The 65,737-nt window shown below is 47.0% G+C and overlaps 1 protein-coding gene and 3 long non-coding RNA genes across 5 annotated transcripts; all 4 read left to right on the plus strand.

Annotated features, from left to right (window-relative positions):
- The first annotated feature begins 42,820 nt into the window (after window positions 1-42,820).
- On the plus strand, window positions 42,821-43,902 carry LOC103632475 (uncharacterized). The gene is made up of 4 exons (XM_035961229.1): window positions 42,821-43,407; window positions 43,498-43,590; window positions 43,693-43,788; window positions 43,882-43,902. Exons 1-4 carry the CDS (start codon window positions 43,198-43,200, stop codon window positions 43,900-43,902), a joined length of 420 nt encoding a protein of 139 aa, XP_035817122.1. The 5' UTR covers window positions 42,821-43,197.
- Window positions 43,903-45,635: 1,733 nt separating this feature from the next.
- LOC109940980 (uncharacterized) lies at window positions 45,636-45,945 on the plus strand. Its single transcript, XR_002263810.1, has 3 exons — window positions 45,636-45,700; window positions 45,791-45,853; window positions 45,928-45,945. It is a non-coding gene; the product is annotated as an uncharacterized lncRNA (long non-coding RNA).
- LOC103632476 (uncharacterized) lies at window positions 45,938-46,549 on the plus strand. The gene is made up of 3 exons (XR_004851445.1): window positions 45,938-45,999; window positions 46,197-46,259; window positions 46,458-46,549. It is a non-coding gene; the product is annotated as an uncharacterized lncRNA (long non-coding RNA).
- A 263-nt stretch (window positions 46,550-46,812) lies between these two features.
- On the plus strand, window positions 46,813-48,324 carry LOC103632477 (uncharacterized). Of its 2 annotated transcripts, none has more exons than XR_002263811.1 (3): window positions 46,813-46,828; window positions 47,659-47,717; window positions 48,196-48,324. It is a non-coding gene; the product is annotated as an uncharacterized lncRNA (long non-coding RNA). The 2 variants fall into 2 exon arrangements; XR_555945.2 differs by lacking the exon at window positions 46,813-46,828 and adding an exon at window positions 47,275-47,500.
- Window positions 48,325-65,737: the final 17,413 nt, after the last annotated feature.

Here is a 65,737-nt window from a genome sequence, read left to right on the forward strand (position 1 = left end):
ACAGTCCGGTGCGCCACCGGACACTGTCCGGTGCGCCAGCCGTTGGGGTTCGACCGTTGGAGCTCTAACAGGTGGGGCCTTTGGGCTGTCCGGTGGTGCACCGGACAGGTCCTGTAGACTGTCCGGTGCGCCAACTGTGCTTGCTCTGTCCTCTGCGCGCGCAGGCGCACATTAAATGCGTTGTAGTCGACCGTTGCGCGCGAAGTAGTCGTTGCTCCGCTGGCACACCGGACAGTCCGCTTCACCGTACAGTCCAGTGAATTATAGCGGAGCGGCTTCCCATTTTCCCGAAGGTGGCAAGTTCATCGTCGAGTGCCCTGGTGCACCGGACACTGTCCGGTGGCACACCGGACAGTCCGGTGCGCCAGACCAGGGTGCCATTTGGGATGTCTTTTGCTCTCTTTGTTTGAACCCTTTCTTGGTCTTTTTATTGGCTTATTGTGAACCTTTGGCACCTGTAAAACTTATAGACTAGAGCAAAATAGTTAGTCCAATTATTTGTGTTGGGCAATTCAACCACCAAAATCAATTAGGAAAAAGGTGTAAGCCTAATTCCCTTTCAATCTCCCCCTTTTTGGTGACTGATGCCAACACAAACCAAAGAAAATATAGAAGTGCATAATTGAACTAGTTTGCAGAATGTAAGTGCAAAGGTTGCTTGAAATGAAATCAATATATTCTCATAAGATATGCATGGATTGTTTCTTTATATTTTTAACATTTTGGACCACGCTTGCACCACATGTTTTGTTTTTGCAAATCCTTTTGTAAATTCTTTTTGAAGTCCTTTTGCAAATAGTCAAAGGTAAATGAATAAGACTTTGAGAAGCATTTTCAAGATTTGAAATTTTCTCCCTCTGTTTCAAATGCTTTTCCTTTGACTAAACAAAACTCCCCCTTAATAAAATCCTCCTCTTAGTGTTCAAGAGGGTTTTAGATATTAGTTTTTGAATAGGTTGTTCCAATTTGAAATTGTATCGAAAATAAGATACCAATTGAAAAATTCATTATTTCAAAACCTTTTCTTAATTCAAATTTTGTAAATTGGTGGTGGTGCGGTCCTTTTGCTTTGGGCTAATACTTTCTCCCCCTTTGCCATGAATCGCCAAAAACGGATACTTGAGTGAAATATAAGCCCTTAGTAACCACTTTCTCCCCTTTTTGGCAAGCAAAATATGAGTGAAGATTATACCAAAGTTGGAGAGTTGCTCGGAGCGACGGCGAAGGATGAGTAATTCGATGGAGTGGAGTGGAAGCCTTTGTCTTCGCCGAAGACTCCAATTCCCTTTCAATCTATGACTTGGTTTGAAATTTACTTGAAAACACATTAGTCATAGCATATAAAAGAGACATGATCACAGGTATATTAATGAGCTATGTATGCAAGATATCAAAAGAAATTCCTAGAATCAAGAATATTCTGCTCATGCCTAAGTTTGTTGAAAGTTTGTTCATCTAGTAGCTTGGGAAAGATATCGGCTAATTGTTCTTTAGTGTTAATATATGCAATCTCGATATCCCCCTTTTGTTGGTGATCCCTAAGAAAATGATACCGAATGGCTATGTGTTTAGTGCGGCTATGCTCAATGGTATTATCCGCAATGCGGATTGCACTCTCATTATCACATAGAAGAGGAACTTTAGCTAATTTGTAACCATAGTCCCTAAGGGTTTGCCTCATCCAAAGCAATTGCGCGCAACAATGGCCTGCGGCAATATACTCGGCTTCGGCGGTAGAAAGAGCTACGGAATTTTGCTTCTTTGAAGCCCAAGACACCAGAGATCTTCCCAAGAACTGGCAAGTCCCCGATGTGCTCTTTCTATTAATTTTACACCCCGCCCAATCGGCATCCGAATAACCAATTAAATCAAATGTGGATCCCCAAGGGTACCAAAGCCCAAACATAGGAGTATGAACTAAATATCTCAAGATTCGTTTTACGGCCGTAAGGTGAGTTTCATTAGGGTCAGCTTGGAATCTTGCAAACATGCATACAGAAAGCATTATGTCCGGTCGAGATGCACATAAATAGAGTAAGGAGCCTATCATCAACCGGTATACCTTTTGATCGACGGATTTACCTCCCGTGTCGAGGTCGAGATGCCCATTGGTTCCCATGGGTGTCTTGATGGGTTTGGCATCCTTCATCCCAAACTTGGTTAGAATGTCTTGAATATACTTCATTTGGCTAATGAAGGTGCCCTCTTGGAGTTGCTTCACTTGAAATCCCAAGAAGTACTTCAACTCCCCAATCATCGACATCTCGAATTTCTGTGTCATGATCCTACTAAATTTCTCACATGCAGATTCGTTAGTAGACCCAAATATAATATCATCTACATAAATTTGGCATACAAACAAATCATTGTCAAGAGTTTTAGTGAATAGAGTAGGATCGACCTTTCCGACTTTGAAGCCATTAGTGATAAGAAAATCTCTTAGGCATTCATACCATGCTCTTGGGGCTTGCTTGAGCCCATAAAGCGCCTTAAAGAGTTTGTATACGTGATTAGGGTACTCACTATCTTCAAAGCCGAGAGGTTGCTCAACATAGACCTCTTCCTTGATTGGTCCATTGAGGAAGGCACTCTTCACGTCCATTTGGTAAAGCTTGAAGCCATGGTAAGTAGCATAGGCAAATAAAATGCGAATTGATTCTAGCCTAGCTACGGGTGCATAGGTTTCACCGAAATCCAAACCTTCGACTTGTGAATATCCCTTGGCCACAAGTCGAGTTTTGTTCCTTGACACCACACCATGCTCATCTTGCTTGTTGCGGGAGACCCACTTGGTTCCTACAACATTTTGGTTAGGACGTGGAACTAAATGCCATACCTCGTTCCTAGTGAAGTTGTTGAGCTCCTCTTGCATTGCCACCACCCAATCCGAATCTTGAAGTGCTTCCTCTACCCTGTGTGGCTCAATAGAGGAAACAAAAGAATAATGTTCACAAAAATGAGCAACGTGAGATTGAGTAGTTACCCCCTTTTGAATATCGCCGAGGATGGTGTTCACATGGTGATCTCGTTGGATTGCTTGGTGGACTCTTGGGTGTGGCGGTCTTGGAACTTGTTCATCTTCCTTATCTTGATCATGGGCATCTCCCCCTTGATCATTGCTTTCCTCTTGAGGTGGCTCAACTTTTTGATCTTCTCCTTCATCATTTTGAGCCTTATCCTCATCTTGAGTTGGTGGAGATGCTTGTGTGGAGGAAGATGGTTGATCTTGCGCATTTGGAGGCTCTTCGGATTCCTTAGGACACACATCCCCAATGGACATGTTCCTTAGCGCGACGCACGGAGCCTCTTCATCACCTAGCTCATCAAGATCAACTTGCTCTACTTGAGAGCCGTTAGTCTCATCAAACACAATGTCACAAGAAACTTCAACTAGTCCAGAGGACTTGTTAAAGACTCTATATGCCCTTGTGTTTGAATCATATCCTAGTAAAAAGCCTTCTACATCCTTAGGAGCAAATTTAGATTTTCTACCTCTTAACAAGAATAAAGCATTTGCTACCAAAGACTCTAAAATATGAAACATTGGGCTTTTTACCGGTTAGGAGTTCATACGATGTCTTCTTGAGGATTCGGTGTAGATATAACCGGTTAATGGCGTAGCGAGCGGTGTTGACCGCCTCGGCCCAAAACCGGTCCGAAGTCTTGTACTCATCAAGCATGGTTCTTGCCATGTCCAATAGAGTTCGATTCTTCCTCTCCACTACACCATTTTGTTGTGGGGTGTACGGAGAATAGAACTCATGCTTGATGCCCTCCTCCTCAAGGAAGCCTTCAATTTGCGAGTTCTTGAACTCCGTCCCGTTGTCGCTTCTAATCTTTTTGATCCTTAGGCCGAACTCATTTTGAGCCTGTCTCAAGAATCCCTTTAAGGTCTCTTGGGTATGAGATTTTTCCTGCAAGAAGAACACCCAAGTGAAGCGAGAATAGTCATCCACAATAACTAGACAATACTTACTCCCGCCAATGCTTATGTAAGCAATCGGGTCGAATAGGTCCATGTGTAGGAGCTCGAGTGGCCTATCAGTCGTCATAATGTTCTTGTGTGGATGATGAACACCAACTTGCTTCCCTGCCTGACATGCGCTACAAACTCTATCTTTCTCAAAATGAACATTTGTTAGTCCCAAAATGTGTTCTCCCTTTAAAAGCTTGTGAAGATTCTTCATTCCAACATGTGCTAGTCGGCGATGCCAGAGCCAGCCCATGTTAGTCTTAGCAATTAAGCAAGTGTCGAGTTCAGCTCTATCAAAATCTACTAAGTATAGCTGACCCTCTAACACTCCCTTAAATGCTATTGAATCATCACTTCTTCTAAAGACAGTAACATCTGTATCCGTAAAAAGACAGTTGTAACCCATTTTACATAATTGCGAAACTGAAAGCAAGTTATAATCTAAAGAATCTACAAGAAAAACATTTGAAATGGAATGGTCAGGTGATATAGCTATTTTACCCAATCCTTTGACCAAACCTTGATTTCCATCCCCGAATGTGATAACTCGTTGGGGATCTTGGTTTTTCGTAGGAGGAGAACATTTTCTTCTCCCCTGTCATGTGGTTTGTGCACCCGCTATCGATGATCCAACTTGAGCCGCCGGATGCATAAACCTACAAAACAAATTTAGTTCTTGATTTTACGTACCCAAATAGTTTTGGGTCCTTTGACATTAGATACAAGAACTTTGGGTGCCCAAACACAAGTCTTTGACCCCTTGTGCTTGCCCCCAACATACTTGGCAACTACCTTGCTGGATTTGTTAGTTAAAACATAAGATGCATCAAAAGTTTTAAATGAAATTTTAGAATCATTTGATGCAATAGGAGTTTTCTTTCTAGGCAATTTAGCACGGGTTGATTGCCTAGAGCTAGATGTCTCACCCTTATATATAAAATCATGATTAGGGCCAGAGTGAGACTTCCTATAGTGAATTCTTCTAATTTTGCTCTCGAGATAACCGGCAGGGTACAAAATGTAACCCTCGTTATCCTGAGGCATGGGAGCTTTGCCCTTAACAAAGTTAGATAATCTTTTAGGAGGGGCACTAAGTTTGACATTGTCCCCCTTTTGGAAGCCAATGTCATCCTTGATGCCAGGGCGTCTCTCACTATAGAGCATGCTTCTAGTAAATTTGAATTTTTCATTTTCTAAGTCATGCTCGGCAATTTTAGCATCTAATTTTGCTATATGATCATTTTGTTGTTTAATTAAAGCCATGTGATCATGAATAGCATCAATGTTAACATCTCTACACCTAGTGCAAATAGTAACATGCTCAATGGTAGATGTAGAGGGTTTGCAAGAATTAAGTTCAACAATCTTAGCACGCAAGATATCATTGTTATCTCTAAGACCAGAAATGGAAGCATTGCAAACATCTAATTCTTTAGCCTTAGCAATTAATTTTTCATTTTTAATCCTAAGGCTATCAAGAGAGACATTTAATTCTTCAATCTTAGCAAGTAAACTAACATTATCATCTCTAAGATTGGGAATTGGAACATCACTAACATTAGAATCAACCTTAGCAATTATTTTAGCATTTTCATTTCTATGGTTGGCAATAATATCATGGCATGTGCTTAGCTCACTAGATAACTTTTCACATTTTTCTACTTCTAGAGCATAAGCATTCTTAACCTTAACATGCTTCTTATTTTCCTTAATTAGGAAGTCCTCTTGGGAGTCCAAGAGTTCATCCTTTTCATGAATAGCACTAATTAATTCATTTAATTTTTCCTTTTGTTGCATGTTGAGGTTGGCAAAAAGGATACGCAAATTATCTTCCTCATCACTACAATTATCCTCATCACTAGAGGTTGCATATTTAGTGGAGGATCTTGATTTTACCTTCTTCCTTTTGCCGTCTTTTGCCATGAGGCACTTGTGGCCGACGTTGGGGAAGAAGAGGCCCTTGGTGATGGCGATGTTGGCGGCGTCCTCGTCGGAGGAGTTGGAGGAGCTCTCGTCGGAGTCCCACTCGCGACACACATGGGCATCGCCGCCCTTCTTCTTGTAGTATCTCTTCTTTTCTCTCCTCTTTCCCTTCTTGTCGTCGCCCCTGTCACTATCACTAGATAACGGACATTTAGCAATGAAATGACCGGGCTTACCACACTAGTAGCACACTTTCTTGGAGCGGGGCTTGTAATCCTTCCCCCTCCTTTGCTTGAGGATTTGGCGGAAGCTCTTGATGATGAGCATCATCTCCTCATTGTCGAGCTTAGAGGCGTCGATGGGTTGTCTACTTGATGTAGACTCCTCTTTCTTCTCCTTCGTTGCCTTGAATGCGACCGGTTGTGCTTCGGGCGTGGAGGGGCCATCTAGCTCGATGATTTTCTTTGAGCCTTTGATCATCAACTCAAAGCTCACAAAGTTTCCTATCACTTCCTCGGGAGACATTAGTGTATATCTAGGATTACCACAAATTAATTGAACTTGCGTGGGATTAAGAAAAACGAGGGATCTTAGAATAACCTTGACCATCTCATGGTCATCCCATTTGGTGCTCCCGAGGTTGCGCACTTGGTTCACCAAGGTCTTCAAGCGGTTGTACATGGCTTGAGGGTCCTCGCCTTAGTTGAGTCGGAACCGACCGAGCTCCCCCTCGATCGTCTCCCGCTTGGTGATTTTGGTCACCTCATCTCCTTCATGCGCGGTCTTGAGTACGTCCCAAATCTCCTAGGCGCTCTTTAGTCCTTGCACCTTGTTATACTCCTCTCGACTTAGAGAGGCGAGGAGTATAGTGGTGGCTTGAGAGTTGAAGTGTCGGATTTAGGCGACCTCGTCCGAATCAAAGTCTTCATCCCCCGGTGATGGTACCTGTACTCCATTCTCAACAACATCCCAAATACTAGTGTGGAGTGAGGTTAGATGATGCCTCATTTTATCACTCCACATATTATAATCTTCACCATCAAACATAGGTGGTTTGCCTAATGGGACGGAAAGTAAAGGAGTACGTTTGGAATTGCGAGGGTAGCGTAGGGGAATCTTACTAAACTTCTTGCGCCCATGGCGCTTAGAAGTCACGGACGGCGTGTCGGAGCCGGAGGTGGATGGCGACGAAGAGTCGGTCTCGTAGTAGACCACCTTCCTCATTTTCTTTTTCTTGTCACCGCTCCGACCCGACTTGTTGTGTGAAGGGGATCCCTTCACCTTGTTGGCGGACTCCCTAGATGGAGCCTTCCCATGGCTTGTAGCGGGCTTCTCGCTTGTCCCGATCTCCCTCTTGGTGGATGCTCCCGACATCACTTCGAGCGGTTAGGCTCTAATGAAGCACCGGGCTCTGATACCAATTGAAAGTCGCCTAGAGGGGGTGAATAGGGCGAATCTGAAATTTATAAACTTAAGCACAACTACAAGCCGAGTTAGCGTTAGAAATATGAACGAGTCCGAGAGAGAGGGTGAAAAACAAATCGTGGGCAAATAAAGAGTGAGACATGATGATTTGTTTTACCGAGGTTCGGTTTTTGCAAACCTACTCCCCGTTGAGGTGGTCACGAAGACCGGGTCTCTTTCAACCCTTTCCCTCTCTCAAACGGTCACTTAGACCGAGTGAGCTTCTCTTCTCAATCAAACGGAACACAAAGTTCCCGCAAGGACCACCACACAATTGGTGTCTCTTGCCTTGGTTACAATTGAGTTTGATCACAAGAAGAATGAGAAAGAAAAGAAGCAATCCAAGTGCAAGAGCTCAAATGAACACAAATGTCGCTCTCTCTAGTCACTATTTGATTTGGAGTGATTCCGGACATGGGAGAGGATTTGATCTCTTTGATTGTGTCTAGAATTGAATGTTATAGCTCTTGTAATGTGTTGAAGGTGGAAAACTTGGATGCCATTGAATGTGGGGTGGTTGGGGTATTTATAGCCCCAACCACCAAAATGTGGCCGTTGGAAGGCTGCTGTCGCATGGCGCACCGGAAAGTCTGGTGCGCCACCGGACACTGTCCGGTGCGCCAGGCATTGAGGTTCGACCGTTGGAGCTCTAACAGGTGGGGCCTCTGGGCTGTCCGGTGGTGCACCGGACAGGTCCTGTAGACTGTCCGATGCGCCAACTACGCGTGCTCTGTCCTCTGCGCGCGCAGGCGCGCATTAAATGCGTTGCAGTCGCCCGTTGCGTGCGAAGTAGTCGTTGCTCCGCTAGCACACCGGACAGTCCGGTGAATTATAGCGGAGCGGCCTCCCATTTTCTCGAAGGTGGCAAGTTCATCGTCGAGTGCCCTGGTGCACCGGACACTGTCCGGTGCGCCAGACCAGGGTGCCAATTGGGATGTCTTTTGCTCTCTTTGTTTGAACCCTTTCTTGGTCTTTTTATTGGCTTATTGTGAACCTTTGGCACCTGTAAAACTTATAGACTAGAGCTAACTAGTTACTCCAATTATTTGTGTTGGGCAATTCAACCACCAAAATCAATTAGGAAAAAGGTGTAAGCCTAATTCCCTTTCAGCACGTACATGGTTCGCATTCGGTTTGCCTTCTAAAACCGAGTGTGACATTAGGTTTCGCCAGTCGTACAAACACAATACTCCTCCCTAAGGCAGGTGACTAACAAAACCAAATCGAATGAACCTCAACACCCACCCTTAGCAGAGCAAGCACTATGCCCCGATCCCCACTAATGCCCCTCCGACAAAGCCAACTACTCCCCCAAGTTCATCTAATTATTCAGCTAAGGGTGTCTCATTCCACCCTCATGGTTGCACTGTTATCCCGGGTGGTCACTCAACGAACAGGTCCTTACGGAAAGGTACTCAGGAAAACAGCCTGAGTCCCCTAAAGTGCCATAAGAACATCATCATTGTTGGGGACTTGTTCTCAAATGCTTTGAATCAAGAACAAGGCAACACAGTGTTAAAGGTTAATATCCTTCGTCCTTCGAAGCATTATTTCCCTTAGGATATAACGATCTTCGGACGAAGGTCATGAAGGACGTACCTTCATCATCATGATAAGTGATAATGAAATACAAAGCATATGAAACATGAAAGATAACATGAACAATCATATAACATTATTCACATATCTTCATTATATATATTCAAGTATTTAAATACTATATTTAATCACATTTATACTTTTGGCTTGACAGAAGGCAAAAAATCCAAGTGTTGCGCATGAGCGAATACGAGATAACGTGAACAGTACAGGGGTACTGTTCACCTATTTATAGGCACAGGACGCAGCCTGTGAGAAATTACATTCATGTCCTTAACAATGGTTTAAAATCATAATACAAGTTATCATGGGCCGATTGGTCATTTCATCTTTAAGTCGGTGCATTTGGAAATGTACTCTGAAGCCCTTTGATTGATAGCTTCGGCTTTGTGCCAGTCTTCCGAAGGTGTTTCTTCTTATGGGACCTTCGGCGACGAAGCAGGCCCCCAACAGTAGCCCCTTCACGGTGCCAGATCGTTTTTCGTAACGAGCTCGACCCGTGAAAAACTCTCTCAGGCTTCGGAATGCCGAAAGGTCCAAAAAACACCTTCCCTGAGCTCGTTGCCGGGAAACAATTTAAATATTCCGAGTGACGGATGGTCCCACCATGCAACGGGTACGCGTGATCTGGTGATTCAGCTTCTTGGGCACTATGGTCCACCGTTCAGCGAGTGCGGGTGACTGTTCAGCGGGTGCGAGCGACTTGATGATTCACCTTCCCACCTGCAACACTATATAAATAGACGGGTAGTTGTGAAGTTAACATAGCATTTATTGCTATTGTACTATTGTGCTGCCGAAAAATTTGACCACCGTCGAAGCTTATTCACCGTATTCTCAGTCAAAGGATCACTTTGCTCTAGCTTCGTGAGAAGAGGGAGCTTCATCAAAAATAATCAACTTCGTCAAAACGCAAGAAATTCAACATCAAATGGCCAGAGTGCGCTCAACAGCTAGGGTTACACACGACGGAGAGGAAACCGAAGCTACTGAAACTGCTCTGATATCTGAAGTTATGAGGCGGTCGGGACTAGTTGTAATGGAGGGTGCTCCTGACGAAGGCACCCCAGCTACTGAAGCGGAGCAAGCAGACATTGAAGAAGGTGATATTGGTGAAGAAGGGATTGATTATAACACTGTTATGCCATCGAAGCCTAGCCATTTGTATTTTGGAAAATCGACTGTGTCTGAAGCTGATATGGCTATGATGACGAAGCTAGGCTACTTTAGAGAAGCCGACAAGGGGTTGATTCGCTTTGGTGGGGAAGAAACTATCCTGAAACCAGAAAATGATGAAGTGGTGGTCTTTAAGAGCTTCTTCAAAGCAGGGCTGAGATTTCCTCTACAAGGGATGATTGGAGATGTCTTGGAAAATTTTGAGATTTACCTTCATCAGCTCACCCCTAATGCCATTGTTAGGCTCAGCATTTACATCTGGGCCCTCTGAAGTCAAGGGGTGGAGCCACTCGCCGAAACCATCTGCCGAGTACATGAACTTCACTATCAGACAAAGGCTAGGGAAGACGGACTGCATGAGAACTTTGGCTGCTACAACTTTGCTTATCGTGAAGACATGAAGACACCGGTGGTCAGCTATCGCACTAAATGGCCGACCGGTTGGAAATCTGAATGGTTTTATGTTAAGATTGATGAAAAAAAGGAGAAGTTAGTACAGAGCCCGCTGGAGTTAACCTTCGGGCTGACTAGACCTCAGTGCAACATGACGCCAGGGGCACCATGCCCAGATGTTGTGTATGAGTTTAGAGTTGTATCTGAACACATTGGAACTAGGGATTTAGTTCAAGAATACTTAGCCAACCGAGTATTCCCAATGCTGAGGGAGTGGGGTATGCCGAAGCTTGAAAAAGAGAAGAAGAAGAATGAACTCGTTCGGCTGCCCTATCATTTCAAGTTCAAGAAACAATTCAAAGAACCCTGCCAAGAATGGTTAGATACAATTGAAGTTATATGCAACGAGATTTTGGGCAATTATACGAGAAAAGAAGATCAGTTGATGACCGCAGCCTTCGGCACCCGACCAAAGCGAAGATTGAACCGGGTAATGGATGCCCTGAATTTTGAATATCCAGACTATGAGCGATTGAACAAGGGTGACGAAGGGCAAAAAAGAAAAAGAATTGTTAGTGTTGTGGGCAGACAGGCTGCTAGAATGGTGAAAGAAGATGAAGAAATCCTGAAGAAGAGAAAATTGAGCCCTGAGCCGAAGGCAGTCGCTCCGAAGAAATGGAAAGCTACGGCCCCAAAGCAGAAGGCAACTGATAAAGAAGAAGAGGCTCCTTCAACACCTTCTGCTGCCGACGTGGAAGAAATTCTAAAGGTAATGACTGAATCCTTGCCTAACAAGCTAAGTCCACTGGGGCCACATCTGACAAAGCTTTTACAGAAGAAGAAGGAGCCCTCGGCAACGAAGAAGTCAGCTGGGCCGAAAAAACGAAGAATTATTACTGTGACAGAGGCCATTGAAGAAACACCACCACCAGCTTCGGCGTTAAAAGCACCAGCTGTTGAGAGCGCCGCATCTACCAAAGCTGCACCTGCTGAAGCCGCAATTGCCGAAGCTGCAACGGCCAAGGATGCAAACTTACAAAGCACACTTTCTGATATAGATAAAATACTTCAGATATGGCCGCAAAAGAAGCTGCTACGACCGCCGAAGAGACCATGGCCATAGTGCCTGGGAAAGAGAAGGAAATAGCCAAAGATACTTCAGAAGAAGAAAATTTCAACTTTCAAAACTTGATTGGACAAGAATTGACAAAGGCTGAGAAAGAAGAATTGAGAGACTATGCCATCTCCTGTGGGTATCAGCCAGGAGCGCTACTCTTCGGCAGCATTGATGACGAAAGCTTAGGTTGTCTCCGAGACCGAACCAGAGCGAAGATTATCGGTACTCTGTCGAAGAGTATTGGTTTTCCGAAGCTTGAGACCGATATCAGCCGCTACCGACGACAGCATATCGTCGGTAGTTTATTCTATTCCAATTTCAAGCACTACAAAATAAACCCCCCTATAGCAACGTATACCTAGCAACATACAATTATATGCATTGGAAGTGATTATGTTCCAATGCTTGTTATGTGTTGCAACTTATATCTATTGAATTACAATGGTACTGGCAACATTTAACATGCGTTGCAAACTGTATGCGTAGAGTAATTACGACCATAGCAACGATTACCATGTGTTGCAGCTGTATGCGTAGAGTAACTAGAATGCTTGTAACGTTTACATGCGTTGCAAACCGTATCTGTAGATTAATTTTGGTACTTTAGCAATTTTGCAATTGTGCCTTTTATTTTTAACTAAAGCATTGTAGTTGGGGATGCTAAATTGCGCAAAAAATGTGTAAAGTGGGGGGAATTGATAACAATACAAAGTCTTTTAGTCCACTTTGTATCGTTTTATTTATTAAAATATTTATTTTATCTTATTGTCATTGTGTTTCACTTATTAAAACATTTGTCATATCTCTAATTATTTGCAAAAAACATGTCTTCAAGAGAAATCGAACTCACAACCTACACCTTCCACCAAAGTAATACTCACTAACCAAATGAACCTTATTAATGTGTACGTTTAGTTGTTACACTCATATTTTGTTATAGAATCCTGACAAACGCTAAATCTCTACAAGCAAGCCTCTCCAGATTGATGTACGTGTGACCACCGCCGCCCCAGGTCCGCCCTCAGTCTGCGCGCCAAACGGCCATGCCCGAGCACCTCCCTACCTCCACCCACGCTAACGTCCTCGCTGGCCGCAGCCCCTAGGTCTTCCCACGGCCGCCGCCGAAGCACCTGCACGCCCTCGTGGGCCGCCGTCCCCAGGTAGGTCCACGCCCAAGCACCTGCCGCCACCACCCACGCCGACGCCCCCGCTGGCCGCTGTCCACGCGCATGCCACCACCTTTCGAAGGATAGAGTGGACAGCGAGAGGAGAGGAGGAATAGGATCGTGACATCGATGGTGCGCGCAACGAAGACGTGATCCCCTACGACTTCATTAAGGCCTACTCTATCCATGTGAAGCGTTCTAGCAAGGTACCCGCTTGTTCCTCCCTCTCACTTCCCACCTTGTTCCGTCATATGTAACAGCTACTACGACAACGTTGAGGATTTCATTGTCATCGTGATGAACATTTTTTACCCAGTGTTGGAATGGATATTGGATTGGTCAAGCGTCTTTTACATTATCCTAAAGGTTCTGATCCATACATAGCTGGTGTAGAGAAGTTCCTTGAATTTGCATTTAAAGATAAAGCTGAAGGCATCAAGATTTATTGCCCATGTCAGACATGTGTGCACACTACTATTCAGATAAGAGATGAGATGTATGGGCATTTGGTGTGCAATGGGATACTTGAGAATTATGATGAATGGAATTTTCATGGTGATAATTCAGTGCAACACACAAGTAGTTCGGAACCAAATTCACATATTGATGAAAGGCATGTTGATGTCGACCAGCTGATTCAAGATGCCCTTGGACATCTGTATGATGGCACACCTATGACTGAAGGTCAAGAATCGGCCCAGGGACCCAATATTGAAGCACAACAGTTTTATACACAACTTGAAGATTCGAAAAGGCCGTTATGGATAGGCTGTGAGCTCACCCAACTAACTTTATTTGTGCTTCTGTTTAATATCAAATCCATCAACAAATGGTCTGATAAATCTTTTGGTGATCTACTTGAGGTTCTGCATATGGCTATCCTTAATGGAAATGAGCTACCAAAGAACTTTTATGCAGCTAAGAAAATAATCTCTAAATTTGGACTTAGATACGAAAATATTGATGCCTGCCCAAACAACTGCCAGTTGTATTGGAAGGAAAAGAAGAATGATGATTTTTGTGCAATCTGTAAGGTTTCGAGGTGGAAGGATAAGGATCCCACGTCTGTACTAACAAAGAAGGAAAGAAAGAAAGCAACACCCTGCAAAGTTTTACGATACTTTCCAATTAAAGAGACGCTGAAAAGAATGTTTATGTGTAGAGAAACAGCTTCTCTTCTAAGATGGCATGACGAGGAGCGCATTAAGGATGGTGCATTAAGGCATCCTGCTAATGCACCGGTGTGGAAGAGGTTTGATGAAAAGTTCCTAGGATTTGCATCAGAATCACGTAATATTCGTTTTGGTTTGGCTACTGATGGATTTAATCCATTTGGGATGATGAGCTCTACACATAGTTGTTGGCCTGTTATATTGGTGGTATATAACCTTCCTCCATGGCTTTGCATGAAAGATCACAACCTTATGCTTTCCTTATTGATTCCTGGTCCTAAAAGTCCTGGAGATAGAATTCATGTGTTCCTTGAGCCACTCTTGGATGACCTAAAGGAATTATTTCTAGCCGGCTTGTACACATATGATGCATCAAGAGATGAGAGTTTTACTATGCGAGGGGCCGTGTGTTGGGGCGAAGGCGAAGACGCCACCCTTCGCTCGATGCCTTCGCCGTCCTCGCTGCACCAGCGGAGACAAGACAACGGGCAGACTCACCCTTCGTCTCATACGTCACCGGACGAAGACGTGTGACGAGGTCGTCTCATCTTGTGTCCTCGTCCAGCATGGAGGCCCACGTGTGATCCGGCCCATTGTAACAGGCCCTGCGTGGCCGCTGCGCATTACGGGCCTAATTTGTAAAGGCCTCCCTGTAATTACGGTCTGTAACCCCGCTTTATGGGAATATTCCGGGGATAACCTAGGTGTCTGAGGGCACATGCGTCCTTAACACTGGACGTTGGGCACTCGGATACCTATAAATACCCCTGCACAGTGCCCTTGAGAGGCTAGATTAACAGAGCTATTGCCATCTCGTGAAAAAACCCTGTTTGCGTTGCTACACTCCCCCATTGGATCAACTTGCACCGGAGAGCGAGTTCCAACATTTGGCGCCCACCGTTCGTGCTACGAAAAAACCACCCACAATGGCACCCAAGAAAGCTAGCTCGAAGGCTGACGAGGCTACGAAGGCAGCACTGCTGGCCGCAAAAAAGGGCAAGGCCCTCGCCCTCAGCCACACCATCCACCAAGAGGCCACTGAAGACGACGCTCTCCACACCTGCGGCTCTGAAGGACAGCCGCAACCTCCCCCAGACTTTGCTCCGCCGAAGGGCGCGGACCTCACCAAGGACGGCGAAGTCATCGGTGTCTCAGCAGAAGAACAGCTACAGCTGCGCGCCCTGCGCATCAAGAACCGCAATCTCCAGAAGCAAAAAGAGATACTTGAGGCCAAGCGCCAACGTGTGTCTGCACAAGCCAAGGTGTGGCAAATGATACGAGACGAAGAGCAGAAGGCCCAGGAGCTCGAGCAAGAGATTGCGCTAATGCAGCGCGAAGGCCACTTCGGCCTGCAACACGGGCCACCCCTGCAACAGCACGCACAAGTCGAAGACCTGCACTTCCCCCAGCGCGACCACGCCATCCCACACGCCGCGGCATTCCAAGGTGTCAACTACCTCGACGAGCGAAGTCCCCTGGCGCCACACCTGCAAGTGACACCCTGGCCTGCCAACTTCCGGGCAGGGACCTATCCCAAGTACAACGGCAGCACTGACCCAGCACAGTACATCATGAGTTATCAGGTCGCCGTTGCATCTTCCGGAGGGGACGACGCCACGATGGCCAAGTCTTTCATCATCGCCCTCGAAGACCCAGCTCTAACCTGGTTCACAAGGCTGCCCCTGTTGTCCATTGACTCCTGGAGAAGCCTCTGGGACAAATTCCTGCTCAACTTCCAAGGGTACCGCCCAGACACCGACGCCTTGGCTGAACTCTCACTCTGCAAGTAGCTGGAAAAAGAGACTCTGCGGGAGTACTACCGCAAGTTTCTGACACTCAAGTCACAGCTGCCCTCGGTTGACGACCAGATCGCCATCCACTACGCCATCAGTGGCCTTCGGGCCGGCGTCCTTTACAGCCACTGCATCAGGGATCCGCCCAAGAACCTCCAGGAGTTGTATCAGCTATTTGAAAAATACGCCAAATCCGAAGAGCTCTACCAGCGCAAAGTCGAGTCTTAGAGGAAACCCAAAGACGCTCCACAGTCCAGCTGCACGTGGACGAGGACTCCACAGCCAGACTCCGGTCAGGACGGCCGCAATCAGCAGCAGGTGCACAACATCGCCAACCAGCCCCCCGCTGGTGAGGCCCCTCGCCGCCAGGAATATCCCCCCCAGGGCCGCGGAAACGGAACTCACGGTCGAGGCTGGGGACGTGCGCAGCCGCCGCGCCGATTTTACTGCATGTTTCATGGCGAAGACTGCGCCCACCAAACCAGAGACTGCCCAGAGATGAAGGCCACCAGAGACAGGATGGCACGGGCGCAACCAGCCGACAACCCTAGAGTTGTCGCACACACATATCAGTAACCCCCTCCACCATACATCCACGCCCCCGCTCCGCATCCACCGCACCACGCATACCAACACCACCAGGAAGTACAAATCGTACCTCCCCCACCCCCACCTCCACACCAGCAACAACAAAACATCCACCACCCCCATGCCCCAAAGCAAGAAGACTTCGCCGATCAGCCATATCGCGGAGTCATTCATATGATCACTGGGGGGTCCAGCGCCGACTTCGACACGAAGCGGCAGAAGCGGGACCACTACCGCAGCATCAACCACATCGCCATCACTGGTCCGGTCGTGCAGACGAAGTGGTCCCATGTGCCGCTAACCTTCGACGCCCGAGACGTCGATCTACGCAGCGCCCCCCACATCGACGCCATGGTTATCAACTACAGCGTGGCAGGCTGGGACCTGCACAAAGTCCTAGTCGACAATGGCAGTCAAGCAGACATCATTTTCCTCCATGCCTTCGACCGCATGGGCATAAGCCACAGCCTGCTCAAGCCTTCGGACAACCCGTTGTATGGTTTCGGCGGCAAGGGCACATTTCCCGTCAGCAAAATAGAGTTGCCTCTCTCCTTCGGTGTAGCACCCAATGCCCGAAGTGAGCAAGTAACCTTCGATATCGTCGATATGGTGTACCCGTACAACGCCATTATGGGTCGGGGCTCCATCAATAAGTTTGAGGCAGCCATTCATGGACTTTATCTGTGCATGAAGATACCAGATCCGCTAGGCGCCATCACGGTCTATGGCAACCAGCAGGCTGCGCGAAACATAGAGCGGGACTTCGTCCCCGGACAAAGAAACGTGCACTGCCTCACGGCCCAGCGCGAGGTCCCCACGTCCGCCAGCCCAACTGACAAAGAACACGACAAAACACAGCTACAGAGCAACGACGGGACCAGGATGGTTCCCCTCGACCAGGCCACGCCCAAGCAGATAGTCACCATCAGCGAAGACCTCACTTCGCATGACGAGGAGAAGCTCCTCCGCTGTTTGTCCAAGAACAAAGACGTCTTCGCCTGGTCCGCCCTCGACCTGGTCGGGGTCAGCCGATCCATCATTGAGCACATCCTGGGAATCGACCCTTCGGTGAGACCGAAAAAACAGCGGCTCCACAAAATGTCTGATGAGAAGACAGAAGCCGCCAAGGCCGAGGTACATTGCCTCCTGGTGGCCAAATTTATCGAGCCAGTGGCCTACCCCACGTGGCTCGCCAACGTTGTGATGGTGCAGAAAAAGAGCGGCAAATGGCGGATGTGTATCGACTTCACCAGTCTCAACAAGGCCTGCCCAAAGGACAACTTCCCACTGCCTCGGATCGACAAAATAGTCGATAGCGTGGCCAGGTGCGAAGTCATGTCACTCCTCGACTGCTTCTCTGGTTACCATCAAATATGCATGAAGGAGGAGGACAAGTCCAGCACCAGCTTCATAACACCCTTCGGCACGTATTGCTTCATTAGAATGTCGGAGGGACTCAAGAACGCCGGGTCCACTTTCTCCCGGCTTACCAAAACGGTGCTGGAGGGGCAAATCGGCAGAAATATATTCACGTATGTGGACGATATCATCGTCGCCAGCAGGAGCAAGGAGGACCATCTTGCTGACCTCGCAGAAACGTTTGCGAACATGCGGGACGCACGACTTCGCCTAAACCCCGAAAAGTGCGTCTTCGGCGTTCGCCAGGGGAAAATTTTGGGCTACCTGGTGTCACACCGCGGAATCGAGGCCAACCCAACCAAAATTCAGGCCATCATCAACATGACGCCCCCGCAGTCAGCCAGAGACGTCCAGCGCCTGACAGGCAGATTGGCCGCCCTCAACAGATTCATCTCCAAATCCGCAGAGCGAAGTCTCCCCTTCCTCAAAACTCTTCGCGGCGCAAAAGGCATCGCTTGGGGACCAGAGCAGGCGGCGGCCTTCGCCTCATTGAAACAGTACCTATCAGACTTGGCAGTTCTTACAAGCCCCGACTCTTCGCTACCCCTGTTGCTTTATGTTGCGGCTTCGCCACATGTGGTCAGCGCGGCACTGGTTCAGGAGCAGACAGTAGAGGGCATGATCAGGCAGCGTCCAGTTTATTACGTCTCCGAAGTGCTCACACCATCAAAATGTAATATGACGGAACTGGAAAAGATTGCATATGCAGTTGTTATGTCTTCGCGCAAATTGCGCCACTATTTTGAAGCATTCAAGGTCCGAGTCACATCAGATAGGGGACTCGGTGAATTGTTCAGGAACCCGGAGGCATCGGTACGGATCACCAAATGGGCGGCCGAACTCTCCGGCTACCACATCACATTCGAGCCCAGGACAGCCATCAAGTCACAAGTTCTGGCAGACTTTGTTGTCGACTGGACTAGGCCAATAACACAGTCGGACCCATCAGCAGAGAAGGTTTGGACAATCCATTGCGACGGCGCATGGTGCCACGCGGGGGCAGGCGCTGCTGCAGTCATTACCTCACCCGCCGGGGTCAAGCACAGATACGCGGCACGCCTCAGCTTTGCTCTGGACTCTGACAGATGCACTAACAACATAGCAGAATACGAAGCGGTCATCCTCGGCCTTCGCAAGCTAAGGGCCCTTGGTGTCACCACCTGCATTATCAGAACAGACTCCAAGGTAGTCGCCGGCCAAGTCGAGAAAGACTATGCAGCAAAGGACCCCGCACTTATGCAATACCTCGCGGCTATCCGTAGTCTCGAGAGACAGTTCAAGGGTTTCACCTTGCAGCATGTGGACTGGGCCAAGAACGAGGAGGCCGATGCATTAGCCAAGGCTGCCGCCAGAGGCGAGTCCCTGCCCTCCGACGTGTTCTACCATGTTATTAGCACGCCAGTCGTCCGCAACCCCGAAGGGCTCCAAATAACCAATGACAGCGAGGGCCACCGCATAGTCAACCTTATTATGACCGAAGACTGGCGGGCACCAATAACCCTGTTTCTACAGGGGTACTACCATCCAACCGACATCAACAAGGCCAAGCGCCTCAAGCATCGAAGCCGGGACTTCGCGCTGATTGAAGGCCAACTTTAAAAGAAAGGGCTCAGTCAACCAATGCTTAAATGTGTCACCGAGACCGAAGGCGTCCAAATCGTGCGCGAAGTCCACAGTGGTACTTGCGGCTCTCACGCAGGGCCAAGGGCCCTAGCCGCAAAGGTGATCCGTCAAGGTTTCTACTCGCCCGCAATGATCTGCGCCGCAAATCGGGTCACAAGGTCCTGCGAAGCCTGCTAGAAATTTTCTCCTCGATCAGGCAGCCCTTCGCAATTCACGAAACTAATCGCCTACACATGGCCTCTCTAGTGCTGGGGCCTGGACATTGTCGGGCCCCTGCCCACGGCTCAGGGGAACCTCAAGTTCACCTTCGTCGCTGTCGAGTATTTTACCAAATGGATCGAGGCGAGGGCTGTATCCACAATAACATCAAAGACTGCACAGAAATTCTTCTGGCAAAACATTGTTTGTCGCTTCGGAGTACCGTCCGAACTCACAGATGACAATGGCAAGCAGTTTGACAGCCAAGACTTCAAGGATTTCTGCTTCTCCATCGGCACCAAGCTTGCCTTCGCCTCGGTATACCACCCGCAATCCAACGGAGTTGTGGAACGTGCAAATGGCAAAATTTTCACAGCTGTCAAGAAGATGCTCCTCGACGAAAAAAGGGCAAGTGGGCCGATTTGTTACCTGAAGTGGTCTGGGCGCTGAACACGACTGAGTGTAGGGCGACTGGGTTCACCCCTTTTCGCCTTCTATATGGATCGAAGGCCATGACCCCGCAAGAAATAAAACATGGGTCCCCACAGACAGTCTCGTCAGCTGTCCCTGACGTGGACGAACCCACTTCGAAGGATCTCATCGATGGAGACCGCGTCTTCGCCCTACAGGCTCTAAATAAATACCAAGCCCAAACAAAAGCATGGCGTGACCATGTAGTCATCCCGAGGGAATTCAGCGAAGGGGACCTCGTACTCGTCTGAACAGCCCGGACGGAGTCCAGGGGCAAGCTGGAGCCCAAGTGGGAGGGCCTTTCATCGTCAAGACGAAGGCATCCCCCAGCGCATACAGGCTCGCAACGCCAAACGGCGAAGACTTGGAGCATTCCTGGAACATTGATAATCTCCGCAAATTTTTTGTTTGACTCATCAGGGCCAGCTCGCCCTTGTAATTCGCAAAAAACAATTTTATTCTGGCCCGCACTCTTTTCCTCCAGGGGGGTGAGGTTTTTAACGAGGCGGAGTCATGTAATATACAAGTGAAAAATCCCCCGCAAAAAGCTACGTCGAAAAAAGACCGCGCCAACGGTCTTCGACATTCGACCAATACAAAGTCACCGCGAGGTCTAGCGCTAGCTACCCTCGCGTGCGACACTCCGCGCAAAAGTCGCCTAAGGGTGCAGCCGGACTAGCACATCAAGTGCGAAAAATCGAGGTCTTCCTCAAAAATACTATCCGTGCAAAAGTCGCCTAAGGGTGCAGCCGGACTAGCACAACAAGTGCGAAAAATCGAGGTCTTCCTCAAAAAGACTATCCGTGCAAAAGTCGCCTAAGGGTGCAGCCGAACTAGCACAACAAGTGCGAAAAATCGAGGTCTTCCTCAAAAAGACTATTCGTGCAAAAGTTGCCTAAGGGTGCAGCCGGACTAGCACAACAAGTGCGAAAAATCGAAGTCTTCATCAAAAAGACTATCCGTGCAAAAGTCGCCTAAGGGTGCAGCCGGACCAAGCACAACAAGTGCGAAAAATCAAAGTCTTCCTCAAAAGACTACACCAAACTGTCCGCGCAAAGACCGACTACATGCGCGCCGGACCGACATAACACATACACCAGACCAAGTGCGCAACGCCTTTATGAGCATAGCCGAACGTGCGAAGGCGCACAACCTCATCATACAAGCCATTACATATGTACAGCGAGGGCATCACACCTTACATCGGTTCAACCTTCGGAATGATTCCCATCTCCCTATATTTAAATAGCATTATCCTCAGCTCCTCACCCTCAAAAAGACTTCGCAGCTCCCCCTCACCTACACTCGCAACGGCCGGCAAGGACAATAGTTCCTGCTTGCCAGCCCTACCCACACGAAGCCGACCGCCGTCCGTCTCACTCACTCTACGCTTCGCAACCGCCCTTCGCTGCCTACGCCCAGCACTCGGACCAGGCACAACTTCAGCATCCGCAGCACGCGGCGAAGCCTCCGCCTCTGCCGCATCCAAGGCCGCAAAGTAATCCAAGTCCTCATCCGACGACTCTTCCGTCCACTCAACCGAACTCCCAGAGTCACCAAAATCAGAAAACTTAGACGCAGACTCATCTGATTCATTCCCAGCATCCACGGTCGAAGCCGCCAAAAAATTAGCAGTAGCGGTTGCGTGCGCAGGCCCAAAATCTTGAACCTGCGCAGCAACCAAGGTTTATCAACATATACAAAATTCCCTAACTACCCACACCCACTAAGCCACCTGCAAAGACCCAGCCACCATGGGATCCTCCGCTGCCAGCTCCGTCGCCGTCTTCGGGGGACCCTCAGCCCTCGACACAGCGGTTGGCGACGAGCCTCCACCGGCCGCAGTGGCCGCGGGGGCATCGAGGGAGCCTTCGACGGATTCTGGGGGCGGCGCCGGGGCGACCTCGGTGCCAGCCACCACCGGGTTCGACTCCGCCTCAGGCCGCACGCTGTTCAAAGCCCCGAAGTCCTCCACCTTCTCGTCACGCGCCGCCTGAAACACAGCACACAGAATCAGCAAGCCCACATATAACCCACATTCAACAACACTAAACAAAAGTCAAACATTACCTGACCCCTCGCCGTGTCGGACCGCTCCCTGACCACCTCCCGACCGTGGGGGCCCCACATCCGGTCAAAGAGGGCTCCGGTGGATTCCTTCACCACAGGGTCCTCAACCTTGTAAATCTCGCGCTCGAAATCCTCATCAGATCGGTCGAAGACCTCATAGTGACGGCACCCTTCGCGGGACAGCGCGTTCATCGCCCCTTCACAGGTGACCAGGGAGGCATAGGACATAAATCCCTCCACAATGGTCGGGAGCGCCAACAACTCCTCTTGCAGCCACTCGAGGCAACGAAGGCCTGACTCTTGGTCGGGCACTTCGAAGTCAGCGGTCCGTGCGCCCAGCTCGTGGTATGAGTCCATAAGCTGCTTGCGCGTCCGCTCAACTTCCGAGCGCGTAGAAGCCTCGGCCCTCTCCATGCGGGCCTGCAGAGCGTTGAGACGCTCCTCCCATTCCTCGGCGCGTTGGCGGGCGAGGCTACCCTCCACCCGCGCCACATTGGCCTCCGCCTGCGTAGACTGTGCCTTGGCGAGGGCCTGATTAGCTTCCCTCCTCTCCTTCGCCAGCTGGCGCCGGAGCTCAGTCCTCTCGCCCTCCAGCGCGGCCACCTTCTCCGCCAGTTTGCGGCACTTGCTGTCGGCGGCCGACTTTTCCCGGACGGCCTCAGCATGCTGCGCCTGAAGTCTCTCGACTTCGGCAGACACAACTGCCGTAAGGGCCCCCAACGCCACGCGGTCAGCGAAGTCAGCCGCCTAAAAGACACACATAAGACCACAATCCCAACGAAACCGGTAAAAACGGAAGTCTAGCTCAACTTACCTGACTTAGCCGCTGCGACGCCTCCTTCAGCCGACGCGACACAGCGCCCGCCTCATCCTTGACAGCAGCGAGCGCCGAAATCTCACCGCCAGCGCTGAGAGCGCTACCCTTCGCCCTAGGCACCGTGGCAGATACTGCGGGCGCCACCGTAGGCGGAACAACAACAAGTTGCCCCTCGCCCGATCCTGCAGTGTATCAACAGTTAAAAAAAACTCGGGCTAACGACTTACCAACGAGGTAATCGTCCACGCTGATATCGGTGGCGAAGTCGGCTACGCGCTTCCCCAACGAAGGCAATTCCCGGGTCTTCGCGGCTCCGGCCAAGGCGGACTTGGTTCTGCCGGTTCCGGCTGCCTTCTCGGCCTCCAGCATCTTGCTGGACCCAGGGGCGGCCGACTTCGCCGCCAGCATCGACTGGCCACCGCCGGGGGCGGCAGACTTCGCAGTCCCTCGCGCCCTTTTCGGCCTAGCCTCGGGCAGCCTGATGACCGCCCGACACTTCTGCGCAGCCTCCTGACGATCCTTGTCCATCACTACCGACACAACAGCAGCAATATTTCGTCCATAAGGAAACACCCTCATATCACGAACCATGCGAGATGTAAAAAAGTCTTCACCGGCCGCCCGGGGGATAGGAACGTTCTTAGGCCACCAACCCCCGGTAACCTTCAGCATCTGCGCCGAAGACTCCCGGAGCTCGGGCGAAGACATCCTTCCCCCGGGGGCTGCGCAGGTCCCCATCAACTCCATAGCAAAACTATCAGAAACCCCAAGTCCTCCCTTCGTAGTACCTAGCTTCCTCTTCTTGGAGGATGGGGCGGCCGCCGGCGCGGAGTCGTCTTCAGTCTCCACCGCCGGCTTTTCCCCACGGCGGTCGATAATGCCTTGCCCAGGATAACCGCCATACGGCAGACGGTTCAATTCAAAGACCCTATTCAAGCGATCGTTGGATCCGCGTATATCCCAACTACGCTGGGCCTCCGTCTTTGGCACATAGCGACCAACAATCCGCACCGCCCCATCCTCCACCTCACGCACGAAAGCGGCGGGATCGCGGCCATGCAAATCCAATGCGAAGGCGGGACTCCGCACCTGCATCCCACCACGGGAGGGCATCTGGCGAGGGCATACTTCGCCCAGCACCCAGCCACGCGCCAAGGGCCACACCCCATACGCGACAAACTCCTCTACCAGGTCGCGCCCGCTACTCATGCCAGCCGCGCACCGCAGGGCCTCTTCATCTGCATCCTCCTCCGCCACGTCAAACTGCGGGTACGCTGAATAATAATGAGAGCACATCTTGGCCACGGGGAGCCTCGGATGGTCTTCGACTGTGCCCTCGGCGACTTAGAACCAAAACTCCCACCAGTTGCCCCATTTGTTGCGGGCGCAAGGAACCAACTCAACGACCTCCATCGAAGTCTTGCCGGTCTTCGGCGTAAATGTACAGGACCCAAATTGAGCAATCTTATTTCCAATCATCCTTTTCTGCCAATGCAGACAATAATACTTCGCGAAGACTTCGACTGATGGCTGCCCGCCGTACGAAGTCGTTGCCCAGACATATTTCGATAGGGCCACCACGGCATTCGGCGTCAGCTGGTGGACCTGGACGTTGAATCTACGCAGGACTTCTCCCACGAATCGATGCGCTGGCAGACGAAGACCAGCGGCGAAGAATGCCTCGAAGACAACCAACTCGCCTTCTAGCTCGGGGACCTCCTCCGCCCCCGGGACACGTGCCACTCCACCGCCAAAATAACCAAGCTGCTGCATGTCTTGCACGCGAACCGAGGACATCCGCAATGCGCCGAAATCCACCGTGTCGCCGGCGCGCAACTCCTCCGCCGCCACATTGCTCAGCGTCTCCTCAGACGGCGCGTCGGCCGGCAGCGTAGCGGCAGCAGAAGAGGAAGAGGACGGCATCGCTACGTACCGTCGGCGGCGGCGGGCGGTCTGCTTCACACAGGCCAGATCTCCGACGAGCAAGAGCAAGGAGGGCAGACGAGCAGCGAGCGGTTTGAGAAGGCAGTTAGGGTTTTCGCAGAGCGCGGAAAGATAAAGTTCAAAACGCGCCGCCCCCCGTCCCCTTTTATACACAGGGCGCGGCGCTTCGGGAAACCCGCAATCCAACAGTACGGCGTCAATCAACGGTCATGTCAAAAACCCCCACAGAACCACTTCGAGCGAGGGCAGCGTCTCCGCCATCTAGCGACGTCTTTGGCACCAGATGACTTAGTCGAACTGGTCCCTCGGAGGGCAAATGTTGGGGCGAAGGCGAAGACGTCACCCTTCGCTCGATGCCTTCGCCGTCCTCGCTGCACCAGCGGAGACAAGACAACGGGCAGACTCACCCTTCGTCCCATATGTCACCGGACGAAGACCTGTGACGAGGTCGTCTCATCTTGCGTCCTCATCCAGCATGGAGGCCCACATGTGATCCGACCCATTGTAACAGGCCCTGCGTGGCCGCTGCGCACTACGGGCCTAATTTGTAAAGGCCTCCCTGTAATTACGGTCTGTAACCCTGCTTTATGGGAATATTCCGGGGATAACCTAGGTGTCTGAGGGCACATGCGTCCTTAACACTGGACGTTGGGCACTCGGATACCTATAAATACCCCCGCACAGTGCCCTTGAGAGGCTAGATTAACAGAGCTATTGCCATCTCGTGAAAAAACCCTGTTTGCGTTGCTACACTCCCCCATTGGATCAACTTGCACCGGAGAGCGAGTTCCAACACCGTGCTTATGATCATAAGTGATCTTCCTGGTTTAGGAATGCTTGCTTCTCATATGGTTCATGGGAAATTTGCATGCCCTCCTTGTGGTGAAAATGTCTGGACAAAACAACTGAAGAATGGTCGTAAATCTTGTTTTATGGGAAATCGCCAATATATTGATCTTGATCATTCTTATCGCTTGGATGCAGACTCATTTGATGGAACGATAGAGCTTCGAACAAAACCTAAAACCTATTATGATCGTCCAATTTTGGATGAAATCATCACACTTGATGATTTCAAGAACTCAAAAACTTACAAGTCAGTTAGTAGTCTATTCAAATTGCCATATTGGGATGATAATATTCTTCGATACAATCTTAATGTGATGCATATAGAGAAGAATGTATTTGACAATTGTTATGGTACAATATCCAATTTGGATGGAAGGACAAAAGATAACCTACAAGCTCGTCTAGATCTTGTCGAGATGAACATTAGACCGGACCTCCATCCACAAGAAAACCTTCAGGAAAGTTTTACTTGCCACCAGCTTTATTTGCTATGTCTAAAAGTGAGAGACAAGCATTTTGTGATTTTCTTAGAAAGGTTAAAGTTTCTGATGATTATTGTAGAAACATATCAAAATGTGTTAATGTTACTGAAGGAAAGATTGTTGGCCTTAAAACACATGACTGTCATGTCCTGATGGAGCAGCTCATGCCTATTGGTTTGAGGGGTCTTCTTCCAGATGATATCACAGCTGTAATATTTGAGTTGTCTGCTTATTTTCGAGGGATATGTTCTAAAGTGCTTCATGTTAACGAGTTGGACCATATGGAAAAATCAATTGGCATTACTCTATGCAAAATGGAGATGATCTTTCCACCAGGGTTTTTCACGATTATGGTTCATTTAGTAGTCCATCTAGCAACTGAATGTAAGCTTGGTGGACCAGTTAACTATAGATGGATGCATTTTATTGAGAGGTACATCTTCTAACTATTACATGATTCATGTTATAAGAATTTCTTGTGGGGTTGAATAATTCACTTGTCTTGCATTGGTTGTAGGTACCTAGGAAAATTGAAATCATATGTTCGGAACAAAGCATATCCAGAAGCTTCAATAACAAATTCATTCTTGGAAGATGAGTGTATGGTGTTTTGTTCTAGGTACATAGAAGGTTTCGCTACGAAGCATAATAAACCATCAAGGAACGATGATAGTTTGGACCATACCCAATCGAAGATGGTTGGACAAGATTCATCTTTATTCCCTTCAGTAGGGAAATCATTGGGAAAACCAGCCAATTTTGAATTAAGTCATCTAGAGAAATTTCAAGCGCATAGATATGTGTTGTACAATTGTGATGTTGTTAATCCATATCTAAAGTAAGTGTTTTGGTTAACTAATGAACTATGCATATAGATTATGAATTATATAATTATATGGTAATCATGGTATAGGGAACATGCTTCTAATCTGAAACGAAAGAGACGCGACCGTCGCCTAACTCCTAAAGATATTGAGCAGATACAGAATAAAGAATTTCCAGAATGGTTTAGACAACATGTAAGTAGCCTAATCTGATATTTATATTGCATGGAATTTGGGTTTTCTTACATGTATAAATATACACTCTTTTGTGTGTCTACAGATCTTGAATTTAGAAGAAACAAATGGACCCGACAGCATTAACGAAGACATTAGATGGTTGGCACGAGGTCCATTGGAGTTTGCAAGAAGACATAGAGCATATAACATACGTGGGTTCAGATTTAGGGCCAAAAGGTATGATAAGGCGACACAAAATAGTGGAGTTGTTGTCACTGCAAAGACCTCTAGTTATTCTTCAGCTGGTGATAATAAGCCTATACTTGGAGATATTTTGTATTATGGCAGGATTCTTGATATCATAGAGATCGATTATTATGGAAGATTTTCAGTGGTACTGTTTAAATGTGAATGGGTTGATGTCACTCGAGAAAAGGGAGTTAAAAAGGATAAGTTTGGCTTATCCCTTGTGAATTTCTCACATCAAATTCACAGAGGTGATAGAACTGAGCATGAACCATTTGTGTTTGCCAATCAAGTTGACCAAGTGTTCTACTTGGAAGATCGGACGAACCCTAGCTGGTCAGTTGTCTTGAAGATGAAGCCCAGAGATGTATATGACATGGGAGAAGATTGGAATGATGTACAATCTGAACCTTTTCATGTCAGCAAGCTTGGGGACCTGTTTAAGAATGCACACGACAATCATTCATGGACTAGAAGTGATATGGAAGGCAATACGGTAGATGGAACTGCTAAAGACCATGACATTGGTAGTGATATAGAAGATGAGTGCTAAATAAGAATACTCCATCAGGTACACAAAGTGTCTCTTTCTTATAATCTGAACCATTTGGGTGGTCTGCAAATACACATCTATTAGTGTTTGTCTTCCTTGCTTATTTTAAATTCAGGTAATTATGCAGTGCAGAAATTTAGGTTTCTTGATCTACATATTAATTGACCAATGCTGAATAAACCAATGCTGAATACACATCTAATAGAAGCATTTAAGTATCAAAATTTTGTCTGTAGTGAATGCAAATTGTTGGAAGCAATTTGTTGAAACTTGCTACCAGGTGCAAGGGGATCCAATGGGGATGAGAGTTGACGTAAACAGGGTTCTCGCACGAGATGGCAAAAGCTCTGTTAATCTAGCCGCTCACGGGCACTGTGCGTGGGTATTTATAGGTATCTGAGTGCCCAGCGTCTCGTGTTAAGGACGCATGTGCCCTCAGACACCTAGGTTATCCCCAGAATATTTCCATAAAGCAGGGTTACAGACTTTAATTACAGGGATGCCTTTACAAATTAGGCCTGTAACGCGCAGCGGCCACGCAGGGCCCGTTACAATGGGCCGGATCACACGTGGGCCTCCGAGCTGGATGAGGCCGCACGGTGGGATGACCTCGTCGCAGGCCTTCGTCTGATGTCGTAAGGGGCGAAGGGTGTCCCTGCCCGTTTTATCTCCGTTAGACCAACGACTGCAGCGAAGGCCTCGAGCGAAGGGTGGCGTCTTTGCCTTCGCCCCAACATTTGCCCTCCGAGGGACCAGTTCGACAAAGTCATCTGGTGCCGAAGGCGTCGCTAGATGGCGGAGACGCTGCCCTCGCTCGAAGTGGTTCCGCGGGGGTTTTTGACATGACCGTTGATTGACACCGTACTGTTGGACTGTGGGTTTCCCGAAGCGCCGTGCCCTGTGTATAAAAGGGGGCGGGGGTCGGCGCTTTTTGAACTTCACTTTCCGCGCTCCGTGAAAACCCTAGCCGCCTTTTCCACCGTCTTGCTGCTCGTCTACCCTCCTTGCTCTTGTTCGCCGGAGATCTAGCTCGAGTGAAGCAGACCGCCCGCCGCCGCCGACGGTACGTAGCGATGCCGACCTCCTCTTCTTCTGCTGCCACTACGCCGCCAGCCGACGCCTCGTCTGAGGAGACGCTGAGTACTTTGCTGGCGGAGGAGTTGCGCTCCGGCGATACGGTGGATTTTGGTGTGTCGCGGATGTCGTCGGTCCGCGTGTAAGATATGCAGCGGCTGGGTTACTTTGGCGGCGGAGTTGCTCGTGTCCCGGGGACGGAGGAAGTCCCCGAGCCGGAAGGCGAGTTGGTTGTGTTCGAGGCGTTCTTCGCCGCCGGTCTCCGCCTGCCTGCGCACCGATTTGTTGGAGAAGTCCTGCGCAGATTCAACGTTCAGATACATCAGCTTACTCCGAATGCCGTGGTGGCTCTGTCGAAGTATGTCTAGGCGATGACTTCGTACGGCGGACAGCCATCAGTCGTAGTCTTTGCGAAGTACTATTGCCTGCACTGGCAGAAGAGGATGATTGGAGATGAAGTTGCCCAGTTTGGGTCTTGTACGTTTACGCCGGAGACCGGCAAGACCACGATGGAGGTAGTCGAGTTGGTTCCTTGCGCCCGCAACAAGTGGGGCAATTGGAATGAGTTTTGGTTTTACGTCGCGGAGGGTACCGTCGAAGACCATGAGGGGCTCCCCGTGTCTGAGATGTGTTCGCATTTTTACTCAGCATACCCGCCCTTTGAGGTGGCGGAGGAGGATGCGGACGAAGGGGCCCTTCGGTGCGCCGCCGGCCTGAGCAGTGAGCGCGATTTGGTTGAAGAATTTGTGGCGTACAGGGTATGGCCCTTGGCGCATGGCTGGGCGTTGGGCGAAGTGTGCCCTCGCCAGATGCCTTCCCATGGTGGGAAGCTGGTGCGAAGTCCTGCCTTCGCGCTGGATCTGCAAAGCCGCGATCCAGCCGCCTTTGTGCGTGAGGCGGAGGATGGGGCGGTGCGGATCGTTGGTCGGTACGTGCCGAGGACAGAGGGCCAGCGTAGCTGGGATATCCGCGGGTCGAATGACCGTTTGAACAGGGTTTTTGAATTGAATCGACTGCCGTATAACGGCTATCCCGGCCAAGACGATGTGGACCGCCGCGGGAAGAAGCCGGTGGTAGAGTCTGGAGACGACCCTGCGCAGGCGGCCGCCCCATCCTCTAAGAAGTGGAAACTAGGTACTGCTATGGGAGGACTTGGGGTTTCCGATGGTTTTGCTATAGAATTGATGAGGACATGCGCGGCCCCGAGGGGAAGGATGTCTTCGCCCGAGCTCCAGGAGTCTTCGGCGCGGATGCTGAGGGTTACCGGGGGTTGGTGGCCTAGGAATGTTCCTATCCCCCGCGCGGCCGGCGAAGACTTTTTTACATCTCGCATGGTTCATGAATGGAGAGTGTTTCCTTACGGGCGGAATATTGCTGCTGTTGTGTCGGTAGTGATGGACAAGGATCGCTAGGGAGCTGCACAGAAGCGCCAGGCGGTTGTCAGGCTTCATGAAGCCAGGCCGAAGAGGCAGCGAGGGGCTGCGAAGGCTGCTGCTCCCGGCGGAGGCAAGCCACCGCTGGCGGCGAAGTCGGCCGTCCCTACGTCTAGCAAGGCGGCGGAGGCTGCGGCTGGCGCCGGTGGTTCCAAGTCTGCGAAGACTGTGCCGCCGTCTAGCAGGGCGCCGGAGGTCGCGAAGGCGGCCCGAGGGTTGCCGTCGCCGGGCAAGCGCGTCGCCGACTTCGCCACCGATATTAGTGTGGAAGACTATCTTGGTGGTAAGCCGTTGGCTCGATTTTTTTTAATTCGTTGATACGTCGCAGGGTCGGACGAAGGCCAACTTGTTATTGTTGCGCCTGCCGCGGCGACCATGGCGGCTGCCGTAGTGCCGAAGGCGAAGGGCGGTGCTCTTAGTACCGGAGGCGAGATGCCGGCACTCGCTGCTGTCAGGGACGAGGCGGGCGCTGTGTCCCGCCGGCTGAAGGAGATGAAGGAGGCGCTAAGTCAGGTACATTGAGCTAGACATCGGTTTTTTTATCGGCTTTGCTGGGGCCGCGGTCTTACGTGTGTTTTGCAGGCGGCTGACTTCGCAGACCGCGCGGCGTCGGGGGCCCTCACGGCAGTTGTGTCTGCCGAAGTCGAGAGACTTCGGACGCAACATGCTGACGCCGTCCAGGAAAAATCGGCCGCCGACAGTAAGTGCCGCAAGCTGGCGGACAAGGTGGCCGCGCTGGAGGGGGAGAAGACTGACCTCCGGCGCCAATTGGTGGAGGAGAGGAGGGACGCCAATGAGGCCCTCGCCAAGGCGCAGGCTGCGCTGGCGGAGGCCAATTTGGCGCAGGCGGAGGGCAGCCTTGCCAGGGAGCGTGCCGCGTAGTACGAGGAGCGGCTCAACGCCCTGCAGAGTCGTGTGGAGAGGACCGAGGCCGCGACGCGCGCGGAGGCTGAGCGGACGCGCAAACAGCTTATGGATTCATACCATGAGCTGGGCGCGCGGACCGGTGACTTCGAAGTGCCGGACAGAGAGTCCAGACTTCGCTGCCTGGAGTGGGTACAGGAGGAGTTGCAGGCACTCCCCACTATCGTGGATGGGTTTATGTCGTATGCCTCCCTAGTCACCTGCGATGGGGCGATGAACGCGCTCTCTCGCGAAGGGTGCCGGCACTTTGAGGTCTTCGACCAAGCTGATGAGGATTTTGAGCGAGATATCTACAAGGTTGAGGACCCTATAGTGAAGGAGTCCGCTGAAACCATCTACGACCGGATGTGGGGCCCGCACGGTCGAGAGGTAGTCAGGGAGCGGGCCGAGACGGCGAGGGCTCAGGTAACGTTTGGCTTTTGTTTGACGTTTGCTGGATGTGGGCTATGTGTGGGTTTGCTGAATCTGTGTGTTGTGTTTTAGGCGGCGCGTGGCGAGAGGGTGGATGATTTCGGGGCGTTGAACAGCGCGCTGCCTGACCCGGAGTCGAACCCGGCGGAGGCCGTGTCCGAGGCCACCCCGGAGCCGCCCCCGGAGACTGCCGAAGGCGCTCCTGATGCCCCCGCAGCCGCTGCGGCCGGCGGAGGCCCGCCCCCAGAGACCGCCGAAGGCGCTCCTGATGCCCCCGCAGCCGCTGCGCCGAGGGCTGAAGATCCTGCGACGGTGGCGGCGGAGGCGACAGCGGAGGCAACAACGGAGGCTCCCGCGACGGCTGGGTCTTCGCAGGTGGCGTAGTGGGTGTGGGTAGTTAGGGAATTTTGGATATGTTGCTGAATTTTGGTTGCTGCGCAGGTTCAAGATTTTGGGCCTGCACACGCAACCGCCACTACTAATTTTTCGGCGGCTTCGACCATGGATGGTGGTAATAAATATGATGGGTCTGCATCTGAGTTTTCTGATTTTGCTGAGTCTGGGAGCTCGGTTGAGTGGACTGAGGAGTCGTCGGAGGAGGACTTGGACTATTTTGCAGCCTTGGATGTGGCAGCGGCGGAGGCTTCACCGCACGCTGCGGACACAGAAGATGTGCCTGGTCCGAGTACTGGGCGCAGGCGGCGAAGGGCGGTTGCGAATTGTAGAGTTAGCGGGGCGGAGGGCGGTCGGCTTCGTGTGAGTAGGGCTAGCCGGCAGGAACTGTTGTCCTTGCCTGCCGCCGCGAGTACAGGTGAAGGGGAATTGCGAAGTCTTTTTGCGGGTGAGGAGCTTAGGATAATGTTATTTAACTATAGGGAGATGGGAATTATTCCGAAGGTTGAGCCGATGTAGAGTGTGATGCCCTCGCTTGTACATGTGTAAAGGCTTGTATGATGAAGTTGTGTGCCCTCGCACATTTGGCTATGCTCGTGAAGGCGTTACGTGCTTGGTCAGGTGTATTTGTTATGCTGGACTGGTGCGTATATAGTCGGTCTTGGCGCGGACAGTTTGGTGTGGTCGTTTTTGCTTTTGTTACGCTTCGTCCGGCTGTGCCCTCGGGCAACTTCTGCGCGGATGGTTTTTGCAGTGGACTTTGGTTTTTCGCACTTGTTGTGCTAGTCTGGCTGCACCCTTAGGCGACTTCTGCGCGGCTAATCTTCGCAGTAGACTTTGATTTTTCGCACTTGTTGTGCTAATCCGGCTGCACCCTTAGGCGACTTATAGTCTTTGCGGTAGACTTCGATTTTTCGCACTTGTTGTGCTAATCCGGCTGCACCCTTAGGCGACTTCTGCGCGGCTAGTCTTTGCGGTAGACTTTGATTTGTCGCACTTGTTGTGCTAATCCGGATGCACCCTTAGGCGACTTCTGCGCGGCTAGTCTTTGCGGTAGACTTTGATTTTTCGCACTTGTTGTGCTAATCCGGCTGCACCCTTAGGTGACTTCTGCACGGAGTTGTCGCACGCGAGGGTGGCTAGCGCTGAGCCTCGCGGTGACTTCGTATTGGTCGAATGTCGAAGACCGTCGTCGCGGTCTTTTTTCGACGCATGTTTTTGCGGGGGATTTTTCACTTGTATATTACATGGCTCCGCCTCGTTAAAAACCTCACCCCCCGGGAGGAAAAGAGTGTGGGCCAGAATAAAATTGTTTTTGCGAATTACAAGGGCGAATCAGCCCTGATGAGTCAAACAAAAAATTTGCGGAGGTTGTCGATGTTCCAGGAGTGCTCCAGGTCTTCGCCGCTTGGCGTTGTGATCCTGTAAGCGCTGGGGGAAGCTTTCGTCTTGACTATGAAGGGGCCCTCCCACCTGGGCTCCAGCTTGCCCCTGGACTCTGTCCGAGCTGTGCGGACGATTACGAGGTCCCCTTCGTTGAATTCCCTTGGGATGACTGCATGGTCGCGCCATGCTTTTGTCTGGGCTTGGTATTTGTTTAGTGCTTGTAGGGCGAAGACTCGGTCTCCATCGATGAGATCCTTTGAAGTGGCCTCGTCCACGTCGAGGACGGCTGAAGGAACTGTTCGCGGGGACCCATGTTTTATTTCTTGTGGGGTCATAGCCTCCGATCCGTATAGAAGGCGGAAAGGAGTGAACCCAGTCGCCCTGCACTCGGTCGTGTTTAGTGCCCAGACCACCTCGGGTAACAAATCGGCCCACTTGCCCTTTTTCGTCGAGGAGCATCTTTTTGACAGCTGTGAAGATTTTTCCATTGGCGCGTTCCACAACTCCGTTGGATTGCGGGTGATAGACTGAGGCGAAGGCAAGCTTGGTGCCGATGGAGAAGCAAAAATCCTTGAAGTCTTGGTTGTCAAACTGCTTGCCGTTGTCGACTGTTAGTTCGGACGTTACTCCGAAGCGGCAAACAATGTTTTGCCAAAAGAATTTTTGGGCAGTCTTTGATTTGGTGGGCGCAGTCTTCGCCATGGAAGAGGCAGTAGAATCGGCGCGGCGGCTGCGCGCGCCCCCGACCCCTACCGCGAGTTCCATTTCCGTGGCCCTGGGGGGGATATTCCTGGCGACGAGGGGCGTCAGCAGCGGGGTGCTGGTTGGCGATGTTGTGCACTTGCTGTTGATTGCGGCCGTCTCGCCCGGAGTCTTGCTGCGGAGTCCTCGTCCACGTGCGGCTGGACTATGGAGCATCTTTGGGCTTCCTTTGGGACTCAACCTTGCGCTGGTGAAGCTCTTCGGATTTGGCGTATTTCTCAAATAGCTGATATAATTCTTGGAGGTTCTTGGGCGGATCTCTGATGCAGTGGCTATAGAGGACGCCGGCGCGAAGGCCACTAATAGCGTAGTGGATAGCGCTCTGGTCATCGACAGAGGGCAGCTGTGACTTGAGTGTTAAAAATTTGCGGTAATACTCCCGCAGAGTCTCCTTTTCCAGCTGCTTGAGAGCGAGAGTTCGGCCAAGGCGTCGGTGTCTGGGCGGTACCCTTGGAAGTTGAGCAGGAACTTGTCCTGGAGGCTTCTCCAGGAATCAATGGACAGCGAAGGCAACCTGGTGAACCAGGTGAGAGCTAGGCCTTCGAGGGCAATGATGAAAGACTTGGCCATTGTGGCGTCGTCCCCTCCGGAAGATGCAACGGCGACCTGATAACTCATTATGTATTGTGTTGGGTCGGTGCTGCCGTTGTACTTGGGATAGGTCCCTGCCCGGAAGTTAGCGGGCCAAGGCATCACTTGCAGGTGTGGCGCCAGGGGACTTCGCTCGTCGAGGTAGTTGACCCCTTGGAATGGCGCGGCGTGCGGGAAGGTGTGGTCGTGCTGGGGGAAACGCAGGTCTTCCGGTTGTGCGCGCTGCTACAGGGGTGGCCCGTGCTGCAGGCCGAGGTGGCCTTCGCGCGTGTCTTCCAGTTGTGCGCGCTGCTGCAGGGGTGGCCCGTGCTGTAGGCCGAGGTGGCCTTCGCGCTGCATCAGCGCGATCTCCCGCTCGAGGTCCTGGGCCTTCTGCTCTTCATCGCGTATCATCTGCCGCACTTTGGCTAGTGCGGACACGCGCTGGCGCTTGGCCTCTTGTATCTCTTTCTGCCTCTGGAGATTACGGTTCTTGAGGCGCAGGGCGCGCAGCTGTAGCTGTTCTTCCGCTGAGACGCCGAGGACTTCACCGTCCTCGGTGAGGTCCGCGCCCTCCAGTGGGGCGAAGCCTGGGGGTGGTTGCGATTGTCCTTCAGGGCCACAGGTGCGGAGAGTGTCGTCTTCGCAGGTGCGGAGAATGTCGTCTTCAGTGGCCTCTTGGTGGGTGGATTGGGTGAGGGCGAGGGCCTTGCCCTTTCTTGCGGCAAGTAGTGCTGCCTTCGCAGCCCCGTCAGCCTTCGAGTTAGCTTTCTTGGGTGCCATCACGGGTGGTTTTCTCGTAGCACGAACGGTGGGCGCCAAATGTTGGAACTTGCTACCAGGTGCAAGGGGATCCAACGGGGATGAGAGTTGACGTAAACAGGGTTCTCGCACGAGATGGCAAAAGCTCTGTTAATCTAGCCTCTCACGGGCACTATGCGGGGGTATTTATAGGTATCTGAGTGCCCAGCGTCTCGTGTTAAGGACGCATGTGCCCTCAGACACCTAGGTTATCCCTAGAATATTCCCATAAAGCAGGGTTACAGACTGTAATTACAGGTATGCCTTTACAAATTAGGCTCGTAACGCGCAGCGGCCACGCAGGGCCCGTTACAATGGGCCGGATCACACGTGGGCCTCCGAGCTGGACTGTGATATCCTGGCCCCTGGGATGGGATGTCCTGGCCCAAGGCTTAATAGAATTAATAGTGTAATCATACCAACAAGGTGCATCTTCTTTTTCGGAAGCCTATCTTGAAAGAACCTCCAAGTTAAGCGTGCTTGGCTTAGAGCAATTTGGGATGGGTGACCGACTGGGAAGTTTTCTCGGGTGTGCATGAGTGAGGACAAAGTGCGCACAAAAGACTCGTGTTGGTCTGTGGTGACGATATATGATCCTAGAGAGCTGCCAGGAGTAAGTACCGCCGGTCCAGGGATTGGACGGGGTGTTACAAGTGGTATCAGAGCCGACCCTCGCGGTTTCACGGGCGTGTGTGGGCTAGGGGGTTCGGGTATATGGCGCATGGCGCATGTGGGCTCGGAGTGGTCACATGGCATGGCATATGACGGCACTAGACATACAGACGTGGCCAAGAGGGGAGGTTCCTGGATTGGGGTTGACCGACGAGGACGTCGGTCTTCTAAGGGGGGTGGATTGTGATATCCTGGCCCCTGGGATGGGATGTCCTGGCCCAAGGCTTAATAGAATTAATAGTGTAATCATACCAACAAGGTGCATCTTCTTTTTCGGAAGCCTATCTTGAAAGAACCTCCAAGTTAAGCGTGCTTGGCTTAGAGCAATTTGGGATGGGTGACCGACTGGGAAGTTTTCTCGGGTGTGCATGAGTGAGGACAAAGTGCGCACAAAAGACTCGTGTTGGTCTGTGGTGACGATATATGATCCTAGAGAGCTGCCAGGAGTAAGTACCGCCGGTCCAGGGATTGGACGGGGTGTTACATGGACGAGGCCGCACGGTGGGATGACCTCGTCGCAGGCCTTCGTCTGATGTCGTAAGTGGCGAAGGGTGTCCCTGCCCGTTTTATATCCGTTAGACCAACGACTGCAGCGAAGGCCTCGAGCGAAGGGTGGCGTCTTTGCCTTCGCCCCAACACAATTGCAGTAGATTTATGTTTTAGTTTTTTCGATGGAAATCAACATGGACACCAGGGATCATGTGGCTGTCAAGGTCCTCGACAAGGCAAAGCTTCACAAGAACAAACTAGCTGAACAGGTAGACTGTCATCAAGACTTTAACTATTTGCACTAGTATTTCCTTAGATTTCACTGTTTTCCATATATCTGAACTGCATAGCAAATCAGAATTTCGTTTTTGTCAAGCTGAAAGAAACTGTCTTATGTTCTGGATTCAGTTTATGTCTGAAATCAATCTGAAAGAACAACTTATTTTTTTCATTCCTGAGAGGCCTGCATGCTTATATGTGTTGTTTTTCTCTTTTTGTAGCTCAAGGAATGTAGCTCAAAGAACCTGTTGTTGTGCAGATCTCCCTAGCAAATACAAGCCTAGAAAGAAGCATTGCTTGACCGCTTCGACCATCGGTGCTGGTGGCAGCCTGGACAAAGCTCCTTGTCGAAGCACCAAGACGACAAGACTCATCAATAGCGAGAACTAGGAGTATAGACAGATGGTGTGGAGATCTCTTGTACAAATATGAGGACAAATTGTAGGGCATTGAACTACCGCGTAGCTTAGTGCTGACTGTTAGTTTTGGGGTGCTTCCTTGTAATCTGCTACTTGTACCGCGTAGCTTAGTGCTGACAAAATTCCTGTACAGATAGATGTTTCAGCTACTTGTACTAGCACAAGATGAACTTGTGCAGATTCAGCATACATATGTTTCTGCTAAAACATGAATTATCAATCCTTAAGGTAGTCTGCCTACTAATGAGTAATCTGCTGTTCCTCCTTTTCTCCATTGGGGTGTCTTCTTCATCTGTTGCTTGAAATCTGCAATGGTGGATGTACCTCCTCTGTTGCATCCCACAGATCAGTTAGAGACCTGTATCTCAATGGTGGATGTTGTGAACTTTGAGTGCTTGGGGTCTGAGGACTGTTGTTAGTAGCTGCACTGGAACTTGACCCCTGTAATCCCCCCTATGACACTTGTGGTGTTACTGTTATTTGTGGTGTCACTGGTGTGTGAGGTGAGCGTGGAGAATTTTGTGCACCCCCTGAATCTTCAACACTTCCACCTGAAACACCTGGCTGCTGCAACACCTGACCAGGCACAGTGTACTGAAACTGGAATTCATAAGGACCAGATTCTATCTCATCTTGCTGAACATTTTCATCACTGTCCCAATTCCACCCACTTCTTCTTCAAACACAACATCTCTGCTGATATACAGTCTCCCAGCTGAAAGATCATACATCTTCTGTAGTGATGCCAATGCCTGATCCTTTGTGTTCAACAGATCTACCCACATATACCTGCTGTAATCATCTACTACAAGCAGGAAATAGGATTTTGCACCAACTGTCTTTGGTCTGATCTGCCCACACAAATCTGCATGAAACAATTCTAGTCCCTTTTGAGCTATCCCCTTAGTACTTGCAGAAACTTGAGAAGAAACTGGCTGCAGTTAGAATAATATGATGTGTACCTCATGCCTCTGTCTGGCTGCTGATCGTAGTTGCTCTAGTTTCTGTCCACACAAAAAGGGTCGACTTTAGTATTTAACCAACTAAATTCATTTCAACAGCTACAATATGAAAAACACTGATTGCTAGGTAGTAAATGTTAGTGCCTACAATGTAACAGGAGAAAATTAAAAGGTTTAATTATTACATAATCCTCGTGGGAACCAGTGAAGACAAAAACTTACTTTGTCTTGCTTGATTCTGTCATTCCACTCCTTTGTCTTGCTCTTTGTCTCCTTGGAATTTGAGTCAACAAGCTGCAGAAAGAAATGTAGTAGTTTATATGTCTGATATATAGAACAATCTTCAATCTAAGGGCATCCCTTCCACCATCTTCAATCTACCTAGTTCTCTAAGTGACCTGTAATTCAGGTGCCCAAATCTGGCATGCCATTTCCAGGCAGGATCAGTGTGCTTTGCCAGGAAACAAACAGGTGAATCAGCATCTAGTTTCAGAGTGTACAGCCTATTACCAGTGCGAGGTGCACTGATTAGCAGGTTATTTTCAGGATCTAGTACACTCAACCTCCCATTAAACAATCTAATATCACATCCACCCTCTTCAAGATGACCAAGACTTATTATATTACTCTTCAGTTGTGGGATGTAATAAACACTTGTGAAGACTTTGTGCTGATTTTGCTTTCCCTGAACAACTAGAGCTCCCAAACCACATATTTTAACAGTTGATCCATCCCCAAATCTGGCTGATCCACTCACAGATTCATCAAGGTGTGAGAGTGCAGACTTTGTACCTGTCATGTGATTACTGGCACCAGTATCAAGTACCCACACGCCTTCAGGACATATCATCGGGATCACTTTTTCTTCAGACAAATGAACAAAATGTGGTGCTCCATGTACTGTGCCTTGTACTTCAGCAAACAGAAGTGCCCCAGTATCAACACCACCACCAGCAACTGCAAGATTTGCCTCTTGTTGTTTTTGTTCCTTGCCTTTCTCCCTCTTAGGACGCTTACAGTCTTGAGCCCAATGACCATATATCCCACAATTTCTGCATCTCCCTTTTCCCCTAGGTGTGCCTTGTGAAGTGAGTTTTTGCTTACTGAAACTTCCTGAACTCCCTCCATCAGATCGATGGGGAGCCTTAGGCTTCCACTGACATGAGTCACTACTGCTACTGTCTTTATTTGAAGACGACTGAAAATGATGCTTATGCTTTTCAAGCCAATCTTCTTCAGCTAACAGTAAACGACCTGTTTTATCAGTGATGTGCTCAACCTTGTCTTCTAGTCGATCTTCAGCAGCACGAAGTCTGCCAACAAGATCTTCAACTGTAAGATCCTTCATCTCACAAAACATTTCAATGGATACTGCTACTTGATTAAACCGGGGTGGTACAACACGCAGGAACGTTTTGACCACACGGGTATCATCTATAGATTCACCAAGGGATTTGATATTTGTGACAAGGTTAGTAATTCTCATCCCAAAATCCTCAACACTCTCCCCCTCCTTGAACTCTATATTCTCAAATTCTCAACCTTGCCCACTCTGCATAGTTGGATCGGGTCAGCATGGGCCATACCAGAGACCTTTCCTTGATGCCTGACGTCGTGGCACTTGGCCATACCCTTCGAAACAATCCAGTGCACGAAGAAGGGGGCTCGTCAGCTGTCATCGTTGCCGAGTCACAACCCCTGATGCAACAGCTTCGACTTCACCTTGCAAAGCCCCATCTTCACCCGCATACCAGACGCCGAGAATCAAAAGCAACCATCGAAGGCGAAGCTGAGGCCGAGACAAACTTCAATGCGACGCCTTCAGGAAGGTTGTGACATCGGGGACGACACCGTCGCGAGTCTGAGATGGACCAGGCTTTCGCCCAAGGAAGAACATGTTGGGGAATACGACGCCCCCAACAGGGGAAGTGGCGCCCAAGGGCGTCGCCGTCGCCGAGGCTCTCGCCCAAGAAGCCCCCAGCACCAACGTCAGGCCAAGAGCTACTGTCGTCGCCGTCCTCCATACCATATGCGTCACACAGGCACGTGCCAGAGCCACACCCAGCAGCCGATGGCACTAGCACACACGGCCACCGAATCTAGATGTCGCCGAGCACCCTGCCACCTTACGTTGTCCTGGTTGTTTGGTCCTTACCGGTTGTTTAGTCCTTACCAGTAAGGTTTGTTCTAGTATCTATACTTACATGTGAAGCTCACTGAACCGGTTGTTTGGTCCTTACCAGTAAGGTTTGTTCAGAACACTTGTCCGTCGTCACAAAACACCATTGTGGACCACCCCGTCGTCGACCGAGCTGCTCATGGTTTCTCTAGACAAGTTTAGGTGAGCACCGTGACTTATGTACGCCGGTGAGGCTTTCTGTATTTCTGAATTGCACGCTGTCGTATTCAAACTCTTCCAGTTACCCTACCAGGATCCCAATGTCCGTCGTCGCCGTGATCTGGGCAGTCTAGACTATTTGAATCCGATTCGCTTATGGGTTAGGTCGGGCCGGGCTCGGGTGACGTTTAAGAATGCAAATCCTTGCCGGAGATAACCTGCGTCGGTTTCGGCCCAGTCACTTCAGCTCAACAACTCCTGTTTTTTAAAGTTTATGTTCTAGATTGGTTATTGTAATATTTGCAACTTTGCGTGAATGGTCCTTGGAAATGAACGAGTTCATCGAAACTCGGCACCTTGAGTAAGTTATCCGATCCACTTACATATCTATCCGAGGCCTTGAGGGCAAGGATTGGTGTACGTGGGCCCAATAACTTGGTTGGGTTGTGACAGCAATGATAAATCCACTAAGAAGCAAAACAAATTTTATTTTGATATAGAGAGAGTATTATAAACTATACATGTGATGGTTGCTTCGGTAGAGAGAAGCTTTTTAAAATTAAATTTTTTATGAACTATTTATGGTCAACAATAACTCAAGAGAGGTTAAATGGCTTGGTGATTCTATATATCGAAAAAAGTTGTTGGATGAGGCTTCTATATCGAATTTCGCACTGGGCCCCTGAAAAGCCAGGAAAGGCCCTGCTTGATCTGCTTCAAGTGTTTCATCAATTTATTGCGCGACTGTATCAATTGAAATGTACATTAATATTATAATTGTGTAACAAATCTTCCCTGTATTATGGTTAAAATTTAACAATACAAGTATTTTGAATTACACAATCAGCTTTTAGCAAAATATTTGAAAACCATATTGAATTAATTAAATAATTAAGGTATTATTTTCTGTTTCCCTCCCATTATTTTATTTCCCTCCAATTTAGTATACTGACATACTATATTTCCCTCCATTGTTTTGGATCCCTCCAGTTCTTTTCGTAGTGGGCCCACTCTCCATAGACATAGCAAACTTCTTTCATCTCCTGCAGACCTCCCCACCACTTTTCCTTCATCCGCGAGGGGCACAACGGAGGGCTCTCCATCCATCGTCCAGGGGGGCTCCATCCGGGTCGTAGTCGCTCGTCCAGGTCGCGACCCCTCTCTGGTTCGCCGCCCGACCTTGCCTCCCACCGCGCCCTTGCCTCCCACCGCCATCGCCGCCTCCACGGCCATCACCACTGCCTCGTCCACCGGCGCCACGGCCCCGCCCTTGGCCGCCACCGACACGTATACGGCCTACTTTCATGGTCGCCGTCCTCCGCTGTTGGCGCACGCTGAGCCGGAGGTCGGATATCTGCCAAGTCGAGCTGGAGACGGAGGTCAGCCTCTGCCTACGAATCATCATCATCAGCCAACAGGTGCTAATCTGCCTTTTTTTATTCAGCAAGAGTCGACGTCAGAATCTTACCTCGGTCCATCCAAATTTACTTGCATCATATGATTCTTAGACGACCAAATTATTGTCATTGATTGGTCTGCAAATACATATGGACTGTTAGTATTTTCCTTCCCTACTTGTTTTTAATTTAGGTCATTGTGCAGTGGTAACTGGTAATGGCACGGGGTGGGAAACAACGCATTACTCGTAGCCATGATGAGTACTTGTCTAAGGACCATATTGGAGAGAAAAGTCCCCAAAAAATGTTGCATCATCTGAACAAAACGTAAGTAATAAGAAGACCATTTAGATAGCAGAAGCGATAATGAGTCCCAAGGTATGCACACATTACTTGTAATACCGCACCTTGTCTTTATGGATACTTGCATATGTCATTCTCACTACTGAAAATTGTTTTTTTGGAGACATAACTATGTCAAATAACATAAATGGAGAGGACCAACTTGATGGCACTGATGAGGTTAAAGAGGTTAAAAGGCGTGGGAAGACAAAACTTATTAATGTTTGGAACATTCCAAGAGGCCATAGGGTTGTAGTTAATTGTATTGAGCTGAATCAGCCTATCGGAGAAGAGGCAGGAGTCCTTGCAAAATTCCTTGGCATGGTTGCTAGGAATGGCTCCTTGTGTAGCTTAAGCTTCAAGGATTGGAGACTACTTATAGGAAAGAAAGATAGGAACCATAAACAAATCAATAAGGAGGCCATTTTAATCAAGTAAAGGTAAACTTTCACATTTTTTCAGTTGCCATGTAGTAATAGTACACTTTCACAATTCTTTTCCAATTGTTATGCAGAAGATATTTCTTTACCCTGCCCGCATGGAAACATGGGTGTTGCGAACAATTGGAGAGAGATGGAGGCAACATAAGTCCAATTTGAAATCCATTTATTTTGACCCACATAAGAGTCAGGATGCTAATAATAGTAATGCTCCTGATGGTGTATTAGCTGATCAGTGGGTTGCGCTTGTCAATAATTGGATGACCCCTAAAGCACAGGTACATTACTATAGTCATGATAATCATTTCGTTATTTATCTGATGAACCATCTAATTTACTTTTGTTCCTATATACTCTTTGTTTCGTAGGATTTAAGTGAGGCCAATAGGATAAATTGTACAAGAAGAAAGTCAATGCATACATCTGGAACAAAAAGCTTTGCTCGGAATAGAGAAGAATTGGTATTATTTTTGCAATTATAATTCACAGCATGTTCTTTAAAAATGTCAAAAATCCATGTTAATTACATTACCTTAGTTATATTTTTATTAACATGTTTACAGAGGGAACAAGATCCTGAAAAGAAATACCCTCATAGGGTTGTTTTGTATATCCATACACACAAGTCTAACATCGGCAATAACAGAAATCCACATGTGGTACAGTAATTGCAAAAAAATGTTTCATTTACTTTTTTTCAAATCCAATTGTTCTTCCATGGTGTTTATTGAGTATTGTTATTCTCTTGCAAGGGTGAATTGAAGGAACTTTGAGCACAATAACCTGATTTAGCGGACTCTAGTAATGGAAAGGATGCATGGGAAGGAGATGCACTAAACAGAATATTAGGAAAGGAAAAGCCTGGCCATATCCATGGTCTAGGCCTTGTTCCAAATCCAAAACAAGTTTTTGATGCCTCGACATCAAGCCGTATGAAGCATCTAAATGTAACCACTTTGGATGAAACATCCAGTGAAGATGTAGTATCACTTAGACTTGAATTGGAAAAACTTCAAAAGCATGTCCAGAAGCAAGATGATACTATACTAGATTTGCAACATACCGTGGAGCGATAGAAAAGGCAACATGTAAATCCAAATAACCTTATTTCTAACTCACTAAAGATTGCATGGACTTAGCATTTTTATGTCCTAATATTTTTATGCTATTACAGGGCTATCCAGATGCTCCTTTATCGCCACCAACAGATGTCAGTCCTGCTATGAAACGACAAGTATGTATCTCTATGAAAATATATAAGTTTACTACTGTACTTGCTCGTACAATCCAGCATCGCCATGAGCTTATTTTTAAAAAATGGTGATGCAAATGTCTTTGATTCGGATAAGTTCATACCATAGTAAAATTACTCTTCGTCTGCAAAATAGCAATCCTACTCTACAACTCCTAGTGGATCTGAAACAAAATTCTCAAACCAAAGTTCTACCTTCAACTGATCTGAACCGTCTGGACAGCAGCCTCATAAACTGAATCAGTCTCAGCAAGCTCCTTCTTCAGTTGTGCAATCCTCGCCTGGATCTCATCTTTAATGGTTGCATCTGCTATGAGGGTTGTTGTAGTCTGATATATTGTGACTTTCCTTGCTGTGCCAAGTTGTTCCTCTGTAGCATTTTCAACCAACAAACCCTGAGTTGTTACCAAGCCCAAATTTTTGATGGTAGTCTGCTGACAGAGTATCATTAAGCTTCAGTTTAAACTACCATGCACCCTGAAATAGTGAGAAGTAAACTAATGAGTCCTTGGACTGAGAAGCCAATCAGAAAATTATATGAGGATAGATTATATCCTTAGATTACTGTTATAAGTATTGTTTTTTGGTGATTTGACCAAACACATGACATAATTCCTCTAATAGTTGGCTGTTCTCTAAAAGTAGCACATCTGTAGACATGAACACCTCCTCTAATACTGCATTATAGGATCAGAGTTTGTGTTCCCTAGATAGATAGATAGTGTTCTCTGTTCAGTTTTTTCTCGTCGAGCAGAAGAAGAAAATAATGCAAAAAAATAAAAAAATACATGTCTGATGTGATAACCAACTACACCACCCAGACTTTCTGTTAAAATAGTTTTTTTCAGATTTAACTGAAGTCTGTTGTTTCACAACTATCAATTTATGTATGGTTTATGTCATTTTGTAAAATGATTTAAAAGGAAAACTTCATGCATGCATGTTTGAACCCCTGTAACCCCACGATGCTTTCTTAATAGTAGTAGGGATTTCAAAACAAAGGGCCGCAATAACCAAATTGTTTAGCATAAGAATATAATCTTAACTGTAATCTAAGTTTGAGGAAACCATTTAGGTATTCTAGCATTCACTTGCCAGGAGTTCTATTAATGTTCAATAACCTGAAACATCCTGATTGATGTAAGTGCACACAAGAACCATTGTTTCTCTTGCAGAGTGTCACTTCTATTGAAATCTTCAATATTTAGGGTTTAGGACATAAGATGTTTTTATGTCCTAATGTTTTTATGCTATTACAGGGCTATCTAGATGCTCCTTTATCGCCACCAACAGATGTTCGTCCTGCTATGAAACGACAAGTATGTATCTCTATGAAAATATATAAGTTTACTGATTTTTTTGCACATATATCTGAATCTTATATATATATATATATTTCCCTATAACAGCGAATTTATTGTCAACTTCGTAGTGAAGATTCTAGTATGTTTGGTGAACGGAATAACACAATGGTATGAATGCATTACCATGAATTCCATCCTAGTTTTAAAATTTTCAAGCTGTCATTTATGCAATAACTCTACAGGAGGATGAAAACGAAGATCATGAGTACGAGGAACTGCACTCACACTACAAATGTTCTAAAATTCAGGATAAGGTTAGTACATTATGAGTACGAGGAACTGCAATCATAGATTTACTCCACCCTAAGGCCATACTGAAGCAATCATATTTTTGTCCATGTTAGAAATCTAGTTTATATGATAGTGTATACATGCTGAAAGTAGCAGCAAGCATCAGATTTCCTAAACTACGTTCCATAGTAGTTCACTGATGTGTGTTCTTTAAATGCAGAGCAAGCCACCACAGTCACGACGTGAAGCACTCCATGCTAGTAGAGTTTCTGCATCAATAAAGGTAAAAACAACAGTACTAATACAGCCAAGGTGATCAATATGGTCCTTTTGAAACTCAGTGTAGTCTACACGTCTCAGAAATCCTCTAATTATGCACCAAATAAGAACCATCAAGTAACTATTTATTAGTAAAAATTCTTATGCATCCTGCATATTTATAGCTACTTGCTAACCACTAACATCCAAAATTCACTTGTAGGTTTCCACAGATATTTTCTTAAAGAGCACAAGATATCCAAACAGGAAGGTTGCCTTAGGCAGAGTACTTAGCCAGGAGCCCAAAACCAAAGTTGGAGATGTTGCTTTAGGCAAAGAATTTTGGATGGTGCGTGTTAGTCTGGTATCTGTGCGCGATGAACCACTAATAAGGCCATATAACAACTTCAAGGTTCTTGGACAAGTAGGCAATAATCCAAATGCATGGACTTCAAGTTGTGTAAGTTCATCACTTCACTTAACAAGACATTATTCTCCTCATTATTGCATTTGGTTAAAGTATTCTAATTCCTTTTGTAGATTGAAAAGGTTAACTGATAACATGGGATGAATAATAGCGCTGGGATTGCTAAGGTATTTAATTGGCCCCATAAATACTCTATATCTCCCATGAATACAGACATCAAGTTTGAGCTAACAGGTTAGGAGACATCAGTGTGTTAGATGTACATATATAAATTTGGGCAGGGCCATTCATATGGGAAGCCTTGAAATGAAGTTTTCTGAAGGTTTATCATTCTTTTAGTCCATTTTCCTTCTTGTGTGTTATAATAGAATTTAAAGATACATCAGGGAAGGGACCCAATGTAAAGATGATGGTGATTGCAGGCCCTGCTCTTGTGACTACAAAAGATGTTGGTGATGCAGTTACCCTATTGCAGATTTTATCTGGTTGCACTTTTAATAGCAGCCAGTTTGTCTTGACATCTCGCATGGGATACCAATCCGTAAATTAAACAATATTGTAAGAACTGAGTAATAAACACTACCCACATGTTATATCTGCGATGGAATAAAGAGCAAAATGTCTAGGTGTTTAGACTGGTACCAATGATCTTGCATCAAAACTGTATAACTTTAAACATGACCCTGAACAACTGGTTTCTTTAAGTGATTCAACAGACTAGTTGAGTGATGTGGGGGAGGGTACACCAATAAAAAAGTGACCCTAGAAACATGGATGACGAGTATGGTGGTGTAATAGTGAATTCTAAGATTGATTCTTTGCTTGATCCAAAGGACCAGGTAACCTTGTCAATCATACTCTCTAAATCCTATTATCTACATACTCGAAGGATTGTAACCTTTGTCATTGCCATCTTCATTTCCTTGTGCTTGATCAAGCCAAGAATTTTCTGTAGTTTATCATCCCATGGTAACAATGCTTAGTTTTAACACCACAGGTTGCCTGGCCGAAGTTGGAGCTGTGAGGACTCATAGAGCAGAGAAGAGTTGTTCTCAGGTCTGTTTATTCCTTTCCAAGTTTCCATCACTTATTTTGTCATAAGATGCTGGAACAATTTTATATGTGATTCAGTTTTTGAGTTTATCGCCAGATTTAACCATCAGTTTAAGTTATAATTGATGCATTGGTATGGGTAATTTTCTCCTTTTATTTTCATGTGCTTTCTAGGGATCGGTTTTCTGCAGTAATACAAACTGAGGCTACTATTTTTTCACCTTATAAATCCACCATCGTGGCTGGAAATAAATCCAAAATTCCCGATACCACATACATTGTATGAAATATAAAAAAAATGAAATGAATGATTTAAGAAGCAAGTTCGAGCAAACTATTTGTTGATGTGCTATAATTTTTTCATTTTCCCTTCTTTGAAAGGTGATATTTGCACATCACTTCTCTACTTTGCATTACTTATTTCTTTCATTTGGTATATATATATATTAACCTATTATATTTTTTGGCTTCGTTTTTTCAGTTATGAACTTGGAACACTATGAAGATGCAAGGGCTTACTGCATATGGATATTTGTTTTATTTGGATCTAGATTACCGATGACTATGAGTCATATGTAAATATGTTTTTATCCTACCACTCAAACATATATTATATATGAAACTATGGATCAACTTCTTGTAATGCAATTATTGATTTTTAATATATATTATTTTTTCTTCTTTGCCATGTGTGTGGGGATGATTCTAGAAATATCAAATGTGCATTGTTCAACATGTTATACTCTTAACCTCAAAATAAAATATTCAAATATTTATTTATTGGTTTATTATTTGCAACGCATAAAAATGTTGCCACAACACGAATCTAAACGTTGTAGCATCCTATGATGACGAGATAGTCACGGGCGGCACCAACACATGTAAGCGTTGTTGTATCTTATAAAAATCTGTTGCAGTTTACCAACACTTATTTATATGACTTACCAACGTATGTATAAGTGTTGCAGTAGCCCACAGCAACGGCAGTATAGGCAACACATAATTATGTGTTGGTATAGACCATATCAACGCTTATATAGATTTGTACCAACACATATATGCATTGCTAAAGGGGGGGTCATTTTGTAGTGAAGGTAAAAACTTTTCTTCGACTCTTCATTATTTTTAACAACGAAGGTATCTTCTAACGAAGGTTGCTTCTGTACAGAGTATGTTATTGGGCAAAGTTTGAAGATGCAACAAGACCTTGAAGATAAAAAGCACGAAGTTATAATTGAAGGTTAGAAAGCAAAATAATAGATCAAACAGCTGCTCTTGAAAAGAAAGATGTCGAACTTCAGACAATGGAAGGTTTACTGGCAGAAGCTGAAGCCAAAATTGCAAAGTTGGATAAGGAGCTTCTCTCAAAATCAGAGAGTTTCAAACAAGAAAAATGAAATTTTGATACAAAGTTTGCGGCTGAGCCTGAAAAAAGTTCAGATTTGCAAAAATCATTGAAAGAGCTTCAAGATAAATGTCTAGAGTTCAGCAACCGATGCGTGCAGCGGCTAAGGTAGATCTTCAACTCGGTTGGAGCCAGCTCTGAGAAATTTAGTCCTTCGGTTGAAGACCTGCCAGGGACCTTCGAACATATTGACGGCGAAGTTGATGCTCTTGATGAAGTTATAGCTGGACACGGTGATTTATGTGCCCTTCTAGCTTCTCGGGGCACAGCTGTTGCCTTCATGAAGTCTGGTTGCACGCATGGAAAAATTGTTAATAGACCAAACTTCAGCTTATCACCAAAAGATCTGATTAATATCCCCAGCCTAGCTCGAAGCATAGGAAACAGATTCATAAAGCAAATATGGACGAAGGGTGGGCGAAGCCTAGCTGGTGACGAAGCTCGGAGTCATCTCAAGCCGGGAATAAAATCATACCTTATGCTTACCTTTTCCTTGAAACTTGGATTTTCCTTATAATGCTTTGATATGTACAGGATGACGAAGCCGAAGAACACAGAGTCGAAGCTTAGCAGACAATCCGAAGCTCAACAGATGATGATGAAGCTCGAATACCTAGCTGTGGATAAAATTCTAAGAAAACTTTTGTATTAACCCTTGTAAAGCTTATTGTAACTTAAAAATTAGATTGTACTCTGTAAATTTGTCCATACCTTGTAATATATTTTTACCTTTTCATCGATGCATGAAACGCTTTGATGAGGTCGAAACCTGTATTTTTGAGCCGAAGGCGAAAAACACCTTCCCTTCTTTTCGTACACAACGAAGCATGGATCTGCTTCTTGAAGTTGTATGCTTAGAACCGAAGCAACTGTCTGTATCGGTGTGATATGATGATAATCCTATGTATGTCTAAATGAATGTGTATGAATGCAATGTATGATGTAATGTATTGTGCAAATGAATGCCCAAACACACACATTCGAAGCTTCATCGACAACCTTCATTCCCTTAGGAATGACTGAAATCCTTTTGCCGTTTATTTTTCGGCGCACCGCTTATTTTTCGGTGTAAGTTCTGCATCCCCTTAGGAACGTCTTTTGAACTTCTTCGCCTTCTATTTCGGCGGTATTCGCGTTGACTTTTCGCGCTTCGCCTTATATTTCGGCGGTATTTAGCTCTGCATTCCCTTAGGAACGACTTTTGAGCAGAAAACTTACGCTGCGCTCCCTTAGGAACGGCTTTTTGTAGCTTCGTCATGCTCTGCATCCCCTTAGGGACGACTTTCGAGCTTCTCCCTATTTTTTTCTTTTTCTCTGCACTCGAAGGTGCATGCTCATATTTTACATTTACATATTTTGGGGGATTTTGCTCTCATGGAGCTGAATGAGAAAAGAAAAAATTACAAACTATGGCCCCATTAAAAACCTTTCTCCCCCTTTGGAAAGGAAAAGGGTGCCATAGAAAAATGAAAAAGATTACATCAATCTATACATAATACCATTGAAGCTCATCCGCGTTCCAAGATCTAGGAATGTCATTGCCATCCATATGCTTTAATCTGTAAGAACCGGGCCTTGATGAAGATACTACCAGAAAAGGTCCTTCCCACTTCAGCTGTAGTTTGCCTACTGTGTCCGGATTAGCCACTCTCCGAAGCACCAAATGCTCTGGCTTAATATTTTTCAGTCGAACTTTTCGGTCGCGTCATTTTATTGTTTCGACTTGATATTTATTAATATTTTCCACAGCCTGAAGTCTGACCCCTTCTATAGTGTCTTTTGCCACATGATAATTAGCTTTGTCTCCTATCGAAGTTGTTGTTCTTATTGACCCTGTTTTAGCTTCTTCTGGAGTTATAGCTTCGTCGCCAAATAGTAACTTGAATGGCGTGAAACCTGTTGATCTTGATACGGTGGTATTGTGGCTCCACACCACTTTAATCAACTCTTCTGACCACTTTCCTCTAGGCTGGTTAAAAATTAACTTCATTATTCTTGTCATTATAATACCATTTGCTCTTTTAACAAGTCCATTTGACTCTGGATGTCTGACTGACGCAAAATGAATCTTCGTGCTGATTTGATCACAGAATTCCTTGAAAGCTTCGGCATCAAACTGTGTTCCGTTGTCCATAGTTATAGCCTTTGGTACGCCGAAACGACAAACAATGTTTTGCCAAAAGAATTTCTGGACTGTGACCGAAGTTATTGTGGCTAAAGGCTTTGCTTCAATCCACTTGGAAAAATACTCCACAACCACCACAACATATCTTAAATTGCCTTGTGCTGGTGGAAGTGGACCTAATAAATCCAGGCCCCATCTTTGCAATGGCCAAGTTGGTTATATTAATTGGGTTAGCGACGAAGGTTGTTTCTGGTCTCTTGCACATTTTTGACAATTTTCACACTTTTGAACCAGATCCGTTGCATCCGAAGCTGTCTTCGGCCAATAAAATTCTTGTCTGAAGACCTTCCCCAGCAAAGGTCTAGATCCAATATGAGATCCACACAAGCCTGCGTGTATTTCCTTCATCAGCTCTATACCTTCGGTTCTGGATAGACACTTGACAAGTGGAGAGCAGACTCCATGTTTGTATAACTCCCCTTCTATTTTTACATATGGTCTTGTTCTTGCCTCCATTCTCTTATTATAAGCTTCGTCATCTGAAAGGCAGTTACCTTGGAGAAAAGATATAATCTTAGTCCTCCAATCCTCACTATGAACAGGAGAAATATTGAGCACTACTCTTTCGAGAAGTTCCACCGAAGGTGCTCTTATTGTCTCAAAGAATACTTCCGAAGGTAGGGGCAGCCCCTGTGCCGCTGATTTGGCTAGCAGATCAGCGTGCTCGTTTTCTCCTCGTGGAATAATCTTGACTGAAAACCCTTCAAAAGAAGTTTCAAGCCTTCGAACTGTGTCAAGGTATTTTTCAAGCTTCGGGTCTCTTGCCCTGCAACTCTTGTCAACATGACCAGAAATAACTTGAGAATCGATTTTAAGGACCGCCCTTCTTATCCCCATTGCTTTTAACTTCCGAAGCCCCAAAAGCAAAGCTTCGTATTCAGCAATATTATTTGTGCAGCTGAAGTCTAGCTTTATTGCATAGCATGTTCTTACTTTGGAAGGTGCAACAAAGACAGCAGCCGCACCTGCCCCGAAGGTTCCCAAAGAACCGTCGCATAACACCGTCCAAGCTTCGGCATCTTTATTTGCTTCTTCTTCCTGAGCCCCTGGCGTCCAGTCAGCGATGAAGTCTGCTAGCGCCTGGGACTGAATCGAGGATCTATGCACATAATCAATGCTGAAATCGTTGAGTTCCGTAGCCCACTTTCCAATTCTTCCAGTAGCTTCTCTGTTCCTCATGATGTCCTTCAGAGGCTGTGACGAAGGAACAATTATATGGAATGCTTGAAAACAATGTCGAAGCTTCCTGGAGGCCACTAAGACATCATACAACACCTTCTCCAATTCTGTATAATTTTTCTTTGAGAAGCTTAAAACTTTAGAGACAAAGTATACTGGGGCTTGCTTTTTGATTTGTCCTTCCAATTTCTCTTGCACTAGCGCTGCACTCACTGCAGAGTGCGAAGCTGCCACATATAATTGTAACGAAGCCCCTAGCACAGGTGGAGTTAATGTTGTTATATCAATCAAGTACTGCTTCAGCTCTTCAAAGGCTTTCTGTTGAGCTGGGCCCCATTGAAAGACTTCGGCTGACTTTAGTATTTCAAAGAATGGCAAGTTTCTTTCTGCTGATCTAGATATAAATCTATTCAATGAAGCCAATCTTCCTACCAACCGTTGGGCCCCCTTCTTTGTGCTCGGTGGTTCCATTCGAAGGATAGCTTCGATCTTGCTTGGGTTAGCTTCAATCACCTTCGTCGAAACCAGACAGCCAAGGAACTTGCCCTTCTTCACTCCAAAGACAAACTTTTCAGGATTTAATTTCAGGCCAGCTTGTCTGAAATTAGCAAATGTTTCTTGCAGATCAGTGATATGATTTTCTTGCTTCGTGCTTTTTACTATGATATCATCAATGTATGTTAGCACATTTCTGCCTATCTGGGAATGAAGGACCTTGGCTGTCATCCTGCTGAAACTGCCTCCAGCATTTTTGAGCCCCTCAGGCATCCGACGATAGCAATAGGTGCCACTGGGAGTTATGAAACTAGTCTTTGGCTCATCTTCCTTCTTCATCCATATTTGATGATATCCTGAGTAGCAATCCAGAAGACTCATAAGTTCTGAAGAAGCTGCTGCATCCACAAGAGAGTCTATCCTTGGTAATGGAAATTCGTCCTTCGGACAGGCCTTGTTGAGATCCGTGAAATCAATACACATTCTCCATTTGCCATTGGCCTTCTTCATCATAACAGTATTGGCTAGCCATTCTGGATATTTTACTTCTCTGATGACACCAGCACTAAGAAGTCTTTTTACTTCATTCCGAGCACCTTTGGCTTTATCATCAAACATTTTCTGAAGCTTTTGCTTTCTGGGCCTGAAGGATGGATCGACATTAAGTGAATGTTCAATGACGTCCCTGTTGACTCCACAGAGATCATTGGCCGACCATGCAAAAACATCTTTGTTGTTGAATAAAAACCTTATCAAAGTTTTTTCTTGCTCTTCAGATAGTTGAGACCCCAGCAATACCTTCTGTTCTGCTATGTCTTCACATAGAAGCATGGGCTTCGGCTGATCAGCCGAAGCAGCCTTCTCTCTTCTGTACTTGTACTGCTCACAAGCTTCAGCTCCATCTATATTGTGGATGGCTTTTGAGTCCGTCCAATTTCCTTCAGCCTTTCTTGCAGCTTCCTGACTTCCATGAATTGCAATAGGCCCTTGTTCCGAAGGTATCTTCATGCATAGATATGCTGGATGAAGAATTGCTTCGAAAGCATTAAGTGTCCCACGACCAATGATTGCATTGTAGGGGTATTCCATGTCAACAATATCAAACACAACCTGTTCAGTCCTTGTGTTGTGGACAAATCCGAAGGTCACTGGCATTGTGATTTTGCAAAGTGCTATGATCTGCCTTCCTCCAAAGCCACAAAGAGGGTGTGTAGCATCATGAATCTTGTCCTCTGGCTCTTGCATCTGTCTGAAGGCCTTAGCAAATATGATATCCGCTGCACTGCCTATATCAACCAGAACATTGTGGACCAGAAATCCCTTGATGACACAAGATATAACCATAGCATCATTGTGAGGGTAATCCTTGAGTTGAAGGTCCTCCTGGGAGAAGGTGATTGGGATGTGGGACCACTTTGACTTGATGAAGGGTCCCTGCACCCCAACATGCTGCACCCTTCTCTGAGCCTCCTTCTTCTACTTCTTGTTGGCCGGTTCTGAACATGAACCGCCTGTTATTGGGAGCACCCTCTTCGTAGTCGAAGCTGCTTCAGCTTCATTGTTGAACGAAGCCATCAGCTCGACAGTGGAAGTGAGTTCACCGGTGGTGGGCGCCAATGTTGGGGACTTGTTCTCAAATGCTTTGAATCAGGAACAAGGCAACACAGTGTTAAAGGTTAATATCCTTCGTCCTTCGAAGCATTATTTCCCTTAGGATATAACGATCTTCGAATGAAGGTCGTGAAGGACGTACCTTCATCATCATGATAAGTGATAATGAAAGACAAAACATATGAAACATGAAAGATAACATGAACAATCATATAGCATTATTCACATATCTTCATTATATAAATTCAAGTATTTAAATACAATATTTAATCACATTTATACCTTCGGCTTGATAGAAGGCAAAAAAATCTAAGTGTTGCGCACGAGCGAATACGAGATAGCGTGAACAGTACAGGGGTACTGTTCACCTATTTATAGGCACATGACGTAGCCTGTGAGACATTACATTCATGTCCTTTACAAAGGTTTACAATCATAATACAAGTTATCACGGGCCGATTAGTCATTTCATCTTTAAGTCGGTGCATTTGGAAATGTACTTCGAAGCCCTTTGATTGATAGCTTCGGCTTTGTGCCAGTCTTCCGAAGGTGTTTCTTCTTATGGGACCTTCGGCGACGAAGCAGGCCCCCAACAATCATAATCATAATAACACATCATATCATAAATATTCGCATCATGGTCATTGATTAAAGTAGACCAATAGCATTAAGCTAACCATAATAACCCAAAAGGTAAACAATGACAGGATAAATACAGACTAGTCAATCCTTAGGTTTCAATTAAGTAAAGCGGGACAGTTAATTATAAAGTAAGTAGGACATAATAGGTCAAAGGACACTTGCCTTCACCAGGTTGTTGCTCAGGAAGATCTTCGACAACACACTCAGGAACCACAGGCTGCTCGTTGTTTACGTAAAACGATCATGTATTCAACATATTTGGATAATGATAAAGAAACAATACACCAAATATGTACAATCAAGTGAACACAAATTCCAAAATAAAAGTATAAACACAAGAGTGAAATCTAGGTTTTAAGGTGGGAAATTACACCCAGGGTTTTGTGGTTCTCTAAGTACTGCCTATCTCAAGGGACCACATAACTTAACTTCATTTATCTTAATGAGACAAAAAAAATTATACCAGGGATAGGTTCATACTTTAAATGTTATTAAGCTCACAAAGTTAAACATCTAATTAACATTATGGTTTTCCTTTTATCTTTGTTATTAGTAAAAAGCCATCACTAACACTAACCTATAGTCTAGGCATAAAATTAGCACGTGCAGACAACAATAGGTTATAATTTAAACAGGTAGAGAATAATCTTATGAACATTTTGTAATTTTAATCACTCAATTTGGAGTTCATATGCAAAAGATATGAAATAAACAAGTTTCGGAATTCGAAATACAAAACTAGGTCTAATTCTGCGATAAACTAAAAGGTTAGGGGCTTTTCTGCAAAAGTACAGGGGCATGCGCGTGAAAACCAGGAACGGTAGGTTGATTCTTAGAAAGCCGAGGGTCTTTTTAGCAACTCTACCACGCGAAGGGGTATCGGCTGATCTCGACCACGCGATCACAGATCAACGGCGAGGATGATATCTGAGCGCGAGCGCGGGCTGACAATGGCCTAGGGCAGTCAGCGTCCTAAGGGCAAGGCGGACTGACCGGCCGGGCCCAGCTGCAGGGCGCGGGTGATGGGGCGGATCCGAGCGGCTAGATCGCCATCGGACGGCTGGGATTAGATCGGGTTTATTTGAAGCTAGGCCGTTAGATCTCAAATGGACGCCTAAGATCTGATGGCGAGCTCGGGTTGGGTTACTTTTAGCTGCCCGCGGTGGAGCCACCCGATTCCATGACAGGGATCCGCTGGAGGCGAGGGCACGGCCACGGCGAGGGTCTGGGGCGGTGGGAAAAGGCTCAGGTGAGTTCGGGGTGACACGACGAGCTCAGCCGTGGGCATGACACCGACGCAAAGGCACCAGAGGGCACGATCCGTGGCGGAGCAGCCTGAAGGCGACGCACATTGACTCCGGCGAGCGATTGCGCGAAGAGCAGGGTAGTAAAAGGGAAATTAAGGGCATGGGTGGGTAGGTTGCCTCGAGAGACAGCTATGGAATGCTTGAGCAACGATGATGACGCAGCAAGAGCCCCGGTAGATTGCGGCGGAGACTCGGCTGCACGGTGAGAAGTCCGATGAGCAGGAACCGAGGGAAATAGAGGTGCTGGGTGCAAACTAGAGGGTGTCTCGTGTTGCTGGCGAGGAGGCGAAGCTCACCGGGGGCAATGGACGCGATAGGAGCTCGATGGCGGCCACGGAACGGACGACAGACTACGGCGGTGCTCCACAGGTGTGCGTGTGGTCCGAGAGAGAGGTGCGAGGGGTCTGCTGGGGGCTCTACTGAGCGAGGGGAGTGGGCAAGTGAGTGCGGGCTCCAAAAGAGGTCGGGCGCGTGAGGGTGTGGCTGGGAAACACGCGATGTGGGCGCATCCACGGCGGGGTGCACGGGCGGGAGGTTAGGGAGGGGAGGTGGCTGACAGGTGGGGTCCGTGGGCCAGCGAGAGCGGACTCGCGAACGGGCGGTCTACGCTGATAGGGCAGACCCACCGAGCACAGAGAGAGAGCGGGCGCACGTGCGAAGAAACAGGTGCTGACAATCCGGCCCCACCGGGCAGTGGGAGGGAGAGGGAGAGAGCACGGACACAGGCTGTCGCTGACAGGTGGGACCCACCTATCAGGCAAAGCAGGCACGCGCACGCGGCCTGGCTGGGCTGGACTAGGCTTAATGGGCCGAAATCTGTTTTTCTTTTTGCAGGGAATTTCTAAACACTTTTATTTTTATTTTATCTATGGACTTCAAATCAAATTCAAACCAAATTCAAACAATTTCAAACATGTGCATCAAACAAAAGAATAATTTGGCTGAGCATGATGCAACATTCCATGACTCACATTGGTTTTGCTATAATAATTAAATAGTTAATCCCTCACCTAATTGACATAACTCTAACCAAATGGAAGAGATAATAAGTCTAGAGAGAGAGACAAGAGGTAACACCTGGATTTGGTAGGCATTAGAGAAGAAATTTTATACCCTCAAATTCAGGGTGTTACAAGCCATAGCCGAGATTGTTCATCTCGAACACACGATTTAACTTGACATTCGAACCCCATATGTCCCAAATCCTCAACATTTTTGTCTTCTTCGAATACTTCCCAACAATTTTCACCGCCTCTGCAACCACCTCCCTGACAAAAGCCATAGCATCTCGACAGCGCAGCTCAATGGCGAAGGCAGGACTCAACACCATTCGATTCTTCAAAAAGGGCATCAGGCTTAGCTTCACCTCACCCACCACCTAGTCATGCTCAAGCGGCCACACTCCGCAGGCAATGAACTCTTCCACCAAGTCACATCTGCTGCTCGTCCTAGAGGTGCGGCAAAGGGCATCTTCATTCGCATCCACTTTTCTCAATTCAAACTGTGGGAAGGTGACGTAGCAATGCGAGCACAGGATGGACGGAGGCAACCCTGGAACACCCTCAGTGTCCTTCAATGTCACATAAAACCAATGATCCCACCAGTTCCCCCACTTGTTCTTAGCACATGGCACGAGTTTCACAACTTCACCCAAAGTCTTCCCAGTCTTCGGTGCGAATGTGCATGAACCAAACTGCACAATCTTGCCACCAGCAACCTACTTTTGCTAGTGGATGCAGTAGTATTTAACAAAGACCTCAACCAAAAGCTCACCACCATATGTAGTCTCTGCCCACATAAACGTCACCAATGCCACCATGGCATTGGGTGTGAGCTGGTGAAGCTAGACCTCGAAACGTTGCAGGACTTTGACAACAAATCGATGTGCAAGCACTCGAATACTAGCAATGAAAAATGCTTCAAAAACCACCAACTCCCCCTCCGGCTCTGGGACCTCCTCGGCCCCTAGAGCGCGCCCCACACCGCCTCCAAAATACCATAAATAATGCATTTCCTGCATGCGGCCAGAGTAGATCCTGGATGTACCAAACTCCACTATGTGCCCCAGCAACAAATCCACAACCGTCGCCGAATCACTAACCGTCTTCTCCGAGGACGACGAGCTCGATGACTCAGTCGCGGCGGACGACGAAGAAGAAGATTGCATTATGTACCGTCTGCGGCAACGAGTAGTATGCTTCACATCGGCCAGCTCATCGGCAGCGAACAGTTTCTCGGTGTGACCGGAGCTAGAAGATGTGCAGCAGCGTTTGCAAACATTGTGCAAGAATGTTTGTTCGCTGGCGTGAGAAATTGTTACCCCATGGGCAGCGTCAGCTTTTATTACTCAAAAAATGCCTCAGAAAACCAAAGGTCGCAGAGTAAAAACATCACATCCCCCAACGGTCACATCCCCCAATAGTCACATTACAAAAAAACCCTCGGGCCACTTCAACCTATGATCGAGGGCAACGTTCGACCATCCCTCGAGAAAAGACTTCGAGACTAGCTCACTAAGTTGAACTGGTCCCTCGGGGGCTAGTGTTGGAGCGGAGGCCGAACACGACCTCGATCTATCTGACCCTGCTATCATCAAACATGTTTTTGGTACAGGTGCATCAAGCGAAGGGTACACCGGATTGGGCACATAGCAGTTTCAATTCCTCACCCTTCATTAGGGGGTGATGGCAGAGGCCCACACCAGACGAGGAGGGGTGCTCGCTGCAACCTCAGGTGCTAGGCCTTCTCCTAGACAGCGAGGTCCATGTCCCAGCGAAGTCAAGGACATGACTTTGTGGATTCAAAGGTGTGACACCCAGGCGAAGGCCACGTTAGATTACATGGGCACACACGCTCCGCCTGTAATCATCCGGGCCCACTTGTAAGTCCCCTTGCAGGGTAGATTTTGTAGTATGTCTGAAATATTGTACTCTGTCCCAATGTAATGACCCAGTTGGGGCGAATATTTCGGGAATGTAGCAGGTAACCGAGGGTATAACAATACTTGGGGATCCACTGCCCCTCCTGGTTACCCGTAAATACCCCTACTCTATACACAGATGGGACACACATAACGAGATGCTACTGTTTCCCACCTACGGTCACGCAGTGCACCCGAGCTCTCGTGTCTCTTGAGTCTTGGGCCTGCCTGTCAGAAGGAGCCAACAAATCTAATGGAAAGCTAACACTTGCTTGGACAAATTGTTTAAAATGGTAATAGTCATGAATATTTGGCCGAAATGACATAAACCTTTTCTAGCTATCACATCGGATGTTTCAATACCAATTACGAGTATTAAATATAGTTCAATTACGAAACTAATTACATATATGATACTAAATGGCAAGACTAATTTATTAAGTCTAATTAAACCATGATTAGCAAATATTTATTGTAGCATCAAATAGACGAATCATGGAATAATTAAAATTTAATAGGTCTGTCATATTATGTAGTCCTCATGTGTGTAATTAGTTTTGTAATTAGACTACATTTACTACCGCTAACAAGCATCTAAACATTCTATGTGACAGAGAATAAAGTTTAGTTGGTGTATCCAAACACCCCTTAAATACCATAGAACTTAGTAGTATACTGACATAGAAGAGTAAACAAGAGGTTAGATCGATCTAATAAAAGGCAGTTTTGGCCAGGCGTGTCTCAGCAACGCCTCCTGTCTGCTCTAGCTAGAAGAACTCCCTTAGAAAAGGGAACGTGCATTAGGGACTATCCTGCTAGGCGCATTAAGAAACCCCCTCGCATTGTGCTTTGTTTTCCTACCACTCATCATGTTCAATAGAAAAACATTAAAGGTATTAGCTCCATATAATTAAATATAACTAATAAAAAACAAATAATACATCACATAAAATTGAATTATGCATTACACATCAAAATTCATTGGAACCACGATCAAGGAGTCTTCTTCGATCCAAAGCTCGCAATGTAGTTTTTTTGTTCCTTGGATTTCGTTTTCGTTTCGGTGCAACACACTCATTAGCAGTGATATCATTATGGTCTCCGAACAGTGAGTTCAGTGCAACACCCTCATCGATAGTAAAAGTGGTTAGCAATTCTTCTTGGTAAACCTCATCGGCATGTTCGTCTTCGAATTGATAACCAGCAGTGCAAGGAGTATGTAAACGTTCCCTAGGGTTCACCTTGTGAACTACCCTCCATGCTTTAACTTCGGATTTGGGTACGACATATAGTAGACCTGCTCGCACTGGTGTGCAAGGATAAAATTATCATGGCCTCAAAGTCTTTCATTGTGCTTTACTTCAGTTATGCCATATTGACTTTGTCTAGTCCCATTATTGGTGTCAAACCAATCACATAAAAAGAATACTAGTTTCAAAGTTTTGTTCCCTACAAAATTAAACTCTAGGATGTTTTGAATGATGCCATAATAATTAGTTTCTCTTCCGAGTGCATCGAGTGTCCTAGTCACCACTCCAGTGTTACGTGTGGCTGCACGAGGACGAGACTTTTCAAATTGGTCTAAACGAAAATGGAAGACATTCACATCGTATCGACCAAAGGTTCTGCAAGTCACCATCCCATAAGATAGTTGTCTCAAGTCCTCGTGTATGTTAGGAGTCTTTGTGCACTACAAATAATATACAGTTAAAATGACTACCTCACATAAAGGCTAAATGACATCAAAGTAAGAAATATAAAGAGTTTACATGCTCCCGAAACTTGCATAGCAACACTGGTATTTCTTTCTCTAACTTCTCCATCATATACATGAGGGATTTTTTTTCTAACTTGCATAGCAACACTAGTATTTCTTTCTCTAACTTCTCCATCATATTTTTACTTTTTCTTTAGAACAGAGCTGCCTATAGAAATAGCTTAGCTCAACTATTGTTTGCCACAAGGCGTCGGGCATGTAATCACGAAACATGATAGGGATAATCCTCTCCATTAATATATGGAAATCATAGCTCTTTAACCTAGTTAGTTTTCCTGTTTTCAAATTCATAGCTCTTTTCAAGCCCGCAGCATAACCATCAGGAAATTTAATTTTTTCATCCATCTCATTACCTCGATCTTGTCTTTAGAGGTAAAACAGAACAAGGCACATGGCGGCTTGCTGTTGTCATTGAGCACTTGGGGTAGTCGGTCACAAAGCATTGCTAGATCTCTTCGAGGTTTCAGATTGTCCTTTGTTTTTTTCAAAATGCATCCATGTGTGTATGAGGGCTTTAGCAACATTACTTTCTTGGTGCATGACATCAATCTTGTGCACAAGAATCAATGACAGCATATAAGGGAGATCCCACAGACCACATATATGTAACACCCCTGGTGTTACAAGAACTAAAACTTGGGCATGGCATCATATGCATTGACATTTCATTACGTATTTTACACCTAGAGTGCATCCACTAGGCTAAAATCTCAAACAAGCTTGTGATGTGATGACATGACTTGATCTTTAACCCTAGCATATGGTACTTACCCAAGGACTAGAATCATGTGGGTGTGTGAGATAAAAATTTGGGTGTGAACTAAAAGATTAGTGGAGATGTTCAAAAGATACTAAACTTAGAGAGTTTGAGTGGCACATAAACCCTAGAATACTCAAAACCCTAATAAGGACCCTAGAAACCCTAATTAGTGCTCCATGAGATGAGATCAATTTCTATAAATTTTTGGACCAAAGTGCATATATCAAAGTGGTAGAGTAACAAAAACTAAGCAACTTTTACATTTGGAGATTTCCAAGTTTTGTGGAGCAAACTAGAGTAATTTACAAAAGCCCCAAGAGTACACATATGGCTTTACTCTGAAATCAGTGATATCAGGCCAAGTTTATGCCCTAATATCTCTTGATCTATGGGGATTTTGCCATGAGTTACTACAACAAAATTGTAGAGCTAATATAGTAGTCTAAGTTTGATTAAGTGATTGAGCCCTGGAGCTATATGGAAATTGGAGAAAATGGACCTAAAGTTGGTATGTCAGTCGGGTCAAACACTGAAACTCAACTTTTAGTGAGCTTTGATGAACTTTGGGGTCGAATTTCGTATGATCCAGTGAGTATCCGAGCAAGAACCTTATGACAAAGTTGAAGTTGGTACATAGGGCAACAACTTTGGTATAATCGAGTTGGTAGGTTGTTGTATGGAAATCGCAGAAAAATGCCCCTGAAGTCGCTCGGTCAGGCACACTGAAGAAGATTCCCATGGTACAGTAACCTGAAGAAGATCCCAGGTGCAGTGCACCCACCGTCGGTGAACCCGCGCCGCGATCCACGCCGGCGTTGTGATTCGTGCTCTATGGCACGCAGATTACTGCTTGAGGTAAAAGATCTTGGCGTTGGGATGAGCTCGAGCCCTGTTGCCGCTCAGTTCGTCATACCCACTTGCGCGGCGACGTGGCCAGACAATCATCGCCGTGGTGGTCGTCGTCCTTCGCGATTGCGCCACGCCGTGACCATTTCACCATGTAGCTATAACCGTGGCAAGCCTAGAGTTACTGCCCTTGAGCCATTGTACCGGCGGGCGCCATGACGCATTCATCCAGTGAAATATTCCCCCCACCATTGTGATCGTCTTCGTCTCAAATTGAAGAAGCACATAGCGGATTCCTTTAAATTGAGCGCTACCCTCGCTTTGCATCTCTATTACACGCTCATACCACCCTCAGTTAGCCTCTCTCGTGCACCATAGCCCCCAGTCACCGGATTTCCCCCAAATCGGTCACTCGCGCCACCGTGAGGCATCCTTCCATGGTCAGCCATTTCCAGCTCTGTTCATCCCCCTATGTGACATGTTTTAGCATCCTTAAATGTTAACGTAGCTCGTCGGCCGAACTGATTGAACGCTACCGCGATAGGGCTTCGAGAACATCATCTCGCCGCCGCGAAACACCTCCGAGAGCGCACTTACGTTGACCCACTCTTCCACCCCCGTTCTGTCCAAATTCACGCATGTACCCCGACCTTTGGTGAACTAGTGAAACTCACCCTAGCTTCAATTTAAACGCTACCGCGTTTGGTTGCTTAGAACGCACTCACCGGAGCCCTAGCACCGCTGTGGCTATGAACAAGCATCGATTAAGGTCGGACTAGTCCAATTGAGTGAGGGTTTATGCTCGGGTAGACCTGTGCATGATGTTCGTATGCTTGTTGCCTTATGAACAGGTCGTCATCGCCTAGAAACCGCGACTCTGGCCATGTGCTCGATGCGGTTCCATCGAGGACCTAAAGCCATAAAGAAATAGAAGTTCAAGGGTCTTTATGCGAATGTCAGCGAGACATGTGAATAGTGCCTCGGGCTCTTTACAGGTTATTTGAATAATTAAGGACCTTTGCGCAAATTTGTCGTGTATGCGCGGACGCGAATCAGTTTTCCCTGTTCGCGGGCTGTCACACCCGATTTTAGGGGCAAAACCGAATGCATAGCATATGTGTGCCAGGATCTATTTTCACACATATGTTAACGTCACAAGTGTAATATATCAAAAGAACAATGCATAAATGTGTAAATAAAGATTATATTAACATATTACACTTCAAACAAACATAATATCTTAACCTTTATTCATCAAAGTACAACGAAACATGGACATCCTTCCACAAGAAGATGACCGGGGGTATCACTAGACTAGCATCCATCAAGTTTACCATCATATCTTCATCTGCAAACTTCTGATCAAAATTAAGCAAGGGTGAGCTCACTTATGGTCGGGGCTCAACAAGTGGGGTGAAAATGCAAGGTGACAAGGTAAGGCTAAAGTTTAATGCAGTTGGCATTTTAGTTGGTCAACATTTTATTATCAACACCTGATTACTAGGTATAAGTATATACCAAACCCATTTAAGCATAAGCAATAATCTTCAGCATATATATATCATCAACATAAATAATCACCAGCATCAGCTCAGAACCACTTGAACCAAAATGGACCATGATTTATTTTCATCTTCAAGTTCAATTATCATGTGAGGGTCTGGGCTGCTCATAACCGTGAGCACGGCTGATATATCAGTTTTACACTCTGCAGAGGTGGCACAACTTTACCCACAAGTCGTGTATCCCCTCTAGCCTGGGTTGGCCAAACCCGTAAACACTTTCGAGGTGAATGGCTAGGGATCCACTATGAGGCTTTCATAGAATACACTTAATACAAAGCAACCCGCTAAGGTTTCCAAGTCGGTGTGGTGACCCTCTGGGTGAGGTACCTTAGCCAAGAATACGTCCCCACGTTAACGTGAGCTGCCACCACTGTCGCTCCCCCTCTTGCCCATGTTTCAGGTAAGGTTGCTAGGCACTAAGCATATAAAGCTAATTACCAAAGCCAAAGCCATGATAGCACTCGTGGTTACACTGTTTTCCTGGGTGGTCACTCCATGTTCCAATTATCACAATATGATCTTGCTTAATCATCAGATTAACAATAATAATGTAAACTTACATGTTGCGAACTTGTTCTCAAATGCTTCGGATCAAGAACAAGGCAACACAGAATGTTAAATGTAAATGCCCTTCGTCCTCCGAAGCATTATCTCCTTTAGGATATAATGATCTTCAGACGAAGGTCATGAAGGACATACCTTCATCATCGTAGTATATGTTAATAAGAGAAGAAGTGTATGAAATATAAGAGACAACATAAACGATCATATAACATTACTAATTCATCCTCATTATATTAACATGGAAAAATAGAGACAATATTGAGTTACATATGTACCTTCGGCCTGACAGAAGGTCAAAAGTACAAGCGTGACGAGCAAGCGAGTACAAGTCAACGTGAATAGTACGGGGGTACTGTTCATTTATTTATAGGCACAGGGCGCAGCCTGTGTGAAATTACATTTATACCCTTTACAATTGATTACATTCATGACACAAACTGTCATGGGTCAATCTGTCTTTTCATCTTTAAGTCGGTGCAACCCTTCGTCTTAGGCATGTCATTATGCCAAAGTTCCCTGTAAGGTAGCTTCGGCGTTATTTCCGTGCTGATCTTCCGAAGGTGTTTCTTCTTATAGGACCTTCGGCTATGAAGCAGACCCCCAATAGTAGCCCCTTCGCGGTGCTAGATCGTTTTTCGTAACGAGCTTGATCCGTGAAAAATTGTCCTAGGCTTCGGAATGTCGAAGGTCCGAAAAACACCTTCCCTGAGCTCGTTGCCGAGAAACGATTAAAATAATCCGAGCTCGGGGTGGTCCCACCATGCAAC

Source organism: Zea mays, chromosome 7, assembly GCF_902167145.1.
Source record: "Zea mays cultivar B73 chromosome 7, Zm-B73-REFERENCE-NAM-5.0, whole genome shotgun sequence".
Taxonomy (NCBI): domain Eukaryota; kingdom Viridiplantae; phylum Streptophyta; class Magnoliopsida; order Poales; family Poaceae; genus Zea; species Zea mays.

Excerpts from the sequence above, each read along its gene's own strand:
- LOC103632475 (XM_035961229.1), top strand. The coding sequence starts at position 43,198 with ATGCAGAAGATATTTCTTTACCCTGCCCGCATGGAAACATGGGTGTTG. Across the intron at positions 43,408-43,497 it reads GGATGACCCCTAAAGCACAG|GATTTAAGTGAGGCCAATAG; the intron begins GTACATTACTAT and ends TTTGTTTCGTAG. Across the intron at positions 43,789-43,881 it reads ATAACAGAAATCCACATGTG|GGTGAATTGAAGGAACTTTG; the intron begins GTACAGTAATTG and ends TTCTCTTGCAAG.